The 72,089-nt window shown below is 37.2% G+C and overlaps 1 protein-coding gene across 1 annotated transcript; it reads left to right on the top strand.

Moving 5' to 3' along the window:
• The first annotated feature begins 45,024 nt into the window (after positions 1-45,024).
• Positions 45,025-70,979, top strand: LOC108680637. The gene is made up of 11 exons (XM_047882764.1): positions 45,025-45,075; positions 46,689-46,830; positions 49,788-49,918; positions 50,474-50,633; positions 53,878-54,171; positions 55,040-55,149; positions 55,768-55,951; positions 65,012-65,203; positions 66,008-66,535; positions 66,934-67,253; positions 69,901-70,979. The coding sequence occupies exons 1-11, from the start codon at positions 45,025-45,027 to the stop codon at positions 70,774-70,776; spliced, it is 2,988 nt and encodes a 995-aa protein (XP_047738720.1). The 3' UTR covers positions 70,777-70,979.
• The last annotated feature ends 1,110 nt before the right edge of the window (positions 70,980-72,089 follow it).

Here is a 72,089-nt window from a genome sequence, read left to right as displayed (position 1 = left end):
TCTTTGTGTATCTGGTGAATGATTCAGCGTATTTTTCTCGCTAAAATTTAAATCTATTGTGCAGAACTTCATGATTTTCTCGACAATAAGACTTGTCATAATGAACTTCAGCTAGCGGATAAACAATGAACATAAAACACTGGGAACCTCAACTTGATAGACGATTTTTATATATTTTCAGTAGACAAGTTGAATTGATTGTTTCAAAAGGTTTGTTTTGACGATATCGATGACGAAAGTTAGGAAACTTTATAACAAAAATACCTAAGTTTAAACTAGACAACTTAAAGTTATAAAAAATCCCTACTCACTCGATGGCGAAGAATGAAGTATCAAAACTGGAATTATATAATCAAGATTATGACTATCGCCTTAACTAATTACATAAACACGAGAACAATATTTGAAAGCGAAATCGAAAACCAACATCGCGTGGGTTTCAGACAGTATGGTCTTTTAATTTTTTATTTTCTTGAAACCTGCGCCTGTGGTTTCCTGCAGTAGGTAAATCGTCATATTTCGTGGTTTGTTATATAGACCTTAATACTTAATTAACAACGTAATTGTACTTAGGTTATTAGGTAATTTAGGTTAAGTAATTGACCATCATATATTCGTATTTTATTTCATAGATCATCATGCGTTATAATGAACCACGTACGTGCGACTCATCATGAGTCATACGTACGACACTTCCACAGCAACATATCCAATTGGACGAAACTTCCACTGCCGTCCAGCTAAAGGTCTTAAGAATTATGCTTGTTCTTACTATTAGCCAACATGTGTAAGATGATAGGTTGATAGCTATGTTCATCGTTGATAGCAAATCTTACCAAATCAAGCACAAAAAAAGCCTGAAACACTGAATTTTCGAAACATAAATTTGTTGACAACATTTTTCAACATTAAAGTTTCACTTATATGTTTTTGCATTTTCACGTGAAAATCGCATCCAGGATTTCCTCGTTGTTTCCAAGAAGATCAGGACACAATCAAGATTATCAGCAGCAGTTCGGCTCGCCACTAAGCCTGTAGCTGTAGGGATTAGAAGCTTCATTTCTCACGTCGTTCCCAATTACGCAGCAATTATTCTCCATTATGCTGAGCTAACTCTGAGGAGAGCAGGCTTGCGCCGCACAACTCCCATTAGCCTTGACTAATATACGATACGTCGTATATCTATACTATATAACCTCATCGAATGATATACGATACCTCGCATATATATTCTCTATAACCTCGTCGAATAATATACGATACCTCGTTTATAAACTCAATAATCTCAGCAACCAATATACGCTACATGTAAATGAACCCTATAGCTTCAGCGCCTAAAATACGATACCTCATATATAAACTCTATAACCTCAGCGACTAATATATAATGCATTATTATAGATATACCATACAATCAGCATTTAATATACAATAACACCTAAATATTCTCCATAAAATTAGCAAATTAGATACGATATCTCGTATCCATACTCGATCTATACCCTCAACAACTGATTACGATGCAAACGTCTTCACATCTACACCATATTTAGCCGCAGAAACTGAGTTTGGTTCCATTGAGAGTTTTTGACTAATTTGATGAAACCAATTTTTAGGCTTTAATTTTGATGACAAATTTAACAGTATCAGAGTTTTAGATTCAGATACAAATGCCAATCAGAAGTGGCGTGATCCAAAGAAAATGGTGGATGGGGGAATAATTCCCAGTCTTGCATTTAGAAGAAATTTTGGTCAGTCGAGCTCTGCGGGACGAACATAATCGTGATCGACGACGCCGCGCTCTCTGCTCACTGAGGGGGGAAGATTTGTCTAAAAGCTCTCTAAAAACTGCTTAATTTATTGCAGTGTATATTCAGAGCACTTATATGAATTTTGTAAAACATTTCGGCTTTGAAATCTTCCTTACGACACGTTGCCCCCTCTGAACGTGATCCTCACTAGCACACATAACTCAGTTCATTTCTCCAAAAACTGTATAGCCTAAAGCTTTATTCGTTCACAGCGCCATCGATGTGCTTGCTCATAATATACTTGGATGCCGAGTCCTTATTTCAAAATTAACACGACTCCTTGAATAAAAAAAAGGTTAATTGGTCCTAATTTTAATAAAATGATTTTTGTGACTGATACTCGTATATTTGGGCTTAAAATAGAGATACGTTAAAAGAAAGACATTCATTGAAGATTAAGGGAACACACAAAATAAAAAAGAAATGCTGCAAATTTATCGAAATATTCTTTCATTCCAATTCCACTAATCTTGAATCTTCCATGAAACACGTTTACATATGTGAGGATACTAGTAATGAAACATATTCTGATTTATAATATCTAGAACAGAACTTTATGCTTGGCCAACCGGAAGCAATAGTCATGCTAAAGCAATAGTCATGCTAAAGCAATAGTCATGCCACTGCAGAACTAGAAGCAAGTTATCCGCAAAATATCAGTTATGGAAATAAGAGAAGCCGCTGGCTGCTGGAAAACATCATCGCTCACTCTAAGTGACGCCAGCATTAAGCTGGATTAGCATGCACTCTTCGCGGCATGCCACTCTAACCTACTAGAGTTCCGCCGCGTGCTAGGGCGGCAATGTGAGTCTCAAACCTTAATATGGTGGAAATATGACACTTTTTTAAGTTTATTTTTTATTTAAATGAATGTGGAATAAATCAAAGACTTAGAAGCAATGAAGTCGAAAAACGAAAATTCATCTTTTTGAAATGTTTATGCCCAAAAAGCATTATTGTGTTGCCATATATTAGTTCATAACCTTTATAATGGCTCCACTTCTGCGCACCTCCCTTCTCAGGCGCCCATTGTTCTCGTGAGATTAATCAGACCGCGAATAATGACTTCTCTGCATGAGAGGAAGACCAGCCTCGAGATCCTCAAATTTTCAACCTAGAAGAAAGCAGTGAAGATCGTCGGCGAGAAGGTCTCCATTGTGCTATATTTCTTCATTTTCGAGAATCTCGGCAAACTCTAAACGGTTTCTAGAGTTTGAATTTTTTCTGCCAGCTTCGCAAAACGTACCAAACCGTTCGAGACATTATAATGTGGGAAGCTTTTTTGTTGTTTGACGAAAAGCCAAATCGTGTCTTCTCTTTCGTGATTTAAACACATAAGCAGCTGAGGCATGAAATTTAATCGTGCAGTTGAAAAATCATTGAGAAACGCTCGAGGCAGAATTTCTGTCTAAGTCCATCATAAAACGGATCTATAAATTATAAATTACCTTAATCTTGGCAGATTACTGTGAATTGATTGTTTTGACAGCGAGTGAAACTAAGCGATTTGACAAATGAGTGGGACTAAATAATAATAATTGTTCATGAACTTATCAATGATGATTATTCGAAAATGGTTAATATTCATAATAGTATTAATAGTATTACAGAATATTTTTAATTATTCAAATTCATAGTTAAACTCAATTTTTTACTAACGACTGCATTTAGGCCTGATTTGATCCACGTTACTTGTAATTACATCAATATAATAAATTTCGTCTCGATGTTGAAATATGACTCAGAATTATCAGATCCAATAGAACGCATTGAAAAAATTTGCCTCACTTAGTCGATAATAAATAATACTCTAAAATATGCTAAAAAAGCTCTTCCTGATTAGAAAATCGAGCAGTTCACTTTCTCCTGTTTTGCAACGCCAACTCCCTCATGAAAAAATTGTTCAGTAGCGTCTGATCAATGAATATTTACCTAGCATGCGCCAGAAATGTACTCTGCACGTCATTTGCATTGAGTGCGATGTCGTCGCCAAGAAGCGAAATGCTTGGGAGACATTCGCTTGCAACAAGGACTCGCTTCCTATGGGTAAATTATTGTTTTTATTACGAGTCCTCGGCTCAATAACGTCGATAGAGCTTGCTGAGTGAAAATATTTTAGACGTGATATTCAGAACCAAACTTTTTAAGATCATATACTTTTACTTTTTATAACAGATTCATTGGTTTCTGCAATTCATTTAAACAATTCAAGTTTCAATTGGTTGTAGAAAAAATTTAAACGTCAGACCGAGAAATAAGGGTAACGTAACGTAAATCGCGTAAAAATCATAATATTTGTGCCATTTCCGTTTGGTGTCGAAAATTAAAGCAATTAAGTTAGTCACGAATTATTCGTCAGGCCAAGAACAAATCGTTAAAGTACACACGGAAATTTCGATCATGCAGCGATCCTCCGGTGACAGCGATAGTTATTTTCAGATCTTCTGAATTCCGATGCCTTAACAATTAGGTCTCGATCGTCCGTGACATCCACGCCTCGAATCAAGTTTCCACTGCCTACATCGGTTTCCGCGGTTTACGTTCAATTTTCATAAACTGTTTCCACTGCTTACGTTTAGTTTCCATGCACTATTTGCTTACGTTTAGTTTCTATGCACTGTTTCCACTGCTTACGTTTAGTTTCCATGCACTGTTTCCACTGCTTACGTTTAGTTTCCATGCACTGTTTCCACAGCTTACGTTCAGTTTTCATGCTCTGTTTCCATTGCTTACGTTTAGTTTCCATGCACTGTTTCCGCTGCTTACGTTTAGTTTTCATGCACTGTTTCCACAGTTTACGTTTAGTTTCCATGCACTGTTTCTACTGCTTACGTCTAGTTTCCATGCACTGTTCCCACTGCTTACGTTTAATTTCCATGCACTGTTTCCACTGCTTACGTTTAGTTTCCATGTACTGTTTCCACTGCTTACGGATAATTTCCATGCACTGTTTCCACTGCTTACGTTTAATTTCCATGCACTGTTTCCACTGCTTACGTTTAGTTTCCATGTACTGTTTCCACTGCTTACGGATAATTTCCATGCACTGTTTCCACTGCTTACGTTTAGTTTCCATGTACTGTTTCCACTGCCTACGTTTAGTTTCTATGCACTGTTTCCACTGCTTATGTTCAGTTTTCATGCACTGTTTCTACTGTTTACGTTCAGTTTTCATGCACTGTTTCCACAGTTTACATTTAGTTTACATGCACGGTTTCCACCGTTTACATCGAAGCTAAAGCCTCATTCATGATTTGATTTAACACTTCACTTCAGATCAAAGACGCTGCGTTTTAAAAAGAGTTAATTGTAAATTCAAAGAGGTGCTTGGGATAACATGAGAACGACTTGCTGCAAACTTGTTACCTGGATTTTCAGGGCTGGTGGGAACGGGAGCGCTTCAAAGACGCGAGCCTTTATTTTTTGCTGCTCGAAAAAGAGGACCCAAAAATGCACCTGAGCTGATAGATTTCTCACGGATTGTTTCGCCATTATTTTGTTAAAAGCTTGGATGATTTACGCCTACTGGGAACAGAGAGATGAATGATGCTTGAATTTAAGCATATAAATATTATTTGCTTTAAATTTTTTGGATAGAATTTTTCCAGAACAAACAACGTTATAGTGTTCTCCAAATGTATTTCATGATTTTACAAAGCATCTATTGAAAATTTTTTCTCAAAATTTGCTAACTTTGTTTTATATATCACTGCAATTTTCCATCTACCATATAACTTGTCATCGAAAGAAATTTCGTTGCTCGACAGCTTTTATAAAACGCAATTTTATAAACTCATGCGCAAAGTTTACATCTTCAGATTTACTGCAGGAGCGACGAACTGTTTTCGTGGACAAATCTCATGTCGTAATTTTAAACTGGTTGATCAGATGCTATTTTAGGACAGACTTCCGTAGCTTAAGCCTGTCTTATTTAGTAGGCTTACGTCCTATAAGAAGCTCTACGACTGCGATTCTAATTGCGCTTGCCTGTAGCGCCGGTAAACTTTTGCCCTTCAGCTTCGCCGGTAGCGATCGAGCGCGTCTGCAAATCTTGTTAGCTACGAAATTGAAAAAAAATCGTGATTCGGCTTATCAAGTGAGGAAAAACATTCGACTCAGTTAATTTTATCTTGATCCGAAAAAAGGAGAAATAACCACACAGATGGCAATTTACGAGATGCCAATTTTGTTGAATTGAACAAGCCGAATAAATTTAAGTAAATTTGATAGAAAATAATTAATAGCTGCCAAAATATGAAATACAAAGTGTATTTAGAGTCCATATACAAATTTCATTATATGCATATGCATTGCATTCAAGTACGCGTTTTCTTTAAAATGTTTAGAAAAAATCATTCACAGATTGAATATTTTTTACAGTATTGCCCCATTTTTTACTGTGATAAAAATTATTAACAAGGTATCATAGAATTTTTTAATATTACCGTGGGTTGAAAAATTAGACTTCATTGCAAAAATATGTTAATTACAAAATTTTTGATTACAATATAAGAAGCAACAGAAAAGATAAAATTCTGCAAAAAATTTTACGCCAACCATTATCTCTTATGTGCATATTTTGATGCGCGTCCAAGCTGTATAGTGCGCTGTGTAGTCGCATCAAGCTGTATATTACACTGTGTAGTCGCATCTGCACTGTATATTGTGCTGTGTACTCGCATCTACGCTGTATATTGTCGTGTGTGCAATATTGCAGAGTTACTGAGAGGCCAAAGTGAGCAAAGCACGAGCAGCAGCAAACGATGCACACTTAGCGTCACTGTCCTTCCTTCGTAGGACGTTTTGGTCTAAACTGCGAGTTGCAGGGCTTGAGGGACTTACGCTCAATGACATTAAGTCCCGGCAGTACTGTGAATGTATTCCGTGAATGAGACGCAATGATGCGTGAATTGAATTTATTGCTGCTGGCCAGTTGAAGTAGGTTTGCTTTCACAATTTAAGACAAATAAAAACTATAACATAGTATTATATTCGCAATTTGCTTATCTGTGCACTTTTATTTAGAACGATTATTGAGCTCCCTCTGAGATCCGAATTTAACAGTAACAAAAATTAAGTCTTACCTCAAACTTCGATCCTACGTGGGGAAATTTTTACTTGGGAACTGAAAATTGAGAAAAAGCAAATGAGTATTGACATAAGATTGAAGAAGTGATTAATTTGAAGATAATAGAAGTAGATAGGAGAAAAGTTTTTGAACAAAAAAAAACACTGAATCTAAATAAAAAAAGCTGTAATAATATTGGTAAAATTAACGCTGGAGAAAATAATATCATATATTTATACAAGTGTAAAATTATATATTTCTATTTGAATTCTAAATGCGTTACGCTTATAGAGACTGTCGCACATTAACAATGGCAAATGATAGCCATGCTGTGCTCGACAAGCTCCAAGAACAATGCAGTTTGAACGATTATTTTTTCCAATAAGTTCGATCTAAATTATAAAATTGTTATCTACTGTTTCATTTACAACAATTTGTTAGATAGTTCGATAATTAATTAATCCTGACACATCTCATTAATTGTTGAGCATTTCATTAGACAGGTTTATTCATTTGGCGGGTTAAAAATTCATGATATTTCAATAGGAACAAAAGTCATTAGCCGGCGAGTTAAATGGTGAGCAGATTTGATCAGCTTTGCGAGCGGCGAGTCTAGCACATAATGAAGCAGGGCGGTGTTTTTACTATAAAGTTGGCTATGTAATTATCAGGCGAATCCTCTCAAGGCTGATTGATTAAATATGCAAGCTAGCCTCATTAAAGATGTTTTTCATGCAAATCCTAGAGCTGGATTTGACAGAGATTTGCTAGAAAATTTAAAATTCAAATTGTATAAAAAAGACCTAAAATTATTCATTTATATAATCGAGTTCATGAATGTTGAAAATTTTAGCACAATAGTTACAAAACTATCTTATTTCACGTTTCCAACGAGCATTTACTTTTTTCTGATGTTCAATTTCGACTGTTAAATTATTTCATGTTAAAGTATTTTCGTTGACTCGCTCGTCTTACTCAAAAGCTTTACTTCGTTAATGGTTCAAAAGAACAAAATCGTTAGAGACTTTCGTTCTGATGACTATATTCTGCATTGAATTATAGAGTGACTTTGAACTTTATATAGCGCAACGATTTAACCTTTTATCTTGCTGCTTGAGTCAACGCACTGCAGTCATTCACTAATGCTACCAGTAAATGGGAAGAGTATTGCATAAGCTTAATTCTTACATAAAGGGCATATTAAGGTGTACTTATGTAAAGACCATATAGAAAAAGATTAAACATGACGTAAATCTGCTAGGTTGAATTTGTTTGAAATTAACATGTTCCTTTGACAGTGTTGAAATTTGTAATCATGAAAGGATCATAATCATAGCCAGATAAAAGGCATACGTAACATAGCATTAAACCCAAATAATGTTCCATATGATTCTTAAGTTTTTAAATGCGGTAAATCAATAATTAACTGAGAAAAACTACGGATGATGTAGATTTACGTGCACTTAAGCCGCTATGTGTACTTAGGACGCCATACGTGTACTTAGGCCGCTACATGTACTTAGGCCGCTATACGTGTACTTAATTGGGTTCTGAAGCTACGGCCCTTGCATGGTCCCGTCAAGCACCGTCCATGAATTGGCAGCCACCGCACCCTCCAGTCTCGGGGTTGCCCACCTTCACCCGCCATCAGTGATCGACCTCACGCCCTCAGGTCACCGATTACGAAGCGTCATTGCGTGACCGGCGTAAACGACGGCTATCGAGGACCTTAGGTATTCTCGCTCTTATGGCAGAAACTATAAAAAGATCAATCCGATCGATCACGATGGCTTGTGTCGTTCGCTGTAAGCAGTTTATCATTGCTTGGATCATTTTGACCGTCCCCTTATTTTCAGCTGCAATATAAGACATGATTGAAAGATTTCTTGCCTAGGAGATTTGTTAGATTTAACGTGGCATGGGCATTAAATAATGTCGATTATGTGGAATGGACATGAAATGACTAGCCTTTATTTGCCTAGTTAATATCCTAACTTTTCTTGCTTAACTTCACTATGCTTTTCGCAAGCACAAGAATTTTGCACAAAAGTACAGTGAGAAATATAGTGCAGCACCAGGTTCGCTCCACTCCAGAATATTCGTTACATTTAGAACGAGACACTATGCATTCAAGAGCACGATTAAGGGTCAATTTACTACATAAGTGTTCGTTCTCAAAACATTAAACATTCCCAAGAGATGGAAGTACGGATTTAAAGCTGATAGAATAGTTATTATAAGCATTTAAATTGATTATTAAAATGACGTCAATTACTCAATTGGGAAATTATATAGATATGGATTTTATTCAGAACTAAGAAATTATAATCTAATCGTTTTAACAACAATAAACTGCATCACCAAAGGCTATTGGCAAAATACTGGGGGCTCCTGAAATTCAATTGATTTCTCTATATTTCCTAAGCACGAGTTATTCAGTCATGTCTAAGGTTCTTGCTGAGGTTCGCACTCGAGCACAAAACTAAGAGGCTCGCGATAACAGCTTAGCTGAATTTCATACGTTCCGGCCAATGATTATTACCGACTTATATTAACTTGACTCTCGCAATAGCGAAACAATAAACGCTTAGAAATTAAGCACTCGAGTCTTGTACATAATCTATGAGCTCTTTATAATTACTTTCCTCTCTATACAATCGTTGCTTCTGTTACACAAGTTTCATATGGAACCTAATGGTAAAAATTTATTGATTTTATTGTTCTAATCTGATTTGCCTTTTTTGCTGTGAGGCATCAGCAACTTGCTGTGCAATCTATGGCAAATAAAATTTGAAGAACATTCGATATGTTCACAAGCCGTTCAGCAAGGTCCTTCACGTATGAACATTTCCTTCCGCATTCCAGCACACTTCAGTTCAATGATGCACGATACTGTATATTAAAAGGATTGTTGAGCTTAAATAACAGTGCAAGATGTGCTCTCCGTATCTTGTCCAGTGATTACACATAAAATACTCGTTGACCACTCCACACAGGACCACTCATTTGCCACTCCATACAGGACAACTCATTTACCACTCCATACAGGACCACTCATTTAACATTCGTGGACTCTTCATGGTCCACTCCTTACAGGACCACTCATTTACCACTCCACACGGGACCACTCATTTACCACTCATGGACTCTTCATGGACCACTCCTTACAGGACAACTCTATGCTACTAAATAGATTATAAATGTAGAACTTCATTTGCACCTCAGGAATGCTTCCCACGAGGTATATTGAACGCCACACGTCATATTAACCAAAATTATATTCCTAAGATGAAAACGCCTGTCATAATTTTGAAGAATTAATGATAGCTTTATTTAGAAATAGGTTGTTAACTTTACCATAGCGATTTCGAAATGATTGCTTCTCTAGTAGATTGCACCGAGAAAATAAACACGAGAACATTCATTAAATGATAAAAAAGTTCGATTTTCAACAAGGCAAATCCTTTCCTTCCCGAAGAACGGAGTCATTAGATCAACGGTCCTGGTATAGAGAAGGCATAAACTAATTGCATCCAGCCCTTCATTTTACTGTAATTACGGCTTGGCTCTGCGATAATGATGTGATTGCTTCATCATCAAAAATAAAGGCCGCGTACACGCGATCACCGAATTAAAGGGCTTCCGGCATCCGATAATAAGGATTAAGTTAGCAACCATCTCATGTTTCGTTTACTGGAGCCCTTTTGAATTTCGCAACTATTTTTAAGTTTTTTTTCTATATCGCCTTTTTTGACAAAGGCGCCAAAAATTTTTATTACCTTATTCTATTTATAACTAATCAAATAATGCAATATTGTTATCGACATTGCAGATTAAACACAGTTTTCTCCAACATGATTATGTTTAAATACAAATATTAAGGTTAATTCTCGTCGTTGCATTTTGTCGGGCAAAGGATTGACCGGAAAGCATGTGTTTTTTTTATTCACATGTTCCGGAAATAATAAGGTATATGCTGTATTTCACGTGATAACATTTGAGCATTAAGAAGAACTGCTCTTATTTTATAGCAGTTTCGGTCAAGTACTTTAGGAGGAGGTCGCTACAAACGGCAAGTACTCCGGTCAAGTACCTGTAGGAGGCCTCAGCAAGTAGCGTCAAGTACTCCGGTCAAGTACCTGTAGGAGGCCTCAGCAAGTAGCGTCAAGTACTTCGGTCAAGTACCTGTAGGAGGCCTCGGCGAGTAGCGTCAAGTACTCGGTCAAGTACCTGTAGGAGGCCTCGGCGAGTAGCGTCAAGTACTCCGGTCAAGTACCTGTAGGAGGCCTCAACAAGTAGCGTCAAGTACTCCGGTCAAGTACCTGTAGGAGGCCTCAACAAGTAGCGTCAAGTACTCCGGTTAAGTACCTGTAGGAGGCCTCGGCGAGTAGCGTCAAGTACTAAGGTCAAGTACCTGTAGGAGGCCTCAACAAGTAGCGTCAAGTGCTCTGTTAAGTACCTGTAGGTCCCGTATATTGGTCAGCTTTAACGAACGTGTCATTGCTGCTGCCCTTTAAAATAGCCGGAGCTGGGCTCCTTAGGTCGTCCCTTAAGATGACCCACAAAGGGTCAAATAATGACCCAGGCGTCTGGCCTGGACGTATATCGATCGCTTGCTCTCAAAGCAAGCGATTTATCTTCATCGTTTAGAAAACGAGCAGAAAACGACTCAAACGCCGGAAGAGTTTCATGCGAAACTTGAGCGAGAGTTTCATCTCAGCCTCGACTCGAAGATTTTACAGAAAATCCACTAGCGCTATTTTTCAAATGTGACGTTACCATACGCTCGAATATGATCTTATCACTCTACATTTTATGCGCTGGTTTCCGTCAAGTAGGCTCTCAAGATGAAGGAATCTCTTATTTTTAGACATAAAGTGTACATTTTCGCGGAATTTTTCCTTGTTTAATGGATGGAACTCGAATATAAAAAGGGAGAAAATCTTGAACGTGCTCCGAGGCTGACGCTAATGCATAGTCTGTCAAGCACGTCCCTGAATATTATGTGCCATTGAAAAATCAGGCTTGCATATCATGGGAGCTCATGCTCCTAAATTTGGATAAAAGGGCTAATGCTGCTCCTAAAATTGTGTCGTAGTAGGTTGAATCTGTACAGTAATGTTAAAAACGGTTTTCGGTTTATATTATGAATTAGTCACCTAATTAGTATTAATTGTCTTAATTTACCCATAATTATTACATAATTTTTTTTATAATATCAATAAATTTTCAGAAAAAGCAATACGTTAATATTATCTCTGCAATCAAGTGAGAAGAGCCCGGCAGTAAGACATGTTTGGCTGAACATGCAGCGGAGGGAAATTTTCAGTCCTTAATAAGAATTCAGTAAATAAATGATGAACCAATACAATTTTAACAGAGATGAATGACATTCCAAATCATAATTTGACGCGACCTAATTTCCTTTCACAATGAAATTCGAAAGCTCATCGATGTATTTATTTCAAGTTTTAGTGTTATTTCCCAATTTATTTGTACTTCTTCAAAATAGCAAAAAATGCATTGTACAACCGTGGCCGAGATTTCTCAGCCGTGCTGGTCTTGGCTTAGTAACGAAGTCTCTGTGTTTGTGTTTCTTTAAGGCTGCAAAGCTGCTCATTTGCTCGCTTGTAAACAGACTCTGGAACATCTCGAGTCTTCACTAGTCTTCACGGAGCATCTCGCATCGCGGCGCTACTTACACGAGTCTTCAGCCTGAAGTCCTCACGATACCTGAAGTGGACTTGTACTGCACCGTCAGGACTGCAGTTAGGATAATTAACCATTTAAATTGGGACATCGGAGACCTGTTCTGGTAATTAAGGCGTCCTGAGTAGCCGTCCCTTGGTAAGGAGTCGGGAACTCAAACCGTTCGCTTGTCAACTCTTCAACACTTCAACTTCTGAGCTCAATTTGAGACGAGTTCGGTTGACATTTGGGATTCATTAAAGTTTCTATTGATTCAAATTCAATTAGTCTTGAAAAATGTTGATGCTAAGATTGATGAAGTGCATGGAGCTAGAACGCGGATACTGAAATTTGGTCATGATGCGAGATGATTGTCCGTAATAACGGACTTAATTACTGGATTTAATTTTAATTTGAAAATATTAAATAGTTTCCTGAAATTCTTTTACGAAGAGCTAAAAGACTGGAGCTTTTCATATAAAGATGAACCCTTCGTTGAGTGGAACAATTAATTAACATTGCACGAAGCGTCAAAGAATAGAGGTCGTTTTAACGCAATAATTTTGCTCCGAAATATAAACAATAATGCGGTTATGGCGAGGCTTTTTGTTTAAATCAATTTCCGTGTACTTGTGGAATTTCCTGTGAGCACGAAAATGGAATTGTTATGAGTTCACAATCTGAAATTGAATAAGAAATTTAAAATAAAAGAAATTCGACAAAACTCCACAGAAAACGTTTTGGAGTCCAGCTCCGTTTTCCGTTCGAATATTCTAAATTGCAGATAAAATCACAAGTTGGTGCGAATGAAATTCAAGAAACCGAAATTAGAACCGAAATTTGCCAACAAGAGACAAAAAAAGCAGCAAAACCTATCTATTCACAATCTCCTGTGGATGGTAAACGAGTGACATTAATATCTAGAATGTAATTTCATTATTTCACTAATTTCAAAAACTGGAACAGTCAAGATAATTTGATGTTGATACTCAGGAATGTAAGAAAATCATTATTTACATAAATTCTAAATTCTAAAGAAGTGAATATATATCTTGATGCGAGGAAGAATTTCGCCGCAATTCACATACGAAATGAGCTCCCAAAAAGTGTCCGAATTCACAAACAATGAATTGGAAAGCTTTTGGTAGGAATCCTGGCAGATAAAAAAAAATATCCAAGTGATAAAGTTGCGTAGCCTTAAACTATGAAAGTCCTGACTGCACAAGCTGTACCATTTTATCCCAACTTCTTTTCGGACAGAAGTGACCAAAAAAGCACATAAAATCCTTAGTATGACTTCTTACTAGAACCACCGAGAAAATCCCGGAGTATCTTTTTATTCATTGAAGAGCTTCAAAAGTTTCGGTACTAAAAAATTGACACGCAAACACCGAAGTTTGGGGCGGTGACGTTGAGAGCAGAGTGTGTAAAAACCGTTTGCCGAGCTATGTTATTTGGGTGACTTGGTGCAGGCGTCATACGATGAATGTCATCTAAAAGGTGCACGAGTTTGGGCAAGCTATTTGTGGATCTGGAATCTGTATAAGTTTAAAGTTATCTGGATTAGAATGTTACCTAAGACGAAGATGACGCGTAAAAGTAAAAATACTTCCACCCATCACGATATGTAATTAAACTATAAATAAAATTTGTGCAACTCCATTCGAAAGGTTTGTTTAGACCTTAAGGCTTGCTTAAGTTTTTAGTGTTTAATTAAGACCTTAAAAAATTACCTAAAAATTGCCAAATGCTATAAATGATAAAATAAAGAATGATATAAAATTTATTTCTAATGATATAAATAGTGGATTATTATTATCATCCAAGCTTTAAAAATTTTGCCTTGAGAGATCTGTCTAGAAAATTCACCATAACCAAAAATTTCAGGCCATTACCATGAAATTTAAAATTACCCGCAAGAATTGAACGTGTTATTGTTGAAAAATAACAGATTACTAGATTTTTCGTCCATAAAAGCCTGGAGAGACAAGGTCAGGGCCACTCAATCTTTAAAGACAGACTTGTCTTAAACACGAAATCGAATTTGTTGGTATCTGGCAGAGACGCGAGACACATGCGGATGGTGAGTTATAACTCTTAACGCTGGTGATATAAGCAGTGTCATTATATTTGATACTGATAATAAGTTATAGCTCCAGCGCCTGCGCCACCAACTAATGACATAAAACGACAAAGAGTTAATATTATAACCATTAACGCTACTACCATCAACAGTGTACAGATGATTGATACTGATAATACACTGTTAGGAAAAACGGTGAAAAAACGGTCCCACCGGCATCCTAGTGGCCGGTCGCCCTGTGAAAATAAACTGCTTCGCCGTTTTTATCAGATGTTTTACGGATTTCTGGTGTTAAATTGGAATAAAAACGGTGAAACGGTGTTTCTTTTCACGTGCCGACCGGCCACTGAAATGCCGGTAATACCGTTAACGGTCATTTTTCTAACAGTGTAAGTTATAACTCCAGCGCAAGCGCCACCAACTAATGACATAAAATGATAAAGAGTTATAACCATTAACGCTACTACCATCTACAGTGTACAGATGATTAATACTGATGATAATTTAAAACTGTTAACACCAGCGTCACAGGCACATTTGCAGAAGGAAATAAATTATTATTATCGTCATAATTCAATATTTTAAATTACTAGCCTTCTTCTTGAAACGAAAACGAACCTATCACACTCCAGTGCTCTGATATACATTATTTATTATGTATTAGCCTGCACCTTCAGCAATAAACCAATAAGTTATCTACTGACGCTCGCAGTACGCGAAACAAACATCGCTTTAGTACCTCGCTTCTCTCACATCTGTTCACGCAGAATTCAAAATCATTCCCCTCCACGTCCAACTTTGCAGCTAAACTTGGAGCATGAGCGCGAATTCGAGGTCTGAAGCTAAGCTCCTTAGCTGCGTTTTTTAAGCGAATTTCAAGGCAAAGTTCGTATCTGAACTCGAGGACGAAAACGCGTTGACTTTCAAGTGCCTTTGCAAACGAGTCAATCAATCAGGATGAAGAAAGGGCATAGAAAATGAAACTGAGAGTAGACAAATTTAACTTGAAGGTTTAATGTTTCGTTCGAGCAAATGAGTTATCAGGTGTCCAATTATTTACTAGTATATTTTAGTTTCTGAAGAAAGCGATAGAATATTAACTAAAACATTTTATTCGAAAATTTAGCAACAAATTTTTAACCCAGCATAATCAGAGCCTCGCATGAATTTTATTTCAAGTTCATGATTATTTATACAAATTCCACTAAAAAGGACATAATTAGTGACTTCTGCACTAAGTAATGTAATATTAATGCCTTCATCATCGCTTCACGACAAATGTTCAAAAACTGCCGCAAATAGTTCACTGAGCAGCTGAGTCACGAGTTGCAGATGACACTGCCGAGATAATTAATGCATAATCATCTCATGTTATGTGTTTCGATACATTATAGATCAAGAAATTCTTCTATCAGCTGCCAGCCAGCATTTTTTCTCCCCATCGGTTAGGAAATTGGAATTGGGGACATAGTGTAGCGAACAAACTAAACAATTATAAAAATTGCGAATGTTTTTGCGGTTCTTCTCCAAAACTAGACTCGCCATACCTAGACCCGCCATACCTAGACCCGCCATACCTAGACCCGCCATACCTAGACCGCCATACCAAGACCCGCCTAGACCGGATGTGAAACACATTTTACCATCGTGGAACCTAAGCGTGGCTTCAACCAAGTGTTCGACTGAACAGCATGATGCTCACAACATTTTATTGACTGCAAGTTCAATATTCATTTTTGTAAAGATCAATAAATTTGTACCTCTCAGAATACATTTCGAATACATTTCAAGCAAATAGCTGGTCGGTTAAAAATTTAAAGTATTTCTGTCCACTTAGAAGTAAATCATGACTATTGTAATGTTTGTTGACGAACAATAAACAAATTGGGAAAAATAATAAAATATATTTTATAAATTCGATGGAGGTTTAGGAGATCTCATTCCACTAAGCACGATGCGTCAGTTTCAATTAATTAATTCTGTTGAAAACCTGTTGAATAAACTTCTCATCTATATTCTATTAAAGTAATGTTATAGGCCACCCTGCTTCAAGGCCTCCATTTGAAATATTCTTCAGTGACGCTATGTATCTCAGTCTCGAAAAATGGTACATAGCGATGTTTATTGGTCTCCAGGGAGTGATTTAAATACTGGATGTAAAAGTTTTCTTCTCAGCAACCAAATGAAAAAACTTCGTGCATAACTTCAGCTTCAAGACAAAGCTCGAACTGCTAAGTATCAGCCTTTTTCAGGAATAGGGTTTTTAACGTCAGCTCTGTAGGGTTAAACTTTAAGTTGTGAATGAAATGTTAAAATGAAAGTACGAGAAGATAGAGACACTAGCAAGCCAAGAATTGTGATGGCTGTCGCATCTGAACTCAAATTCCGAGCGAATAATACCGGACTGTTTTTATGTTTTTAATTCTGTAACATTCGAGTAATTTACAGTCGTTCATATTTTTAATAAGGTGATATTTATAATTTGTATACCTATTTACGTATTAATATATATTTTCTGATTGATCGAAAGAAAAAAATGAAAATTCAATATAAAACATGAGGAAGTAACAGTAATATGTCAGCATTACTAATACTCACGATAAGATTTTTATTTAATTGTCGATTGTGCGAGATTTAATCATTTTTCTTGGAGCTCATGGAGACCTCATAAGAAATAATTTTGTTGTTTTGATTCTTCTGAATTTATTCTTCATTGACCGAAATTTATTAGGAACATTATAAGCGCCACCAAAACAAGCGTCAGAGCAAAATTAAATAATGTAGTGATTCTAAAATCATTTTTCATGACACACTTGAATAGCTTCCTTCGAATCTGCACTCACCAAATCGCATATTCGTAATCCACTCTCCAGTGCTTCACGGATTAGCGCTGCCCTCGCATGTTGTGCAATTTTTAGCATTCAGTCGGCATTTCAAAAAAATAAAAGAAATTTCCAGGCAAAGTAAAGCCGCTCGCTAATTGGCGTTTGCGAGAAAATTTATTCAATTTGAAACTCGTCCAACAGATCAGGTTTTCAAAAATGTTTTTCCTTAGTAATTTGCGCCATGTAATCAGGTTCCAGATGTTTGTTTTGTTCTGCGGTCAACACTGAAACACTGCTGGGTAATAAGAGGTTCCATTTTTCTCCTCTGATATTTCAGTAAATGAATAATCTTTTAATCTTGTGGCGAGTAGCGTTTATTCTATGAATATTTTGGTTCGTTTCGTCTAAGAACAATTATTTATGTGAAATAATAACTATAACATATGAAGAGAAATCTTCGCGATAGACATCAAAAGGAAATAATAAAGTAAAGATTCAACCTATCAATGAATAATAACATTATTTCTGCATCCGCCTGTCGGCAGTGTCAGATGAGTGCGACAATTTCCTGAGCTCGAATCTTTTTCTAAATGCGATCAGATGCTTTATTTCGCTTCATCAATTTCAGTGAAAGAATTTTCCAAGTAACTAAAGTGAAAACCACTTATGATATAAAGCATTAACAGGCATGATTTAACTGTTCCGACATTATTAACGGCTTTACTTCAATGCTTTCAGGGAAATGCCTGTTTGCACGGGTCGAGAGTAGGAGGGAAACGATAAACTTATTTATTAAACTTAGAAACAATATTTATACTCCATGTATGCGAGAATTGAACGATCTACGTCCACCTTGAACTTTAGACAATGCATAAAGATTTTCAAATTAAGTGTTAAGTAGTAGGCTCAGAAAGAACGAAAATTTAACATTGCCGAGAATAGCGAGCCGAATTACATTATGAAACCATAGATAAAAACAAAAAAGCATGCCACAGTTATCAAAGAACAATCGTAGATAAATATTATTTCTTGAACATAATGTAACCGCTCTTCCTATGTGATGCCAGAGCTTTTCTTCCGTGATGACATGAGAAATGAATAGGAATTCCACGTGGACATGAATATTTTAATAGTATAATAGTCAAAATCTTCTAAATTACGAATCGCGGTTTTGAAGTTACGAGTTGTTTAACTGACATGAGCTGCACATCGGTAGCTGCGAGTGATCCATGCCTGCGTTAGGTCCTCTAGCAGCTAAATTATTTGTAAGTGATTGTATTTAGAACTGATTGGCTCATGATTTTGATATTTGTGTGAACTGATTGGATCAAGAATCCGATAGTAGTTATAGCTGATTGATTATAAACTGATTGCCTATGATTTTGATATTACAGTGAATAGATTGGATTGAACAAGTTTTCTTGTTTGTATTAGAATCGCTCTATTCCTATTCGCTTATACTTATTAGAGTCTAAATTTATATCTAATAGGGCAAGGTTTGTTTTCCCTCTATGGAGCATTACGCGATAAGTGCCACGTTCTTTTCCATTTTTTCTTTTAATCGTTTCTCGTTGCGCGAAGTTTTGTAATTGTTCAAAGCATGTATGTGAAGTCCTTCATCCAAGTACTCGTATTTGCAAAAGTTAAACATCAGAGCTTCATTAAGTTTTGTGAATTGACCCTAAATTCGCCAAAAATTGCGTGCGAGTTTAGGAAAAAGTTTATCATCAAGCTCCCAATATAAAAGATGACAACAGTCATATATATATGGAATATTTTATTGCCGTTCTCAGCGTTTGCTGCTTTATTCATACGGGACTATCATTCATAAAGTTGAGCATAGGAATACAAACTGTTGGATGAGCAACGCAGAGTTTCATCAAACGCATCCGAAAGGCAAAACAAATATTTTGTGTAGGTCTACAAAGCGATATCGGTCGCGGCTAGCCAATTTGTTTTGGATGGCAGTGCATTTATAGGATTGGATGCGATATTAGTATGCGTAGAGCCAAGGCTTTAAGGGTCTGCAATATTTGTTTCGAAATTTCTGTCTTGTTTTAGTGCAATAAGAATGTGAAGCATGCAGGACGTGAGCTAGGATTCTCTATGGGCAACGTCCATCACAGCGATATTGGAAATGCAGATTCTGAAAGCTCACGAAATCCTAAGCCTATAACTTGATCTCTGATAAATTTTCGTGGAATATTAGTGCCTTCATCTCCCTAAAAACTTACCGCTGGTCAAGATCGAATGTAAGATTTATGAGAGCGGAAATTACCTGGCAAAGCTGAAAAGAATGCGTGAAAGCTTTAACCTCGTACAGCTTTTTCATGTTGACTCTTAGTCCGATTTGTGTGTTATGGTAGGAAAATACTTCTTTTAATTCTTCCTTTTAACTTTCTTTAAACTTGTTGGAAAATACTTCTTTTAATTATGAATTGTTTGGGGATAATTGGATTATTTGAACACGAGTTTGATCATTATTATCAATTAAACTCCTGGCTCTCTGTATGAAACGTGAATAACTTTTGCGAGTTTTTTGTGTGTATTAAACTAATCCGGCACTTACTTGCATCACACCCTGCAGCAACAGTCCTGCAGTTCTCTGTACTCCGCAGGAACAGTCCTGCAGTTCTCTGTACTCCGCAGGAACAGTCCTGCAGCACTCTACACTCTGCAGGAACAGTCCTGCAGTTCTCTGTACTCCGCAGAACAGTCCTTCAGTCCTCTGTACTCCGCAGTAACAGTCCTGCAGTTCTCTATACTCCGCAGGACCAGTCCTGCAGTTCTCTGTACTCCGCAGTAACAGTCCTGCAGTTCTCTGTATTCCACAGGAACAGTCCTGCAGTTCTCCGCACTCCGCAGTAACAGTCCTGCAGTTCTCCGCACTCCGCAGTAACAGTCCTGCAGTTTTTTGTACTCCGCATGAAGAGTCCTGCAGTTCTCTGTACTCCGCAGGAACAGTCCTGCAGTTCTCTGTACTCCGCAGGAACAGTCCTGCAGTTCTCTGTACTCCGCAGGAACAGTCCTGCAGCACTCTACACTCTGCAGGAACAGTCAACGTTCTGTTCCTCCATGTTTTTCTCACCTGAATCATGAATTAAAATTGCAAGTACTCATAACTCACTTGTTCGAAAATCCAACTCCCATTACGACCGCGTTTAAATCTCACGCCAATCCAAAGGAGACTCTTACATTAAAAGAATTCAATACTTCAAATGGTGATTCCAATACAAATAGGCAGAGCACCCTCGCTGAGATCGTTCTATTGACTATTAGAGGCGAGATGTTTAGCTGTAGAGATGAAGAAGTTTTACTGGGCAGAGAGGCTTGACAGTTCAGCGGCAGCTTGGATTACCGCCCGCTGTTTTAGACGGGCCAACACTGAGCCTGTAGTAATGATTATATATTCATGCCAGCCGACATCTGACGTTGAAAAAACGTTCACTAGAGTTTTTTCTCAACGATATCGACGAGGTATTTGCGTGATGGGATGGGTCCCACTCTGTACACTGTACACAGTGTCACAGTGTACAGAGTACGCGGGCCAACACTGAGCCCTGTTAATGATGGGCCCAGCTGTGCCACACGCCGAACTTCTTCAGAAAATTAATTGTGGTCTTAAATATTAAATATCCTTAGTTCCACTATCTTCGGAAGCGCTTCATTAGAGCACAGTCGAGCGTTTCTATTATCCTCGATTTTTGTAAGAAAACGCCTGTTATTTGACGCGTTCGTCAATTCAGGCAACATTAATGTTCAACACATAGCAAATCTAAGCATTGATCAATTATGGCTCAATTAAAATTTCGTGTGCAATCAACCAGTTTATTTTTGAGCTCACCCAATATTATTAGAGCATAGTCGCTTTCTCAAATCATGACTAACGATCATATATGCTCCTTAGTGAACAAAATGTTAGACTATATATGTTTTTATTCTCTTCATATCATATGATATCAAATCATTCTTTTTCATACCTACGAGAAATACATAAGCCTTCACATTAGAAAATACGATAAAGTATGAATAAATCTGCCTTATGCGTGTAGGACATTAATTATTTATATGAAAGGACACTCTATCACGTTGTATTGGTAATCAATCCAGGACTAATTAAATAAACATATTATTCCAAGCATATAACATAATCAATCCAGGACTAATTAAATAAACATATTGTTCCAAGCACGTAACAGTGTTTTCGAACATATGTCTATCTAAGGTCCAGTAATGTTGATATAATGTTCCATGCCGTGAGCTCTACAGTGAGTTAAAATGGTTCAGTGAGGCCTGAGAAGCCAGGATCTGCAGAACGCTTCAATTGACTTGGCTGCTCCTTTAATAATTCATGTTAGCCAGGGTATTAAGTCGACGAGCTGAGACTCTGCACCGATGGCTGTGTTCTCACGGCCTTTTTACTGCTCCAACAATTGCAAATGCTTAGACTCTCCAGGACGGCTGCTCCACCATACGAGATGCTAAGATATTTCTTCCGCGTGTTGTTGCAGCATTTACTGGCCAACTGTTGGGCCCCATGTTGTTCAGGATTATTTTTACCACTAGTGATAAGATTTTTGTTCTCTTGCCTTCCAAGAACAACAATCAGAATGCATTTTTTAAATTTGAATTTGTTCAAATCAGAAAGTCCCTCATGCATTTGTTACGTTCACCCGGCTTAATATGATCGTAGTCGTTAGACCAAAAGGAAGATGACTTAGCATCAAATCTCTATTTACGACTGATGCTCTCCTTTTTTTTCTCAGATGATGCTCAGTCTCCTCCGACTGATGCTCGTGAGAGGAGAAGCCTTTTACGACTGATGCTCTCCTCATTCTCCTCTCTTGCTCGCCTCTCTCCTATTTTTACACTATAAATGTCGCGAACCTTCTTGCAATATGGTGCACAGCTTCAAAAAATTTATTAATTATGATGTGAATGTTCTGCAGCGAGTAAATGAATGTAAAACCCTGAAAATGACAAATTTAACATTTCCATACTTATGTAATCTTAATTATTATGCGGATTCAAAACGTGATACCATTACAATGGACGAATTAGCCCCGCAACCCATCATATTATAATTGTCATTTGTTTCTGGTGTACTTGCTACGAGCATAAAACTCTCTGCATTTCCCACGCTCAAGGTAGCAGATAAAAGTCCGCGCCTCAGGAATAATCTAGGCAGAGCGCGGCAGCAGCAGGGCGCTGAGTGCCTGGAATGCCTGCTCCTTGAGAATAGCGCTCACGCTAATGCAAGCTACGGGAGGTCCTAGCGAAAGAGGGAGATTCTAGGAAAAATTTTTGCAGCGGGTGGAGAACAGCGCAATTAAGCGAGTCCCTGACGCATTTTGCATGGTTTTAAACAAAATTCACTTACATTGTAAATAAAAATGTCTTTTTGGATGTCCCTGATATCAATGGTCGAATGAAGCGATGTCACATTTTGAAGTGGAATTTGACAACGACAGGAGACATGGTAGGTAGTAGCCTGTTTTTAGACTCTTAACAGGTTGAGGGCGATACGACGCACCGGTGGGTTGGAGGGCATTTTTTCTGGACAAATTCTGCACTTTTACGCAAATTCTGCACTAGTTTTTTTCAAGTGCGTTGGCCGACAGAAATTTACAATAGCGCTGGCCATATCAAATTTGAAAAGGTAGTATTAAACAAAATTAGAAAAAAATAGTAAAAAAATTACTAGTAAATTTATAATTTTTGCACGAAAAATTACAAGTTTACTAGATAATATTTAATTTTAAGCTTTTTTGTACGGGGACTTGGCGGCCATTTTTAGACCATTTGGTTGCCCTGGTATGTAGTATCGCAATCAACGTGTTAATTTAATTCATAGTCATCATTGATAGCAAAATTATATACTAAATTTACTCAATAAAAAATCCTAATTTCGACATCACGAATTTGATTAGCAAGGAGCATGCTGGGTTACATTTCACTGAGTGGAAGCGATTATGCAATGTTCCGAGGTGTGGCCGCCATATTTAAGTCGACAAACTACCATTCATAACAAAGAAGTACTTTCTTTAGCTCTGTGGGAGAGACGGGCTTTTGTTCAGGCTCTTGAATTTACATGCTTAGGTCTGGAAAATATTAGCTGGAATTTTTGCGAACGTGAAACGCAGGACTAAACTGGAGTCCGTTAACGCCGCAGTGGAAGACTGAACAGGAGTTCTTTACCACATGAGTTAAGATTGAAATGGAAAGTATTGAATATTGAACGAGTCAAGTATGAGTTAATGATGGTTTAGACTTGAATGCAGAACAAAGCATGACGCAATAACCTCTAGGAGGAGTGACTGAATTGGGTAGTGTGATGGCGGGTAACAGCGTTACCGGAATATTGGCTGTTAACGTTTAAAGCCACAACTGAATGCACGGCATTGCTTATTTCCTCTCAGCGTTTCTGAAAGACATAAAGCCACTTGCCTGCCACTCGCCGCTTCGTGGCATGGCAATCATTCAGTTGCGGTGTTTCTCATTGCTGTTCTAGCTCGACTAAAATGTTGGACATAAATAATCCTTTATTTGGCATGTAAACTAGAAATGTTGCTGGTCTCACGAGCAGCCTTGTTACTTGTGAGACATGCTTCAAGGCATGCAACTTTATTATTGAAACCATACGCAGGAAACCGCAGGGCTATAACTTTTTGATAGTTTCCAAGTATGATAATTTCAAGTTTTACTTTGAAAAATATGATAAAAATCGGCTAGGAGATTATTCCAATAGCCAATACCCGTATTTTTCAAAGAGGAACGCACACATTTCCAGAGTATTTCGAAGTAACCAAAGCTTCGATTAAGTAAAATTCTACGGAACATTTGAACGTTCTTATATACAAAATTGTTATGAAATTTCTTATAATATTGCTCTAAATTAGCATTATTTGTTCTGACTGAATATTAATTCACTTATAGGCAGATTTTATGAACGAAAACTGATGGTTTTGAAATATTATTCACTTATTCAGCCAGCCGTACACATCAATTTTTAATTTAAACTAAAATATCCGAAGTTATCTTCACGCCCAATAGAGGCGATATCAATAATCTTCCAATATTTCAACCCGTGAAACTGGCTGCGTGTTGCGGCGAAAACCGATGCGCCTTCAACAAAAACTCACCTAGAATATCTGTATAGGAAGTTATTTGTTTTATTTTCAAAGAGTTTCTTAAAATGAATCTAGTATTCTTTACGTTAATCCTCTCCAAAGATTATAAGGCATAAGGCCCTTTAATTTAGAAGACCATTTTATAATTAATCGATGTTGCTAGAAATATCCTTCGTGCCTGCCCGACAGACCTAAATATTACCGAACAGCTATATATTTCATAGAAGTATTTTTTATGCTACCTTAATAAAGAATACGTGTTTCCGTTGCCAGTTTTCGATTAATTTCCATGTCTTATAAACATTTAAATATTTAGACTTAATTATCATGTGATGGTTGCCGTAAAAATGTCATCCGTTTTTTATTTTAGGCCAGTCGCGAAACAGTATTTTTTTAAAAACTGTCAACGCAGAGAAATTTGTCATGGATAATTATTCATAGCATTCAGAAGAGCCACGTCATAGCACTCATACATATTCATATATCATACCTCACTTTCATCTAAGACCGTTTATCTAAAGGAAGGTATTCGTACCAGTCACTGATTTGTGCCGCAATGAAGAGGGTAACTCAAGGAATTTATCGTAAGTACAACTGAGCATCACATTGTTCAGCACCGCGCACTCACTCCTGCATGTCATTTTACCCTCACGGAAAATATTCGTTGGTTTCAGGCATGACAGATTCTTAAAACGAATTTATATGCTTGTATTATTCATGTATTTTTCATGATCAGCTGCATTTATTCGTGATCTTAATCTAAATATGTTTTTATTTCTGTTTGAGTAGAGCGTTGGGAAGATGCCGAAAATTTCGTACTTTGACCTCGCAATTAAAAGTCGGTAAAAAGGTGCAATTATCAGTTCAACGATGGCGATATGATATGAGCAAAATTTTAATCTCTTTTTCGAATTCGATGGAGTATATTTTTAGTAGTTCATATTAATTTACTTTGTACATGCACTACTGCGAAATGTCATGCAGCGTCTTTTTGATTCTCGAATTTCCCACGCTATGTTCCCTAATGCTACTAATGTCATGTAAATTCCAATTTATATTGCGAAGAAGAACTGTTAATTGGCAACTTCATCCCATGTCCAAGTTTTCTCTTTCGAAGCACCGTAATTGCAAAAGATTTTTTCTGCATGTGCTGGACATGTTGAACTTTTCTGAGTCAATTCACTCCTAATTTCCCATTGTTTTTTTTTTTGGAAATTTGGCCTCCAGTTTTGAAAAAAATGAAAGGATCGTTCGCAAAGCGTTATTCCATTTCTCCTTCAGAATATCAGAAAATTTATATTTATAAACACTGGCTGTGCTCGACGGCAGGCAAAAGTTTCGCATCGATGTCGTTTGCTTTCTGCCAAGTCAGTGAAAATCGGCCGAAACCAGTCATGTGGAAGCGGTGCAATCAACTACCTCGTTGTGCACAAGAAAATCATCCCCGGAACTGCTCCCATGAAGCGAAAGATGATCTCGCAGTCCCATAATTTTGGATTGATGATATAAACTGCTGACTTCCACAACATGAAGAGACTTTTGAAGCTCTATCGCGGCACAGTTTCGAGCTAAAGATAAACAGGGAGCGCGCCGGTAGAGGGGAAAAATCCTAATTAATAATTCATTCGACTCCCGACTGCCGGTCGAGAGGGGGTTTGGCGATGACCACTCCAGGCCGTTAATTTATTAAATTCGATACTTCGCCATCTGAGAAAAGAACGCCAAATTCTAAAACGAACTTTAAGGAATGAATGTTGATGAAGGTTTCATCAATTTATCGGAGAAGCACAAAAAACACGTTGTGAAACACGTATTTTCTGTGGTTGTTGCGGTATTTTATTGAATTAGGAGTAAAATCTGTCAGAATTTTGGAAAAGGGATGCATGGTCTTACATGTTATGATGTCGCCAAACGATAATTCAGCCTGCTACTAATTTATTGATTCAAGTTTGACTTTAAGTAATTCTAATTTAAATGTGATTAATATAAAACCGCCTCAATTGCTCTTTTCAGTTAAATTGACGCTGACTGTGCTGCTGAACGAGACAGTCTCCCTGCCATGCGACATAACAAGCGACAAGCGCCCAGCGCCCCTGGCCAGCACGAGGCGGCAAAAAGACTGGAACGAAAACGAGCCACGCAGCCACGGAAGTCGCGATGACGGCAATGGAATAGATTTTAACACCGACACCGGAACGCAGGAAGATGAAAGGACTTCAGAGAGCCAAGAGGGCGAAAGAATAGCGCTTTGGAGGCTCAGAGGGGGAGGGAAGACTGGAAACAGACGAGTCGGAGAGGGGAGTGATGGCAAGAATGGGCCAACGGGGGAGACGAGTGTTCCAGTGATCTTCCTGTGGTACAAAGGAGAGTCTCCCGAACCCTTCTACAGGTAAGCCCTTCAGCCTCAAGTTGATGTAGTTAGGGATTTTTCTGATTCAGAAACGGTTCTTTTGCTTTCGAACGAAGCATAAAAGGATTCAGTGAACAAATATAATTACAATTTTCAGAGAACGAATAGCATCGATGGCTACTAGGATCCTGAAGCGTATATCTCAGTCGGCAAGTGATGAAATTGTTCCAAAAAGTTTCTACGCTATATCCAGTTATGCTGAAAAGTTAATTTGATGAAAAAATATTGAAGAGAAACTTCAATAAAATAAAAGAAAGAAAGAAAGAAAAATTGTTTGAGAGCAATAGAAATCACACTTCATAACAATTGAGACTACATTTACTACCCTGTAAACTTTTTACTTCCCACCATTCTTCTCCACAATTATTAACATAAGCACCAACTTTGTGAATTCTATAATATAATATAATATAAAATAATATAATATAATATAATATAACATAATATAATATAATATAGCTTTCTTATATGTATAATAATGATATATTATGTATAATAATATGATATAATATAATAGTATCACTGACGTGTACGTTACAGCTACGACCTCCGTGCCCACGGGAAGGGCCGCCACTGGAGCGACGAGACAAAGTTCGGGCGCCGGGTTCACTTCAGCCTCACGCCGGCCTACGTCCTGACGATGACCGCGGTGCGCTCGTCTGACGCCGGCGTCTACAGGTGCCGTGTTGACTACGACCGAGGACCGTCCAAGACCATGGCGCTCAACCTCCACGTCGTAGGTGAGTCTGAATAATGCGATGTTGTAGGTGAGCCTGAATAATGCGATGTTGTATGTGAGCCTGAATAATGTCATGTTGTATGTGAGCCTGAATAACATCACGTCGTAGGTGAGTCTTAATAGTGCCATACTGTATGTGAGCCTGAATAATGCCATGTTGTATGTGAGCCTGATATAATGCCATGTTGAAAGTGAGCCTGAATAAGGCCATGTTGTATGTGAGCCTGAATAATGCCATGTTGAAAGTGAGCCTGAATAAGGCCATGTTGAATGTGAGCCTGGATAATGTCATGTTGTATGTGAGCCTGAATAATGCCATGTTGTAGGTGAGCCTGAATAATGCCATGTTGTATGTGAGTCTGAATAATGTCATGTTGTATGTGAGCCTGAATAATGTTATGTTGTATGTGAGCCTGAATAATGTCATGTTGTATGTGAGCCTGAATAAAAACATGGCATAGGTGACGATCAGGCACGATCTTGTCAGTGCGTGTAAAACTACCACGGGTTTTGGTGAAGCGAGATTTTGTTGCTACTGGGAAATAAATGATTCATCGTTCTGACTCAGCGTAGGCGTTGAAGCTAAGGAAAGGTGATAAATAAGAACTGATGCCTCCATTGATCATCAAAATTTTGTCTTCTTTTTGTTCGTTCTCAACCGCTTAGACGCGGCTTATGAATAACTAAACAAGAACAAAAAACATATCCACTGAGCTCATGAGGCAGAACTTTAACAAATTATTCCATATTTCCATTAATAAGGTTTGAACCACGCGTTTACTACGCTAAGACTCAAATTCAGTCGAGAATTCTTTAAATAAAAATTTTTAATATAAATCCTTATGCTATTTCAATATTATCTAAAAAAACTCCCTTATACTATATATGTCTACTGTTATCTAAAATCTCTTTGGTACATTGTAAGACTTTACTTCTCTTGCATTTTCCGCTTTATTATTAACAATACCTTCGATAAAAGTTTTCATGGTTTGATGACTAACTCTTCTATAGCGATCGGCACTCCATGACCAGAAAGACACGTTTCCTCTCCTTGGAGCAGTTACAACCACTTCTTTTTAGTCCTTATTATAAGCCGAAGAAGATCCTTGTGCTTCTGAATGATTTCATCTTCTTTCGTAGTTTGGACGACAGCTAAGACTGTTTGCGCTCTATGATACTTAGGAAAATTGAGCACAATTCTTGTTGACTCTGTCTACAGAAGAGGCGCTGCAGCAAGAGGCGCTTGCTTCGAAGCTCAAACAAAATTAAGTCGTGCAGAGGGAATGCCCTCACTGAACATCAAGACCATTTACGGTATCAGTTTTACTGCTTTGCTTTCAGAGTACTAAGGGCTAATGAAAATTCATTGATTCTGTATTCAAAGCAAAAATATAGGGCGTATTAAGAAGTTGCTTGAATATTTCATGAAATTACTAAAAATATTTTGCTGAAAATGTTTTCACATGCGGCGTTTACAAGCACACGAGGCTACATGCATAAATAATTTTTATTAAAAAAATTTGTTGCAAGACCCTTGTGATGTCTATAATCTGGAAAAACGGTAAACAGGACGAATAACAAATATTTATTGCAATGTAGATATCAGCTACAGAAAAGTAATTTAATTCTTTATCTAAAAATTGAGATGCACCTCACAAGATGGTTTTATGAAAAGTTAATTCTTAACTGGGGTTTAAAATTCATCAAATCGAACTAATCCAGCAATATATTTTTCGGTTAAAACAGATCAGAAAGTTTAATCTCGTCTCATGTTTGTGAGCGTAAGTATGAAAATGGAGTCTTTCCATTACATGTCATCTATTTTTAAGGCAGATAAATACTGTGAAATTATAATTGTACAAAACATTGCATAGACATTAATGGATCAAAAGAGCACGACCTTCTCATTTGCCAACTGTATCTTTTAGACGCAAGTTTTCCTGTAGGTGTATAGTCCATCATGAGATGAAACTTTGGGTCAAGGAAAGATCTCCACAAGAAAAAAAAGAGTCTGATCATAAAATAAGTTAGACTCATCGTGTGTACGAGACGTCGACCTGCAGTTGACAAACAAGCTTCATCCTGGCAAGAATCCTGCTGGAAAGTTTCGGTGCTCCTTTCAAGAGGCTGTGAAAAAAACCTCGATCTTTACAGAACATTATTTCCGGAGGCAACCTATCAATTTCCTGGATGATAGACTTGAAATTCTGTTAACGATCATTTGCAGAGGAAATCATATGTAAAGATATGACATAATACATCGTATTTGTGAGCATTTCTTCATTTTTTTGACATTGCAACATATATATCGGGCTTTTATATTACACGACACCTTATTCGTCAGCAGAATGTGATAGTGCACGCAAATCATTCTAAATACAAACACTATCGTTGAGTTAGTTATCGAAATATACCCATCGCTCCATAATTATTAATTAATTTCTTTTTTAAATCAATTTCCGATGAATTATGATTTCCCATCGGTTAACGTTTACCCAGTTTCGATTAAGTTCGCTCATTTGTAAATTTCCCGCTTTTCTTTCGCTTGCGCATTGTCTTTCCAAGGATCCATCTTAACCGTTACCTTAACATTTCAATCAGACTTTCTTTCACTTTGAAAATCCAAGCGTTTACTAATGCTCGGTTCTCCATTCATCGCCCCTCTTTGGCAAGAAGCGCCTTGCCGGTCAATCTCCACTTTTAAATCAATCAAGTCGAGGGGAGCCACAAACACCTTCATCATTGCCTGCGCATCAATGGAGCCTCATCGCTTCTGGTCATATTTTTCCTCGTGGAGTGAAATGTACAGGAATTTAGTGCACATACGGTGTCACTTGATTGCTGATCCTGATGAAGTGCCCGTACTGTTTTATGGTGCACATACTGTCACCTGATAGCTGCTAGTTTTATGGTGCACATACTGTCACCTGATAGCTGCTAATTTTATGGTGCACATAATGTCACCTGATTGCTGCTCGTTTTATGGTGCACATACTGTCACCTGATTGTTGCTATTTTTATGGTGCACATACCGTCACCTGATTGCTGCTAATTTTATGGTGCACATACTGTCACCTGATTGCCGCTAGCTTTATGGTGCACATACTGTCACCTGATTGCTTCTAGTTTCGTGGTACACATCGCGTCAGTGTTTAACACAAACACTCCAATTAGTTTGTGTGCTTGCGAATTTATAGCCTTGCTACGGAACTCAAACAATGCTCACACCGATTCTTGTTTTTCATTTTTCGCTCTTTATAGTCAAGGACTTGCTCCAACTGAGGAACGATTCTCAAGAGGTTCCACTTCTTAGCTGGACTATTCGTATTCCGACAAGCTCTTCTGGCTTATTCCATCCCGTTACTCTCTTAAATTGAAATTTTTCTTGCACACGAGCTGCCATTGAGCGACCTGACTGCAATTCTGCGCGTCAACCGCCACCAAACTTGCAAGCGTCCCGAGCTCTGTAGCCACTCACCAACTTGCGTGGCTCCCTATAGACGCTCTCCAGACCGTCGCAGGCAATCCAAGGCGATTGAAAGGTCCGGAATATTCATCGTTGGCTTGTTTATGTGCCGGGTATTTTTCTCAAGAGAGTTTTAAGGCGAATCAGGCCCACGTTGCTTAGTTGATTTGGTACGCGTTTTGCATTTTGCCTCATATTTGGGTAGTTCAATGCCTATTCAGGCGCTCTCCGGTCTAGTTTTATTTGTGTTGCATAGCTTTTGAATATCCTGTGTTCTTTCATAGCCAATTGAAACCTCAATCTCATTTTACTTCAATTCGATATTAAACTCGTATCTCGTTTTATGGTGGTTTTAGAGATCATCTCAGTACTTCAGCAGGGTACCTCCATGTGCTTCTTTTTGACTCGGTATTGAGTTGCTGGTTCTCTTTTCTTCTCTATATTTCAGGAAAAAACGGATGAATGGAATAAGATTTACGTTTATGAATTTCATTAATTGCAGATATTTCATGTCACTGTTTTAATGTTATATTTAATTACTCAATATGACTGAGATGGTGATATACCACTCCTAGAGAGAATATTAGGTGTATATTCCTACTGGATATATTCTAGTAGATAATAAATTGTCCCCAGAGATTACCCCGAAAACTTGGCAAGTTTGCTAGGTCACAAGATCTTCCTCTTAGCGGCCTCAACATTTTATCTTAGAGGAATTATTACTGGGGAACTTTTGCTTGTGTTGATGCCCCAAGTTAGGGTGATGACGTTGTTTGCCGGCCTCCGTGGATTACTCTTACCTTATGGATGATGTCGATCGCAGCTTATCATCCGCAAAACAAAGTCGGAAAAAATTATTGCTTGGGTTAGCGTGAAATATCTTCTTAAAGATAATGTGACATGCAGACAATTGAATTCTATTTCTTAGGAGAAGCCTTTTTAAAAACTATTGATGGAGATTTCATTAAATTGACGTAATAACTATTGCAAATATACAGAATTAAAATTATATTTTGTTCGATCGCACGACTAAAATTAATGTGACACAATATGAGAAAAAGGGAACAGATCGAAGGAAATAGACTGTCTTTTCCGGGCTGAATATCAACAGACAAAAGAATTTAGTTTTTCTGGGAGAATTTCTCTTACTGCAGAATTTTGATTCTTCTCTGGAATAGATAGTCTTGGACTCTTCGCTTTCTTTATTTTTACTTGGTGTTTCGATTATATCAACACAGAATAATGGAGCAAAGTAAATGTCAAGTATAATCGCTCCTAAGCCCTAGTCTTAGGCGGAATTTCAGCACTGGTGTTTCCAGTGTTTACATAAGGTATTCGAACAATGTAATGTTCTGCGAGCTCGAATGATAAAGGATAAGCAATTAATTTTATGATTTACCAAGAAAATGCTAATACAGGATATTAGCAAGATTATTTCAAGTTTAGTTATGTTCGATTAGATCTGAAAAAAACATAAAATCATTCAATTATATTATTTATGAACAAGGAAAGAGCTAAAAGAACAAGGAAACACACAGAAATATTTAGCAATATTAATAATATAGCAAAAATATATAATATTTTATAATATTCCGGAATATTAATATTCACAGGTGAACAGAAAATGTTAAATTAATTTCCAGGTCGATTTCGGTACAAAAAACAGATGAATACAGGTTCAATTCAAATTGATACATTGATTTAAGTCGCACTATTCCTCCAAAACATTACGTAGGCCAGCTCTATCGTAGTTCAAAACTTTCATTCCTTAAAACAATGGCACGCATTATTAAACTATTTCATTCTGGAAAACGTTCATCCAAAGTCCACCAGAATTTACTTCTGCTTACAACATCGAGTATCATTTCTTCATATATCTGTTGGAACAAGCAAGGATGAAAAACTACGGTAGACTTTATGGTTTTGGAAAAGATTCTTTAAAGAAGCTACATGTTTGGGGCTGCTTCAATTTATTTCCTATTCATATTCATCATGAAGGAAGGTGTGTGTGAGTCATGATTGTCGTTATTTTTTGAGTGTATTTCGAGCCTCTTGTAAATCGTGGCACCGCAACCAAATGCTTTCGCGACCTTCGGCATCTTGGAGCCTTTCTTTCCGAAGAGACTGGGCTGGAACTTTACGACGCCTCGCGCCACTCTGATGATATAAGAGACTTCTGAACAAACACAAAGAAAGCCAGACGATGAAGAGGCTAGTAAAGCATGGCCCCAGCATAGAAGAATTTGAAGCTTACGAGTAGTTCGACGGTGTTTATCAACAACGAGATACCGTAGGCTCAGCTCGATCTTGTCTCCTTGAGTTTTATAGAGAAAATTGTGTATGTTTAACCTTCATAATAACATCTATGTTCTTCTAGATTAGGGGGAAAATTATGGCTAAGATTTCTCACAACTATATTAAGATATTATTTAAAGTAATTTTAAAGGTTAAATAAGCTTTAGAGTACATTCTAAACTACTATATAATATTCTAAACTACTATATATTCAGCTGCATAAGTTATTTTTTCATACAAAAGGATTCGATTGCACTTCTTAACAAAAATTGTTTATCTTATTTTTATCTTAAGCTAAGTTACCACAACAAATTGCAATCGGAAATATATTGATTGTACCTCAACAAAATGTAACTGAGGCACAACTTGGAGTTGATAAATTCTGGACACTAGTTAATGTAAACTTTTTATCAAACAGAAATTCTGTTCCTATCGAAATAAGAGTAGCTCATTCTGTGTCACATGTGCAACCAAGATCTCTTGATAAGCCGAAATATTTGTAAATATTTCAGTGTTGCCGTCGCCGCCTGTAATTACGGACGAGAGCGGCGCTGCGGTGGCTGGAGCCATCGGCCCTTATGAGGAACGCGGCCGCCTTGTGTTGACCTGCAAGACTATTGGAGGTGAGGGTAGTGGAGGTGAGGGTAGTGGAGGTGAGGGTAGTGGAGGTGAGGGTAGTGGAGGTGAGGGTAGTGGAGGTGAGGGTAGTGGAGGAGAGGGTAGTTGAGGTGAGGGTAGTGGAGGTGAGGGTAGTGGAGGTGAGGGTAGTGGAGGTGAGGGTAGTGGAGGTGAGGGTGGTGGAGGTGAGGGTAGTGGAGGTGAGGGTAGTGGAGGTAAGGCTGGTAGTGATAGAGCAAGTGGACATGAAATTATTGGAGTTAGGTCTAAGTACACTAATTTGCTTACTGTAAAGATAATTTCAGAGTTCAGAAGATAATATCGAAAAATGTTCGTTTATATCAATTGGAGCAATCTTCTCGTAAACTACTTGTAAATATATATATTATAATTACCCCCGATGCTGATCTACATTTGCAACAACCAAGCAATATGTTTTAAAATTCTTGGATATTAATTTAAATGCCCTATCGTGAAAAAAATTATCACAGATACTTCGCTCAGATCGTATTAGTCTAAAGTCTTTGCCCAAGTCCAATAATTCCAATGAGGTTTCTGATATGTTTTCCGGACATTTATATCTCAACGTAATGCCCTCAATTTGCTACTGCGTAAACATTTTAGTCTCGCTCTAAATCTTTGATGACTTCTAAAGTGCCGCAGACTCAACCAGCGATCGAGAATCGTCCAATCCTAGGAACCTTGACCAATCGCCCATAAGAGCCCAAGCTTAAAACCCTTCAGGATTTCAGTTATAAACTCTTGAACCCGCGAATATCCCATCAAAATTGATTGATGTTTCGAACGTTTATTGAACGAAATCAAAGCTACAGATTGGCTCTCGTGTTTCCCTTCCAATTTCCGTTTGATGCAGCGCTTCCTCTATTTGACGCTCGACACCCGTTCCTGAAATTGAATGGTCGGAATTTCACGACGGCCGAAGTTTGCAGTTCTAAACTCGAGCCAAAAGCGTCGCACTGAGAATATTTTATGCAATCTCTATTCCATCGCAAGCTCGGCAAATATATTATGCCGTGATATTTTAAAATAAAGACAGGTTAATACGCTGCACATTTGGAATTTAAATTAATGAGCCAGCTTTATTGTAAATTGCGTGTGTTTGCTAAGGATTTGAAAGCAAATAAAATATCCAGAAACTTACCATTTCCTTATATGAGAAATACGTTCTCTAATAGAAAGAAATAGTGAATTTGCTGGCCATTTTTTTTTAATTCTTAGTGAATTTACGATTCAAGCAGTAAAGTGATCTTATTTGCGTGTATTTTTGCTGAGCAAAAGCTAGTTTTTTTTATCTAGGAGAATTAATTTAAAATCTCAATTACATTAATTTTTTTAAAATATATATGTAACCGGTCCTCCCAAGATTTTATTAGTCAAAACATAATATGAGTTGAATTGTTCATAAGAACATTCCTTTATCAAGAGAAGTTATCAGTAAAGCCTTTGTTATTCCAGAAAAGATATGAATTCAACCTTGAGAAAACATGCAGGGAATTTCTCGCCACTCTTTTATCAGCCAGTATTTTTTCATTTTGCGTCTATTTTCAGACTGGACTGCACTCACAAATGTATTCTCCTGACATTTCGGCGGAGTTTCAGAGAAAAATAATGGAATTTATTTTAATGCTGACGTTTTAGTAAATTATCGTCTTTGAAAGCGTTTCGTAATTCCTGAGTTGATTGAGAAAGAACCTGGAATCAGTTTCAAAGAATATTTCCGACAACCATTAACTTAAGGGCGATAAACAATGTCCAACGAAATGAACGAGATGTCTCGCTTCTCATTCTCTAGACCGTCTAGCGCTTGAAATATCAAGAAATATGTTGTAGTCGAGGAAATATTGCTTTATTTTTAGGCAACATTAAATGGGGAAGAATTCATGCAGGCAAGATGAAAGCCTTGATTGGAACTTTGAATTCTAAATTCACTGAATTTTTATTCATGATTTTAAGGAGATTTTTCGTTTTCGAAATTATTACTTTAAAATCAGATAGCACGTGTGAGTAAGCAAAGCAATAACCAAACCCAAGGTTTGTCCAATCACAATTACATGCAAATTCATCTGATCGAGTGAATTTTATGTCATAAAGTATGCCACGCATTTGGACAACTCATTTAATTTTGCACGAATACTTTAAAATAAATGAAAGTTTAAACATAATTGTGCAATAAGTTGCTAGATTGGTCCTTATTCATGCGTACAATCGGGGCTCGCGCGCTTAAGGCGTGTAAATTAAAATATTAATTTTTGTGCGCATTGAAGGAAAATTGTAATACTTACGTGCCAGGGTATAGAAACAAAGTTATACCCAGTCACCAGTGTAGGAAAATGTCATACCTACGTGTCAGGGTAGGAACAAAATAATTATACCCTCGCACCAGGTAGGTACAATATGTTATACCCACGCACCAGGTAGGAACAATGTTATACCCACGCGCCAGGTAGGAACAATGTTATACCCACGCGCCAGGTAGGAACAATGTTATACCCACGCGCCAGGTAGGAACAATACAGCATTCGTAGTGTCCGGAAAGCTTAAATCAATTAATAGTTAGAACAGCACAGGATAAAGTAAAGACGTTGGTTTAATTCGGTCTCCGTTAATTGGAGCAGCTGCGGCTGAACGCGTTAACGAATTGAACTCCAGCTTTCTGACAGGAAGGATTGATTTGCTTCCTTAACTCTGAATAATTCATTAGAATAATTAATGCTCTAGAGTGTTGCCGACGGAACTTAACAGAGCTAGAGTTAGATGGAGGGAAAAGTTCAAGTTAAACACGTACCTAGGAAATGTGAATTACGATAGCAGATTGAGAACATGGAACCTTTGAAGAAACTTTTTGATAACTCTCTACTTTTGACTGAATTTCATGTTGTACAATGATCGCGTATCATGTTATTAATAAGAGAAACTGTAACGGCAGATCAAGAACCTGATTTATTCACCAGAATATATCGCAGTATTCATCGAGGATTATGAAGATTTATGGCATAAGTTTAACGTGTTTCAAATAGAGATGATAAATTATTCGGCTCTAAAACATTAAAGTTGTTCATCATGTTCTAAATAATTAGTTATCGGAACTAAAAACCAAGCTAAAAATAAATCTAAAATAAAAGATATCATTGGAATAAACATGGTTGGCCCTATTTCTGCCTAATGGCCCGACATTATCTCATTTATCGAACTACGTTAAACGTTAGAATTAAATTAAGTGGCTGAGCGATGTAAGAAATGGAATGAATTGATAAGTGAAGCGCAATTAGGAAGATTAAATTGGGAATAAGTTGAGACTTCCGGATCATCCCCATAACATTTCGGTCAGGGTGAACCTATTTCCCACTTGACCCCTTGAGTCTTTAGTTTTTGCGGAGAGGGAAAATATAAAATTATCGATTGCCAGAAGTTATTTTACCTTAACAGTAAGCGAGTTCTGCCTTAACAGTTAGCGATGAAAAAATTAGCCGCCGCTCGATAATTTTTGTAGCTTCCAAAAAAGTTTTTGCGTTGAAATGTCTTCAGACGACTTTGACCGCGACTCCCGTACAACTAAATGCTTTCAAGCCCGATCAGTTCAGCGAAACTTCTGTTTCAGAATGACGGAGTTTAGAAATCATTTTAGAGTTCTTCATTATTGCTTCAATCTAATTAGAAAAATTATCATTAATTAGGATCTTTATTTATTTCCCCCATATAGGTTTTCACCAAGTAAAGTTCCACTGTGGAATAAAATAATGAAAAACCGACTCAAAGCAGTTCACGTAATGATTCGTTAAAACAATTCGTACAAATTTTATCATATGCCACGCTACGAAAGGTCACAATGCAGTCATCATGAATTTTTTAAAGCCTTAAAGACTTTGTCAGGCGAATTCATTTTAATTTGACGTAGAATTTTCTATGGAAGCGCCTGCTAAAATTCAATTCCTCATTAATTAAATTTGCGGAGCTTTGCCAAGTGGTGACGCCATCAAATTAAAAACGGGAAATGCATAAGTACTGCGGTAAATGTGAGGTATAAATTTGTGTAATAGTGATAGATTCATTTACAAATAGATTTGTAAATGCGTAATTAATCCATAAATTCTACATGGCAAATTTTTTATGCGAGGAACAATGATGCAGTTGTTCTGATGTTTTCGAGATTATATGAGACGTTGAATAAAGTGGTTTAGAACTGTTCGTAGTCTTTGCGCATTACACTTCGTCAGTAAAGTATATCTACGACACGACTAATACGATCGTTAAAGACAAGTACCAGTTCTCCATTGGTATTTGTGAGCAGTACGAAACAGTGTTTAAATTTCGATTAAAAAGTAAGAAAATTCATGCATAAATAGAGGAAATTGTAGTAATTGAATGACGCGCGTAAAGTCGCGCCAAAAATTGCTATACCTATACTGCGCTGAAAAGATTGAACCCTTGGGTTTCAGTTAATAAGTTCTCAGCTATTCCCATTTAATTATTATTCTTTTATTATTATTATTGAATCGCTGACAATTCTTTATTTCATTTTTTGACGATCTCTTAGGAACAAAAGCAGCTGGAACATCTGAGCTCGTCAAGAAATGTCAAGCAACTCAATTATTTACAGGATTGTTTATCTATTCAGATCCAGGCTCGGCTCTTCTCAAATGTTCGAGGCAGTCAAGGAAATCAAAATTTTAGTTTCTCACAAAATTCAACGGGAGATCTTTCCATCAACACTCATTCACTCCGTGCATTTTTCAGTATACCCTAGGATGATTTCGGCTCTTAACACTTTTACAAAATAAAACACAGAATACATTCGAATGGTGTTGCCGAAAAATGATAAATTACTATTTAATTATTGGATTACCATTGAATTATGATGTTTCTAGTATGAATAACATGGCAGCGTACATTTAAAAATAATAGAAAAACTATGAATTACTATTTAATTAAAGGACTACCATTGAATTACGTCATTTCTACCAAGAATAACAAGGTAGCGTACAGTTAAAGTTAGTAGAGCACTACCGTCCTTACGACAGGTGTTCCTCCTCCAACACTCGTGTGGCTACGAGACGGTCTGGTGATAGAGGACTCGTACAACGGCGACCGGCAGGGACAAGTGCGCAACCTGTTGCACCTCGAACACCTGTCCAGAGACCTGCTGGACGCGCGCCTAACCTGCAGGGCGTCCAATAACAACATCACTAAGCCTCTGGAAACGTCAATCGTCATCAATATGACCCGTAAGTGCCAATGCCTTGGCCGATATCATGTCTTGTTTGGCCGTATTTCACCATTGCTGAGGATGAAGAGCGCGCTCGAGTTGCGCAACAAACGTCGACCTTTTGTAGCTAAAAGAAATAGGATTACTATTATTAGCAGGTTTTTATTTTTATTATTATTAATAGGAGGTTCTGATATTTATTATTATTAATAGTAGGTTGCGTTGTACATTTTTCACAAAATTTATTTAAATTAAATGCACCTTTTTTAGGATACAAATATGGGAGGTTTTAAATGGAATGCTGTTTCGATGTAGCGAGAGATATTAGTGTAATGTAATTGCCATCTCGTTACAGTTACTACAACTCCTGTTCTCAGGTCCATTTAAATGCACAATCTCCGCTCTGGAGTTTTTATGTAAAAAAACTCGTCTTTCCTCTATTTTTGGTTGCACAAACTACTCTCTCAACATTTTATGATCGAAATACTTTATTCTCCTCTATTTATGGTCGAACCCACTTTATTTTCCCCTATTTATTGTGGTTATAAAAATATGTTCTCCAATTTACATATATGGTCGAACAAACTCCAAGTTCCACTTTTTATGGTCGAATAAACTCAGCTATCCACCATTTATGGTTCGTCCTCGTCTCTTGCAGTATCTCCACTGACCATCAGCTTATCAAAGGCCGCCAGAGGACAGAGTTACGAAAGCCACGGCCGCCTCAGTGTCCACGAAGACGAACCGTTCGTGCGGGCGGGGATCGTTGAGACCCTCAACTGTCGTACCGCGGGCAGCCGCCCCCCGGCCGTGGTATCGTGGTGGCGAGATGGCCAGCACCTCGTGGACAACGCCGTGCAGGTTCGTTAAAATAAAATTAAATTTTTTCCTTGTGCCATATAGTCATTAAGGCTCAGTTAGGCAGGTTAGTCAAAATAAAATTAAATTTTTTTTCTTGCGCGATTCATTCAAGATCAGTTAGGCCTGGCATAAGGGCGTATCAGTGCTACGTGTAGAAAGTGTGCCACTGTTTGGACAAATGTGGACTGCACTCATAGTAAAAAATGTACATCGGTACTCACTGAAGTAAGTGACAGAGAGCGCATTTTCTCGTCGGCGAAAACTTTAAGTCACGGACAGACAGACAGACGGACAGACAGACAGACAGACAGACAGACGGACGAACAGACGGACATGGAGATGTCAATAGCGCTTTTTATCCATATATGAGAAAATGCGCTAAAAAGCGTCAATGGGTCGGATTTGTTTTACAATTTGACGCAGTAAGTTTTGGCTCTTGCTCTCTCCTGCGAGAGAACGCTGGTCGGGAACAGACGTAAACACGGAAACAAATTCATACTGTGCTGTGAGTTGCATTTTTCGAGTTTGAGTAACAAGCAAATTTTAAAATATGATGGGGATAAATATTATTGCTTGTCAAATCAAGATTATCGAGGCATACAATATTTTCTACTTTTTAAAACCCTTCTTAGTTCAGGTAACATTTGGCAATCATTTGCATTATTATTCAGTAACTAATTAGGCAATAAATCTTACCAATGCTATTACGAGCAGAAAAGTTACAAAAGCTCGAAATGCAAATCTTTTCTTCATACCATGCTCCAGTGGCAAAAGATGTAATCGAATTATTTTAAGTTCAAATTAAAAATTCAGTAAAGAATAAATATTTTAGGAGGATTAAAGTGCTCATCGATAATAGCACATATATAGTTTTGTAATTAACCATATTGTAGCTGCTCGGTTTTCGATTAATTTTCTGACGAGCACAGCACGGAGTGAAAATATTCTTGTTCTGAACTTTCTCACTTTAACAAAAATTCTTGTTTCCGGCAAGATAAAATGAAAATAAGTTAAAAATTTATTTGTCTATTCAATCTATGCTACGTTGATTAAGCCAGGGGACTTGAAAGGTTCACAGGACTTGCTCATTTTTTATTGCCAAGTTTCTCCATTATCTGTGAGGAAGAACAGAGCTGAAGGGTAAGAGCTTACACATTTCTTGGGGAGCAATTACCCTAACGAAATTCCCGGACCGTCAGGGCTGAGCCCAAACGTCGATGAGCTCGGTTTAAATTTATACTGGGTTTGCTAGGCCACTCGATCGAAAAAGAACATCATTTCCGACTTTATTGTTGAGTGAAAGTCTGATAAACTTTGGCCTTATTGTATCCTGAGGTATGACTCGACTATGACTCGGCCAAGTCGAGTCATACCGAGCATGCAGGGGTCACTGAGGCCACCCTTAGAATCCTAAGCCGAAATAGACGTAGCGCTGCTGATTTAAGCGTCCTGAGTCATACGCAGCGCCTATTGCAGAGTCTGGTCCGCATTTAAACTTTGTTAGGGTTTAAGGAGCTACTATTTTCGTACTCCTGGCTTGCACAAGAGTTCCAACATTTCTTGGGAGCAATCAAGCAGCTTCTGCTCACAGTCCCTGTTCCTCATTTAATGAGGGCTGAACAAAGATCGTTTCATTATGAAGCGACGCAACAACTTCTATTGCTGTTGCACGAGGGTAAATCTTAAATGGTTTGGTCCAAACATTTCCCTCGACTGTCGACGAGCAGTTCTTTCCATAATCCTGCACCACATAACTTTTTAAATAAAATGGAAAACTTATTCAGAGGTTTATATCATTTTAAGTCTATATAGGATGGCAAAATTCGTTACTTTAAGCAGGTTTCATTAAAGACCAGCGACCGCGAAGACTCACAACGACAAATCAGAGACTAACGCAAACGTCAGAACCATCTATTACGCGAATCAAACGACCAGCGGTTATAAAGCAGATGAACGGATCAGCCAATCCATCGTTCGCAACAACATCGGAAGCGTAACTATAAATAAAATGAAACTACAGATGTATCATATAAAAAGAAAATACAGAATCTTGCAATGAATAATAACCTCTGTAAAAGTTTTCAAGGGACATATGTGGTCTCTCTGAGTTTTTCAAGGGACAAATGTGGTCTGTAAATATTCCTGCTATAGAGAAGGTTGTAGACTTCTTCCTAATATGAACTACATCGGGCCCACAACTACGACATTAAGCCGACATGCCACCTTCAGTCTGGTGGACCAAAGAACCACCTGACGGAAGCCCACAACGAGACCATCACTCGTACGGTGCTGGAGGAGTGCACCAGCGTCGTCATGAGATGCCCCGACGCCAACCAAATCGCGATAGCTGAGGCCCTCATCATTAAGGAAAGGACCCCAGCCATCAACCTTCAAACTGCTGGATTTATCGAAACCTCGAAACTGTTTCAGAGCAATTTTAGTTGCTTTCATTCTTGATTATCTTCATATTTTCGTGCTTTGGCAATTTCTAACAAAATTGTTTTTTGAGTAGTATCCTATTTACATGATTTTGTACTTCTTTCGATCCAAGTTACCACGTTTTTCTTAGTTTCGCTTCGTCTCAGTCTGTCATCAAAAATTCAAACCTTAATTTAGAGCACTTCTGAAGATCCTAGGAACTTGAATTTGGCATGCATGCTTATGCTGCCTAACAATTCAAGATTTGATCATCAGAAGTACTAATTTAAATTTTTGTATAAATAAAAAACATAAAAAATGAAAAAACCTAAAAATTGACGGTTGGTTGGGAATCAAGTTTTTTTTTTTGTCGAACATCCAGAATTGCCAACCCTGGAAAATGATTTGAATTGCTAAAATTGCTAAACTAAATAGTAGAAAATAAAATAAATAAATAAATTTAAAAAAACAAGTTTTCTTAACGGAAAAAAAAGGAAAATATTAACTCTTACATAACATTAAAGTTATTTAGAATGTTATGTAAGAGTTAGTTAATGTTTTACTTTTTTGTTCGTTAAGAAAACGTGGTTTTTAAAAGTTTTTTTTTTATTTATTTTATTTCATCACTCAATGCATCTTGTAACGTGATAATGAATGATTGATACATTCAAAACGTTGTTAACGAAGTAAAAATATACATCGGTACCTTGCTTTTCGATTTACAAACGAAAAATATAGTCCGATATATTGAAAAAAACTTATAAGAAAATTGTCAATAAAACCAATTCTTTGATCTTCAATGAAATCATGCATCGAAAATTGGTGTAATTCGGCAGAAGATTTTCTAATATACAATTAAAAAATCAGATGATTGTTTATAAAAAGCATGCTCTGGTCTTCAATCAAACTTAGATAAAGAAATGAATCGGGAATCATTTTAAAATTTCTGACATCGTCGAATGACCTCTAACGTATAAGGAATGCTGGGTCAAAAGAGTGAAAATCAAATGCATATGGAGCTCAATAGTTCAATAATTTATAGCAGTCGTGCAGGAAGAGGATATTGAATGATCGAAACGAACATATTTCCTAAAATCTTTACATTCTAAAAAATAAACATAAAATAATTCATTTATCCATTGTAAAAGATAAGTCAGTGGGAGACATTTTTATTCGTCAAACAACTACGATTTCCTTCGACGTCCACGACGAGTTAAATAGAAGCCTGACTTCAATCACGACGTTATCAAGACTTCTCTATTAGCGCAGGCTGTTCAATGGCAGCAGCTTGCAGGCTCTGTGCGATTTTATGTTCATTGCTAGGGCGTTCTAATTTCCATAAATGATTGCGTAAACAAGCGCTAGTGATTGGAAGTGCCTCCAGTAAAACAACAATAATTTTATGAGACTCAGTTAAAACTTTCCTCAGCTTTAAATTAATATCGACGGAATCAAGATGGCGAGAGGAAACATTCTTTCAATTCTCCTGAATTTTCATTATGTTGAGTGCGGTGTCTGAGATGAAAGTAACTATGTTAGAAATTATATAAACATCTTGAATGATGATGTTTCTGCAGGAAAACTGTATCTGTATCGGGTTATACGCTTGAATCCGAAATTTTCCTTGAAACTACATTATACAGGCATTCATTCTTCCTACATGATAATATTTCTCTTATTACTATGATGTTGTGCAGAATTTTATCGCAGAAATGCGTACTATATTTCCTTATCTCGACACATTTTCATATATTTTACACACATCTTTCAAACATTATCTTCTTCATTTCCATAAAAATTTCTCTCGTTTTCAATGGTTGCATTTTCTTGCGTCATCAATATATTTTTAATCAATATATGTATATATTCATAAAATCGATTTCGTTATTTTGAAACAGTTTATCCACAATTGAATCAAATTTTCGAACTTTTTCGTTTGCATATCACTCATTAGTCAATAAAATATAAATTAATATAATATGATTCCTAATTAATATTTTAGAGCATGGAGCGTCAATAACTAAAGATTTTGGATATTATGTTGAAAGGAGTGATACTGGCATCGCTTGGAGAGATGTCTAACGTAATGAAGAATATCAGGAAAACCTGAAAATGTCATGATTTGAGAAATAAAACATGTAATTGACTAATGGAAATATAACTGTAACATGTAACTGACTTATGGAAATGTAACTAAACATGTAACTGACTTATGGAAATGTAACTAAAACATGTAATTTGACTATGACTAATGAAAATATAACTATAACATGTAACTGACTTATGGGAATGTAACTAAAACATGTAGATGACTTATGGATATTCAAAAGTCAAATTTAAATTTCGTATCAATTCTAGCATAGAGAGCAAATTAAAGATGATTCCATTATGAGCAGACCTGGTCTTCACTACCAGTATCGCCACCGCGTTCATAACCAAGTTACTTGAAATGAAAATTTGTACAAGAAAAACATGCATATGCTAAAGTTGCAGGCAAAAATTCGCTCAAAACGGCATGTTGATAACGTTTACAATGTTTACGCTCAATGTTGACAACGTTTGCAGGATGAATTAATAGCTCTGTCAAATAAATCAGATATTTTATTGTGACAATACTTGACGTCAATTGGTGTAATGAGAAAGTTCTCCACGGTCCCAAATTCTTATGCGAGTATTAGTAATAATAATCAACTTCATATACGTATATATAAATTAATGCAACAATAAACGTTTATCGACAAATGAGAATGAACCTGTACGTGCATGAGAGTTCACGTGCCATCTCATCAGAAAAACAAAAATTACCTTACCAAAATTTATTTTTTTTATAAATATGTTCATGTATAATTCGATAAATATATTGTAAGTTTGATATAAGTTCCAGGAACTTTACTTACACATTGTTTGTTTGAATTTACCATAATGCTCCACACAGAAGTTTCAATTGCGTACGCGAGGGCCACTTGGCAGCGTTGCATGCACCTAATGCACCTCTTCTTGGCGCTCCACGAGTCTTTCATAGACTTTAATTCAGGGGAACAAGGCAGTCATCAAACGAGCTGCGCAAAACCTTTCATGTTTGCATATTCAGAGTTATTTATTTGTTCATATTAATGCAGTTTTTTTATTGCAACGTTATTTGCTGCATTTGACTGTTCAGTGTGCAGCAGTACAAGCATTTTGGTTCAGAAGGAAAATTTATATGATTTATACTGCGGTACAAATCACATCCATTTTGCTCGGAATCAAAATAATGAGGCAGGATTTATAAGGAGATGATATCATAAAATTCCCTTTATGAACAATATTTTTATCCTAGTTTGTTTGTTTATTCCTTTGCGGGTTTATGGAATTAAATCTATTCATGAAAATTGAGAAGGGAAGAGAAAGGATTTAATATACTTTAAAATGGAGAATGCAATTAATTTTCACTTTACAAAAGTTTTGTAAAGATTAGGCGCATCATACAAATATGAAATTTTCTTCGTTCATAAGGCATTTGCATATTCATGCTACCTAATACATACCCATTAAGTTTCGATTTGCATTTATTTCCTTACTTTTCGACAGGTAAAGTATTGGCATCTATCCAATCTAAATAAATCCTTTGAAGAATCGCTTCACTGAAGCTCGGCCTGCTGATCGCTTAGGATGATTTGATGTATCACAGATCCACTTCGATAGTGGATCTGACTGCTTCAACCACTCCGCCAAGATCCCTCATATCAACTAAAATTTCTTGCAATGAAATCAAACCTACATTCAGGGGGATTTTTTTTATCGTCTGGTATTAGTGAATGAATTGTATTTCGTGTGTTCATGAGGAGACAATCTATTTTTATTAAAAGAGTCTGACGGAACCCAATTTTACGATGTGCATTAACATTCGGCTGGTCAATAGCGACTATAATAATTTAATGAATGAAAGATATTATCTTAAGTCATCGGAATTAAAATTAGTATGTAATAAAAATACTAAACTTAAATTCGACAATCACTTGATCATAATGAAATTGTCCAATATATTAATCAAGTGACAATACTTGGTGCAGGTGGTGGAACCGAACCTAACGACATCGAGCCTGAGCCTGAAACCTTCCCCCGCCGACCAGGACGTCGTGATCACCTGTCGTGTTGAGAATCCTGCCATCCCTGGCTCCGTCATGGAGGAGTCCTACAAGCTGAACGTGCATTGTGAGTTATGGAGGAGTCCTACAAGCTGAACGTGCATTGTGAGTTATGGAGGAGTCCTACAAGCTGAACGTGCATTGTGAGTTATGGAGGAGTGCTACAAGCTGAACGTGCATTGTGAGTTATGGAAGAGTGCTACAAGCTGAACGTGTATAATGCGTGATTTTTTAGACTTTATTGAGCTAGAAAAGGGCGGAGGGGAACTCATAACTGTTCATTAAAGTTTTATTTCTATTTCAGAAAAAGCGATGTATGTGATTTAGGTCAAGATGCGGTAAAAATAAATGGTATTTGTACTGAGGTGCCAATAGATAGTGGTCGACATGGCGCGGTCCTAGTTAGAAATTCAGGACTTAATAAATAGTAGGCGAGTGGGTTCTGAAATAACAAATAAAACGTGAGAAATAACATGAGAAACTTTTCTGGGCGAATCACCGTTTTAGCATTGAATCATTTAATTTTCAATTTTCTTCAAACCTGTGGGTATCAAATTTAGTTTGACGCTTTCGACTCAAGTGTGAGTCCATCTATCTTTCGTATTTAGGGCTGCTTAGCTGATATTAACTTAATTTCATACGATACAAATCTTGATATCATCGTGATGTTCACAACCTGCCATTTTTATAATTAAATAATTCAATTGCAGTTAATTATAATACGAATAATTTAATTAATTACTTGTTTATTATTTGATTATATTAATAAACATAATTATTGTAAAAAATTATTTATTTATTTTATTACATGGTCGAGGGTTTTTTCTTGGCCTGCCGACTCTCATTCTGCCTATAATTTTTGGAATATCATGAAATTCAGTCATAATTCACGTGTGCTGCGGCAAGAACATGAATAGCGAGGCCACTTCCCAAGATAGTAACAACTTTTCTTGACGAATGTTTATAGTTCCTATGTTATCGTCCAGTTCAGAGGAGAAAGGCAAGGAAATGACAAGGATGTTATAAAGCGATTGCATAACAACAGGATGTTATGCAATAGCCTATTGTACGGAAAAATAAGTCGTATTTACATTTCAGGCGAGTGTGGTTTCACAATACATAGGTTTGTATGGACGCTTAAATAGAACAATGTTTTTTAATGCACTTACGTAACTAGTTTAATTAACGTATGTGATAAATTCTGAGCCTACATATAACATTTGTCTCATCCTATGTTTTACAAATGAAATGAGGAATAATATTTTGGCCTTTTATGCGATTAATTTGGCGTTTGCTGATGGTTCCTAGAGAAATTCCTGAAAGATGTACGCTATAATTCCATAACTAGTTTCAATATTTTGAATAAAGCTTGTAACAATTATTTAACCTTTCATCTACAATTTTTCAGGCTTTGCTGAAATAATTTAATCAGTAGTAATAAAAAAGGAAGAAGTAATCATGTAAAATGAGATAATCAGATATGGCATAAATGCTGGGATATTATTTATTGACACGATCCTTAAATTTGTTCAATCTGAAATGCGTTTTAATTTAACGTACAAATTCAATTTAACCAACACTGGAATTGCACGAACGTCAAATCTACTAATTCAAAGACTGAAAGAAAGTTTATGAAACTCGTAAGAATTCGGGTATTTATTCTTAATTTCTAACGATTTACTTTTGCATTTATGTTTTCTTTTTCCTAATTTTGTTTTGCTTCAAAGAAGCAATGTATAGGAAAAGCAGAGAAGAGTTAAATTGACCACCACCATTTTACGATGTTCAATCAATGTCGTAAATTTACGTATAGTTATTTTAGTGGAATTTATGTTGAAGTAACACTTAATTACAAGTATTATTCTATATGGTCATTAGCTGGTAGTTTCTAGAGATAATTTTCCTTTATTTCAGTTACCAATCAGGAGAAGTATATATTTTTGTAGCATATATCAAGTATCAAATTTAAATGAATCAGTTTTATAAAGAACTTCATAATTATTAAACAATCTTGTATTACAAACTGACTCGGCTTATCCATTCCCCGTTTGAAAATTATCTTCGTGAAACCATTTAGAGAATTATTTACTTGCATTATCATTTATCCTGAACTATTTTGGCTGCTTGCCAGAATATAATAGATTATAGGGGTTAGCGCTGCAAGACGTCGGCAGAGTTTCGTGTCCAATGTTGTACCCACGCCATATTACATGTAACTTTCCTCCCTAAATTGCCTTGTAACGAACACAGTGCAGCTAGTTAGCTAGGCAGCCGCTGGTTATGAAGAGTCTACAACGATCACTATATTTTATATATAGTTTACAAATACATAAGCTGCTGATGAAATTTATACGGCATAGCTATGCACTAAATTGTAGTACTGTTTTTTTTTGTAGTTTCTTCATACTTAAATTTTGATTATTCTGGTTATCTGGTCGCCCAATTGACGGAAAATAACTATTAAACGTAACTCCTTAATCATCAACATATTTTCTGTGTTCGCCATGAATGATTGTGTAAAGTATAGCGCATAATAGGTCATTCTTGAAAGACATGCACTTTAATGTTAAATATTTGATTACAAACTAAACCTTGAACTACTTCAAAATTTTTGCAACGCACATTGTACACAACATGTTTTTCTGAGGGATAATTAATTTTCCTTTTGAGGTACAATATTAAATTATTGCTCAACAAAGTACTTTCAATATGTCAGTCCACATCTCATTTTCTTGAGATTTAATATATTTTGGTCGTAGCTAGAGCAAGCCGTGCCTAGGATACAACGAAACTTTATTTCGTCGAGAATAATCTGACAAATTTCTTTGCACTACAAACAAGATTAAATTTAGATTTTAACAATTTTCGTTATTAGCAGTTGATAATTCTATGAGAAGAAAATTGACTTATCAGTACTGAATATAACTGTTGCAGAGAAGTCAATCAAATCTACCTTCGACTAGGAATCAGTTTATTTTAAATATTTTTACTGCTACTCGGAGTGACATCCCCCGTTCCATGTAGATCCTCCTATCACGACGCTGCGGGTGGGGCTGAGGCTGAACCCCGGCAGCGTCAGGGAAGGTTCCGACGTCTTCTTTGAGTGCAGCATACAAGCCAACCCCCACACGACCAGCATGTTCTTCCTGCACATGGTGGGTGATGTTCAGGCCACACGACCAGCATGTTCTTCCTGCACATGGTGGGTGACATGAAGGCCACACGACCAGCATGTTCTTCCTGCACATGGTGGGTGACATGAAGGCCACATGAACAGCATGCTCTTCCTGCACATGGTGGGTGACATTCTGGCCACATGACCAGCATGTTTTTCCTGCACATGGTGGGTGACATTCTGGCCACACGACCAGCATGTTCTTTCTCCACAAGAAGAAAACCCCGCATTAATGTCTGTTCGGTTCCCTCACATGTATTTCCATTCAACCCGGAAAAAACATCAGCTTATTTGATTGCTTTCAACCTGGCTTTTGACGTTCCGTTTAATACATGTTCATTTAATCATAAATATGGATCATTCCACTTCGCATTGCTGAATCGCTATGTTGTAAGCCTGACGCTCCTTTAAAAAGACCAATCATGAGTTGCTGTTTCGTAAGGACTCAATTGAAGCGGTTAAAACACACTGTTCATGATGAGGACTTAATATGCGTAAATACTTGACTACATTTGCACACATCTCTGTCCCGCAGAACGAGACGATCCGACACAACGTCTCTGCCCGAGTGATCGTGTCCAACCAGACGCTGGTGCTGCAGAGCGTCTCTCGCCAGCAGACCGGCCCCTACCGCTGCGGTGCGCGCAACGCCGTTGGTCTCGGAGTTAGCGAGCCCGTGCTGCTGCGCGTTCTTTGTGAGTCCCGCAGGAGAAATTACCAGTGAAACAGATTTGAATAAATAAGTTAGAAATATTTATAATATTTGGTTTCATAATAATTTTATTAATATTAAGCACTCGACTTTGCGAAGACAATTATACATAGTTTTCGTTTTCACGTCTAGGTACCTATGCCATGCAATTATAGTTCGTACATAGTTTTGCCAGCCATCTCTCGGGATACGTTGAATCTCAGTCAAAGCTGCAAAAAAGAAAATTATGTAAATGAGAGTCACGGTTCTACGGTTCAGTGTGAAAGGAAGATGACGAATCTAGGCATCAGAAAATAAAATCATATCTGCACCATTTCACCTATGTAAAAATGTAATATTTATAAATACGAACCAAAATTGAGCATTAAATCAGAAAGTATCCAAATATCTCGCGACCTTCCATAATATTGCCATAAAAAGCAAATAAAATTCAATAAAGTCAGTATGATATTTTACTCTTCGTTTACTTCGCGACGGTGGCGTTATTTCCTTCTCACTTCTACTCCTCGATGGCATTAAGAGATCGACTCAGACAAGCCAATTACGGAGCTGCGGGCTTCATATAAGCAATTAAACTCGTCGCTGAAACTTGCATGATCTGCTGAGCTCTCACGCGCGCGTCTGTCTTCAATCAAGCGCTGTTTCAACAAGTCTCTGTTCAAATGTCACCAAGTTTGTTCTTATTTAGGAGCCATTACTGATAAACCGAACTGTGCCATAGGTAGGCTAGTTACCCATACGTGTTGTTGAACCTGGTATTTGATGCCAGTTTGATACAGAAACTGCATCCAAATGTACTTGAATTATATGTTGTCTTCTACATGCAATGCAGTATACATGCTCGTGTAAATGTAATACTTTATACATTTTTGCGTATATGCATTGCTATATACAAACTATTGTATATGCAAAGCTTTATACATGTCTGTGTACATGCAAAGCTTTATACATGTTAGTGTGCATGCATTGCTGTATATAAACAATGTACATGCAAAGCTTCATACATGTCTGTGTACATGCAATGCTGTGTAACTGTCATGCCGCACCTCATCAGTTGTATTGAGTCTGAAATGAAAGCTTTGGGAGCTGGAGCGTCTTCAAGTTTGTTCGAGTGCCTCGCTATGAGGGAACCAAGTATTGAAATCAATTACGTGAGTGCGTGTCCAAGTTTTCTTCAACCGAACGTGCAAGTTGAATGGGACACAAGTAATTAGTTGATCGAAAAAGTGAAAATAGGAGTAGATTGGATTTATGGAATTATTCGTCTAGATAAGTGAGAGGTAATTATTTATTCATATAGAGGATAGTTAATGCAAATACTGTTAAACAGCTTGCATAAACATCTCGGAGCTCATGAACTTTGGTTGTTGTTTCGAGCAAAAAAGTACACGACGAGGAAGTCTTCTCGGTCGTGTACATGAGCACGGCCGGCTTAAATATAATTGGACCGTAAATTGCAGATGAAAAATAAAGAGCAGTTAAGAGCAAGCACCAACAATAGCAGCTTTTGAGCACTGAGCGTAATGAAGTCATTCATGATGACTAATGTGGCACAATATTTCAACAATTAAAATTACTCGGAGCTTCGCAAACATTTTCTGGAGGAACTTGAAGTAAGAAACATGTTGTAAACAAATGTTGTAATTGAGCGAAAATTCTAAAGACAGGAGGAAAAACTTAATAATAATATACATTTCCGTGTCTTTTACTTCTAAATTTATCGTCTATTTATTTTAGCATCCTTAACCGGTTTTTCTGACCTGCGAAATCTGGGGTCCCTGTATATTTTTATTCTAAAGCCTAGTTTAAATGCCGCTTAAAGTTGATATCCCCCAAAATTGTAAATAGATAGGTTTATTTGCTCATGTTTACCTCATTCTTATTTATTTTTATTCGCCAATGTATGTTTTTTAATTTCTTCAATGTGAATTTTAGCTTGCTAATTATTTGTACATGTGTTTTAGGTATTTGTATACTGACGATGGAGCTGGACTCCAAAACGTTTTCTCTCATAAAAAATGGTGATTTATTTGGCTGTTTTCTTTGCTTCTAAATTTTAGATTAATTTGCTGATATGAAAATTGGTAACAGGGAGATCTTGGATAATATATAATAGGTACAGTAATAATAACTTTGGCAATGTGGCCTCACCTGCAGTGAGGATCAACAAAAAGATGATGACCAAGTAATCACTTCGAAAACTACGTATCATATTTAAGCATTGCTGCCCAGCTAGGGAGAAAGTTAAAATTTCCTCAAAAATAGAAATTGTAAATTTTAATACTCTTTAATATCACTCAAAATTTTCCAACCATGTTCGTGGTAGGATTTTAGAAATCCTGGGAAATGAAGGCTGTGTGGACATGGTGGACGTTTTGTATAATTGGGCTCCGTGATAGCTTGCTGGCCTCCAACTAAAACTTTCCGCTGCCCCAGCCCTCGCTTTTTATTTTGCCTTTCATCCAAGTTTATATTTCCTCAGTTGCTCCCTCGTTTTTTCTAAAATGTTCTCCTAAATTTTCGCTGAAACTATTCCGTTAAAAAACGTGAATTAGAATGCATTTTGATTGTTTTATTTTTTTTCAATTTAGATATATAAAGCCTATGATGGTTATCTAATATATAGGAAAAATTGTTTATGCTGGTAGCCATATGAGATTTCAACAAAAAAATTATATGCTTGATTTTAGTAATCAGTAAGTAAAATTGATGAGGGCATATGCAACATTAATTTCGTAGTCATGATAATTTAGTTAAGTTAGGCATAAACGAATTACTTTTTCCTGTGATCTGCAACCATCTGTGATGGTTTATTATGTTAAGCTCTCATGTTAGGCTCTGGTTTGAAAATTATCCAATTGAGTTGAACTACTTATTCATGGATGCTATAGAAAGCTGCGGTCCAAAGGCTCGCATCATTTCACGTTAAACTCTAATTATATGAGTTCATCAGATAAACTTGAATTTTTGTTCTTTTATAGCTCTGATTTGTCTTCTTTAACTTGATAGCTTTAACATTGACTTTAACTGGATAATATATTTTACTACAATTTGTGACTTACTCAAAAATACGTTCCCTCAATATTCACTAAAATTCACTTTGAGTAATTTTCGCAACATTGATGGCATGCTTTAAAAAAATAATATAACTGTTTTTTGACCTTGTTGTATCGCTCCAAATGGACGAATTACGCATATTTAATAATACAATTTTCATTTGATCACAGACGCCCCCGTTTGTGCACCGGGTCAGAAAGTTGACTACGAAGTCTTGCGTTACCGAACCGCGAACGTTTCGTGCACCGTGGACGCACAGCCCAACAACGTTACGTTCACGTGGCTTTATAACAATACGGGCACGTTACTGGATGTCGGAGAAGGACGTTCCACGTCACACAACAACGTCAGTATTTTGCACTACACGCCGACGTCTCCATCAGACTACGGGACTCTGCTTTGCTCAGCTAAGAACGTCATCGGGGAGCAGCAAGAACCATGCGTTATCAGCGTGACTGCATCCAGTGAGTCGCTGGGCTTTAAATGTACAAATTCAAAATTTATGAACAAATTTAATGTACAAAGCCCATTAAAAAATGCTAATGACTTGAAGCACATAAGACCTTTCTCGATTGATATCTGAAATGGACATAGAAATTGATAACTTTAATTCATTGCACAACTCAAGTATTTTTAAATAACGCTTCACGCTACTTCTGTTTAAACCTGGTCGCTTATGGTCTCAGCGTGGAGATTTAAAAAAGATAATGGGATGGAAAGTAATAATTTTTCACGTCTGTGTTTACAAATTTTACTTTGATTCTTGAGCACAATAGTAGACGCAACAGATGAAAGTCGGTAGCTGTAGCTCCGACAATTGTCAGCTGTTATCTTCGTCATGAGTTACGTAAAATGAGCCTATGAAAAAAAGATGATTGTAAAATGAGCCTATGAAAAAAAAGGTTAAGGTTGAGAATTTTTATTGAATATGTACTAATACTGCTCACTCAAAACGTCATTTATTAGATCATGTGGACGAGGAATTGACTATAGAACAAATAGTGTGATTTAAAGTTATTTTGTTTTTTATACCTTATCTCTTTATTACAATAACTGTTATTACTCGTGTCCGTCTGAACTCCCGCAGCGGTATTCAACTGTATCAATGTATTGTGTCCCTACATATCATATTGGATTATATTTATTGTATTGTATCTTTGTATTGTATTTTATTTTATCATTATTAACTCGAATCCCGCAGAACTGCCGGAGCTGGTATTCAATGGCATCAATGTATTGTATCACTACATATCATATCGGACTATATATATTGTATTATTTCATTGTATTGTATTATATTGTATTTTATCATTACTAACTCGTATCCCGCAGAACTGCCTGAGCTGGTATCAGACTGCAGGCTGCGAGCGCAGACTAGCACTGCTGTGATCGTGACGTGCGTCAGCCTGCCCAGCGAGCTCCCCACCGCCTACTACATGGAGGTACTGCACTGAACTCTTCAAAAACATGTCGTTCATAAGTAATTTTAAAAAGTATGGTTTATAAGGTAAGTGAAGAAAATCTATCAATATTTCTATACGTATACATGAAACATCGATGCCAGATCAGTGATTTTCAGGGATTCTAAGAAATGAATCACTCTCGTCCTACTGATTTGAATATACATAGAAAGTTTCACTAATTAACCAACTAGTGATGAAAGCTGTTTGAACATCTCCTGGTATTTTTTCGTACATTAATAATGATGCGTCCAATTGCGATAACCTGTGCAGTTTGTGCTTTACTGAGAAATACCATGCATAGAGCATATTGCCTGGTTTTCATTTTACTTCTTAACTATTTTTAGCGCATTTTTTCATTTATGGAAAAAAGACACTATTGTGCTCGTCATGTCCGTCCGTCTGTCTGTCCGTCTGTCTGTCTGTCCGTCCGTGACTTCACGTTTTCGTCGACGAGAAAATGCGCTCTGTGTCACTCACTGCAGTGAGTACTGAGTTATATTTTTTCTCTTTACGGTTCCTCAACAAAGACCTAATTATTTTGTACAAAGAATTTTAAATCTAGAACTGCAATTGTGAGGCGATCACTTGTTTGTTCAGGTGCGTCACTTCGAGGAGCTGCAGTTCGTGAAGCGCGTGTCGAACTCGACGCCGTACTTCGTGGCGGACGGGCTGGCCCCAGGCACGGACTACACGCTACACGTGTCCGTCGTCAGCCCCATGGGCAACTCGACGCCCATAGAGCTGCAGGCCTTCACCATCAAGACGGCAGAGAAGAGGATGGGTGAGTCCTCCTAACTCCGCTGTCCAATAGAGCTGCAGGCCTTCACCATCAAGACGGCCGAGAAGAGGATGGGTGAGTCCTCCTTACTCCGCTGTCCAATAGAGCTGCAGGCCTTCACCATCAAGACGGCAGAGGCAATGGGTGAGTCCTCCTAACTCTGCTGTCCAATAGAGCTGCAGGCCTTCACCATCAAGATGATGACCAGCACTAAAAGATTTATCATTTAAACAGTCTTAAAAAATGTTTCATCCTCACTGAGCGATAATAAAAAATTAGATACTCCTGATCAATTTGCACCCATTCATAATTATAATTTAGGCGATGAACTGGATGGAACCTAATTTAGCTTTAAAATGAAAGTATGGGAGACCATATTAATAGACCTTCTGTGGTCTTTTGCTCAATACGTTAATAAAAAAACTAATAAAAATAGATTAATAGGCAATAAATAGTAAATGATCCAAAACCCAGAATAAACCTATTAGTAATATACGCGATTAGCATGATCAATTTTTATTTTATTTCATTTCATCTGACGAAGACATTCAGCTTCCAGTATTCTTGTTCGAGGCTTTTGCTCAGCAAGGAATGAGACGTCATCTGCAGATCTCTCACGATCCACGACCGCCAGGCAGACGAATGCGATCACGCATCTCTTACATCAGGCTGATTCTAGTGAATGATTTGCCAGACAAGTGCGCATGGCACTTCCAATGCATGTAAAGAAGCTCCCTTCAAGATGAATGTACGCAGACGGCTCATCTGGTATCACCAAAATTCAACTCAAAACAAGACGATCGAGACCGAACCTAAAGATGAACTTTTCGTTCCGCTTGGTCACATTTTTGAAGTACTTCTGGTTATTAGAATGCTGATGTCATGGAAATTAGCGACTTAGTTTGCGTGAAAATTCTTACTCATGTGCAGGTTTACTCATGATTTACTTATGATTCGGAGACGTGTGACTTTTTAATGTACAACGATTAATAATATTTATTCATTATTTTAGGTCAATTTCCACAGTTGAATGAAAAGTGGACAAATTTAATGACTAAAACTAACTGCTGGAAGTTATCCAGGAAAGTTTTCAGAGCACTTTTAACATGACTTATGAGACAACAACGTAACATGAGCTCGACCTCACTAATCAACAGACATTGAAATAATGTTGATTGAAGGGTATTTCAACGAAATAAACTCGTAATCAACGTTTTTCAACGTCATTTGCCTGGAGGGACCACTACAAAAACACTTGTAATTATTTACGTAAAAAGGCAAGTCCGTACAAATTATATATCCATACGTTAGTGCCTTTGCTGAGTCTGACAATTTTTTATTCATTGCTTATGACATTGATGCAGCTGGAACTTTATATTTCATGTAACTTCCTGAGATAAAAAGGAATTCATGTATTCATATGAGCCGCGTTGATAAGCTTTCCAGTAAGTAATTCTTTTCTCGATAAACATCAGTCGCTATTTTGCAAAAGCAACTTATGCTGCGGCCAGCTCATTAGGTCCTGCCAACATCCAAACGTGCGGTAGCCGTTAGCAACTACATTCTTTGCACATGTTGAAGCCTTTACCCTACCGCTTAAAAATAAGCAAGGAAAAAGCAGCTTAAAAATAAATTCATCCTTAATGAAGAAAAGGCCGCTTTGAACCAGTGGGCCAGATAGGGGCATCCTATCGCTAATGCCTTTGACTAAACTTAATAATGGTTAAAATAGGTATATATAAGGACTTCATTAAAATTTGAATCGATGTTAATACACAGAATTGTAGGTATTAATTTTTATCATCAAAGATTTTTTTGACCTAGGAGAAGGCTTGCCGAAAGAGGCCAGTTGTGCATGAATGCCAAAGTATCAATAAAATATAATTTGTCTACGATATTAAACAAACTAATAAATTAAAATCAATCGCTATTACAATTTCTCAACAAAAAAATAGAGAATGGATTTTCGTTCAATTCCGTCAAAAATTAACCATGCATTTAGAACACTTTATTCGTGTAAATCGCTATTATTTTGCAAGTGATTGCCGATGTACAATCTCTAATTAAAACTAACTGACCATTGATTATCGTTTTTTCTAATTTTATTTTACCTAAAACCAATTCTAATTATTTTCATTACTAAGCTTGAATAAATCTGTACTAAATTTCACGTAGGTCTTTCAGGGCAGTGTATGTAATTTGAACTGTGTTATCGAGGAGACAACGACTCTCGGAAAATATGAACAACTTTCCCCACTACTGCGTTTGTTTTGTAAAGTTTTTGCGATGAAACTTGAATAGAAATCGAGGAATTTAATCCGGGATAATGAGGGTTTCGGATTCATTCAAACAGCGAGCGTGAACCGAAAACCATTTCATGATGAGGAAAATTTGAGATTCCAATCTGCATAGTTTTACATAGATAATCCCTGCAGTACAAATAGACTGAGAAACTCTTACTGTACAACATCATACGTTTATTTATGTAGGTGCAAAATCATATTTATGCCGTTTAAATATGATGACAATCTTGTGGATAACAACAGATATAATTCATTTATTTGGAAATTTTATCCGTGACATCTGACGGTAAGATCGCGAATCTATATATGCAATTTTAAAGTCAGAATTGAACGCGAATTCAACGTTGAAACAACGTTGTTGGGAGACTTTCCATCTCTTCACAAACTGACGTCTCCCCTGACACATCACACGTGATCGTTCTTCACTCAGTTTTTCTAAACCAAGGATTTCCTTCAATGAATAAACAGTTCTAAGTAAATATAATTAACAATGAATAAATAGAAACAAAACACAAAATACATAACACCCTAATTCTAATCTAACTTAACCGTGTGTTTTCATCACTCTCAATTTACTTCACAAATCCAATAATCGAGACCAAATATTAAGTTTAAATATTGAGTTCAGATATTGAGGTCTTCCTGAAATAGAACAAAAATAGCGCTTGAAATAACTAACTAGAGAATGAATATATAATAAAAAATAAATTAACACGCAAAAATAATCAATTACACGAAACGATTCACTTCTAAAATTGAACAATCACAAATATAATCGCAGAGTTATCGATAAACGTGCCTCCACGGCGAGAACACTTGATACAATGGTAGACAAACCGCAATACTGCTGGAGGTCACGGCTAAGGTGATTGAAAACTGAAAATGAAAAACCAAAATCCTAATACCTAATATATTGCAACTTATATATTTTATCTAAAGCGATAAATCTATAACCTCTACAAAGTCGAAATGTACGACGTTGGAAAATTGACGTTGCTTCAATTTTCTTTCTAAACTAATATTCAACGTTAATTCAACGTCGCTAATTTTCTTGTTTCGATGTTGATTCAACCTGACATGGCCTGCTGATAACGTATAATCGTTGACGGCTTTAAATAAATTACAGTTAATGGTGCCAATCTAAGTATTAAATACATGTAATGTTCAGATGAAAACATAAAATCTATTAAAGTTTTCGACTCACGCTAAAAAAAAGTTGCAAATCTGCACATTTAAATAAGTTTTTACCGCGTCTTAACATTTCATGTCAGTCAACATTCGATTGTGTAAATTTCAAGCTCCTTTAACAATTATTTTTTTTTCTGAAAAAGTTTTAAATCTATTTGAACTTAGGTTTAATTTTATTTATTTCGAAGTTAAATCAGACGTTATCACTCCAGCAATGCAAGCGCACTGGCGTGGCATCAATTGATGAATGTTGTTAAATCCTTTAGCCGATAGCGTACAAAAACTTTCTCTTCAGCATGAGCACAAACTTGCCAAATCTGCGCCATTACACACACAATTCGAACGTTCCTACAAGCTTGCGTGTCAGTGACTGGAATGAGTGAATTTGCTTGAGAATTCGGAAAATTTGTCTCCACTTCAGAAACTTTGAATGAACGCTGTCCGCTTCAGAAACTACAAATGTGCACCGCGCGCTGGAAGTTCCCTTCAATCATTGATAACGGCCAAGCTTGAATAATTCTCGATCCGTCCAGGCTTTCACGGGAGCAATCATCGCCTGGAAATCGCGTCTGTAGTCCCTTAAATGTGCGTGCTATGCAATCGAGACCCATCGTCTTGGAAGCAAAACGTTTTTGCGACAGTCGTTTGATCCTCGGGAACGTTTCCAGAACGATCGTTCTTGGGGGCTATCGTTTCCCAAACGGCTATCTGATTGTGCGAATCGCTTCCATCCGCAATACCGGAAATCACATATTTTACTATCTTCTAGTGGGGTAATGGCATTGTGAAATGGCTCTGAATGGCATAAAGCGGCTACGACTGGCTTCGCAAATGCTCCTAAAATGTTTTCCCCTGAATGGACCCTGAAAATAAAATTAGGTACAATTATTCTGGTCGCTAACCAGATGGGGGAATGCACTGAATATTGTAATTCTGACTTGCAAGTGTAAGACTGAAATTTTCGTGACTTTTGACGAAGAAAATGAACTCGTGGATTCTAGCTGCAACCATGTGAGTTGAGTTTCAGAACAATTTAACATTTGTTACTTATTTTTAAAAATGTTTCGCTAGAAAGCATAGAATTTGACTTGATACCCAAAATAAAATTTTTGGTGGAGCATCGATGATTATTGGTGGCTAATAGTGGAAATTATAGGTGGAGCACCGATGGCGCATCGCTGCGGTATCGATGGAATGTGCGGCATATGTTCCACCTAAAACCTGCCGATGGCCATCCTAGCCGAAAACTCTTCTTCCATCAATAACTACCCATTGGCACCGGTGGCGCATCGATGAGCCAACGATGGCCACCTTTAAAATTAATTCGATCGAAAAAATTTCGTTAGTTTCAAATCCGATGCATTTGCATTTGCTGATATTGCTTTCTGACGACTACGGATGCACATCAACCATGGCAGTACAAGTACCAATATGTCAGACATGTAGCAGGAACAAATTATCACAGTACCATAAAAATACCTCGTGAGAAATCGACTTGAAGAAAAGCCCTTACCTGCAGCATTTGAACTCCATTCTAGAAGCCGAGCCTCTACCGTTGAGCCATCGGAGAGAACTTGGCATTCGAGTCATTTCAAGAAACTTAATAGAAGTATTACAGGTATTAATTTTATCAAATGGCGAAAGTTAATGCTATCACCGTGATGATTTTGTGGATCCAGGAACCATTTTATTTGAACATGCTGCTATATTCGAGTACACAGCCGCTGAAAGAAATTTCGTTTATCCATAACGAACGATAGTTCAGCTCAGAGTAAAGACTATGGGAAATTGCTTGATAAGTATAGAAGTTTCATAATGTGAACATGTCACCACCAAATTTGACATGGGTTCGATTCGAAATATTTTCGCCAATAATATTTTTGTGTGAAATAAGGAATTGATATCACTCGATGCTTTTGAAATGTTAGGCGGGAGATACCTACACCAATTCGTGTCAATATTTTTCTCAAGCCCAATCTATACTTTTTTGCGTAAGAAATATACCGAGACTAATTTATTAAAAATGGGGATTTAAACTTAAAATAACTATCTGACGGTAAAAGAAGATTACCCATAAATAAATATATTTTACTATTGAAATCAGCGACAGAAAACTAAATTTTCACCAATTATGTAACGCATATAATCTATTTGCGGTTGATTATAAATAATCGATCCTGTTTATTTCATTTGAAAGTAGCTCCATAAAAAAATGAAAACTACAATATAAATGTTGGCATGCAAATTAATATTATATTTGATTTACATCACAAAAATGAAAGCCTTTGCATTAAAAACAGGACATAGAATAGCTGGAACGCTGTTTAACAGGTGATGTGTACAAAGCATTTCCTTTGCTCACTTTAATAGAGAGCTTGCACCGCACTCGATGTTTTACGCGTAAGTATACCGACAATTGCTTAATTTCGCATGCCGCGCACGTGCTGGACGTATGGTACGATTGAAAACTGTGCGTTGAAAACTTGGAACTCAAAATTCAGTACTTAATGCAAATACAGTCATGTTATAATCGAATTGTCTTTTGAATAATGCAAATACTGTACATCTATGTTATAATTGAACTGTATTTTTAGTGATGCAAATACAGCTCTGTTATAATCGAATTGTCTTTTGTTTGGTAACTAAATAAATGTTACAAGCGCTCGAGCATGGCCGCTCGAGCATGGCCGCTCCAGCTGGAATCTCAAAATAAAATGATGATATACGAGTATATCTGAACAAGTTTGAGAAAGAAATTTGATCACTTCTCTTTCAATTACAGTTTAAGGTCAAGGAGTTGCGGAAAGCGAAGTAATCTTTAAAATCGTCATCCTATAATAACACATCCAACTGGTACCACTGACACGACTTCTCTACACTACTCTGCACTACTCTTCACTACTCTGCACTACTCTGCAGTACTCTGCACTACTCTGCACTACTCTGCACTACTCTGCCTTACTCTGCACTACTCTGCACCACTCTGCACTACTCTGCACTACTCTGCACTACTATGCACTACTCTGCACTACTCTGCGTTATCACAGACACGAACTGCTACTAATTTACAGATCAACGGTCCAGTGGTACCAACACTAATACGACACGCGGGTGCAGCGAACTAGCGTTTTTCATGTGGATGTCGTATGCTTTTTATTGCACGGAGCAGAATTCGTTTCGAGCAGAGAGACGTGGCACCTGCTCTGGACGAGAGAATTTAACCTGCGGTGGCTGGTCCAGATTCTTACAATGTCTGCAAGCTTGAGGAACATGAGAATTATTATGAAATTTGTGCCTCAGCCCATGACGTGTGAATATTTTTATGAACAAGGGCAGCGACGGTCTTGATCTCTCGAAACTAGTAGAGATGCACGGAACATAATCGTGCATAGAGCAGACGGCGCGTAGTGACTGGGTGTCTAAAATAGATGTGGCAGATAAGTGGTAGCGAGACTAACAATTTAGAGTAATATAAATGCTAGGATGCAATTGAGTAGTTGCTTATTATTTTGTAACTTAACATAACGCTTATGTGTGAGGCCGTGCAATTTTTCATTCTATTCATTCTATGAATAAACGTATTTTATTAACACCAAATCAGAATACCGTTAAAAGTGAATTCTGGGTGAAGAAGTAGATCATAAAAAACGGGTGAAAATTGCAGAGCCTTTGTTTATATAGGAACGAAATTACCATGAAAGTTATAAATTCTTAGCAATTCCATTTTATATATTCATGAAATATTAGAGTCATAACAACGTTTTGTGGCAAGCATACAGCTCCACGAAGTTAAAAATAATGCACATGTGTTTCTGAATTACTTCTGAGACGAAAATGTAATCGCAGTTTATTATATATTAAAAATATAAATTAGGTTCAATGTGATGAAGTATGTTTAGTCGTTATTGGCGATTATTGCATGTCCAGTTTGAAATCATTCGTTCGTTAAAAAATGAAATTACGCAGAACTTGGCGATCCTCTTGATAGAAGATTCACAATCAATGCCAACATCGATAATTGCATCCCATTCAATTCGAAACATTTTAAATGGTGATCGGTAACACGAATTAGTGTGTCGTTTTTTCTGCTATGTTCTGTTTTCTTTTTTCGTTCATCCCGCAAGTGTTTTCTTGAAGATTTGATGGGACGTTTTCTCAAGATAGCGAACTATGTGTAGATGTAAATTTTCAATTATTTACCTTCTCATAAATCTCTGAGTGATTAACACATATTGACTCCGAAAAGGTTATGAAGCAATCCCCTCGTTTTCATCATATTATTTATTATGAATATCTTCCACGACAAACCATAAATGCTTTCAGAATGACAAGTGGTGGGAAGGTGCAGCGCTGCATTCTTCTGACCTTGGCTGCAGTACAAACTCGGAAATGTTGTTTTACCAAACGTGATTCAATTTCCCGAGCTCTTCACATGTCTGAAAGCCTTGCTACCTTTTGACAAGACAAGTTTTGGGAGGCGTATTATTCACACTCGGATTTGCAATAGGAATAGAATACCGGAATCCATTATGTCAGACGCTGCCAAAACGATGCGATATGAAGAATTTTTTTTTTTGCTTCGCGGATGGGCTTAAATTCATCCCATGAGCTCCGCAGGTACAGACCAGTGGGAACTGACATTTCTAAGAAACTTCTTTACATCGTTGCACATGATTGTTTTTTTTCGTGGGCTGCTTCGAAATTGAACATTATTGAAAATTTCAATTTTTAAATTAAAGTTTCAGAAAATATTTAGTTTTGGCCATAATATAGTATCTTTTTACAATTCTTGCATCTTATTTCGCTGCTTACGGTTCGAAAGCTCATATTTTTTACTAGGTTCCATTTCTGCACGGCTGCATCCTCCTAAAGATGTTAGATTCCCTCTAAAGTCAGCAAAATCTCGAAATCTAATAGCGTTAAAACACCTACAGGAATGCTGGCGCTAATTAAATAAAGGGCATTTCTTGGATAGCTCGCCTCAGGTGAAGTCTACGGAATTTACTCCTAGTATTTAATTTACTTGGAAGAAAATTAAAATTCACTACATCCAGAAAATTTATTTGCACTGGTTTTATTTTTACTGGAAAGTAATTGTGTTCCCTTTTAATAGTTGCTATGAACATTAGTTGTTGGATTGGGGGAATGGTTTCTGCTACGATGCTCTAAGGTTAAGGTGAGACGGTTTTGAAAGACAGATTCGTTGCTGTTCAAACCTAATTAAGATTAAATACTGTCCACATTAAAAGGAATAATATATTACGCATTATTTTTTTCTAACAAAAAGGTTTTTTCTTATTTAGTGAGTCACATAGGGTTCCGCATGTTTTATTAATGAAAAATATTGCGATAAGTTTCATTTTGAACTCAAGTGGCCGTTTGAAATTGGAAAAATGTACAAAATTGGAACAGTAACTTCTTTTTTAACATAAATTTTATGTGTATATTTTTTGTTTTGGTAATCCCATAATATGTTTAATTTTATTTCCCTGCATTATTACCACCACTCATATGACTCCATAATATATATAACAAATGACAGGTTTCTATTGATATTTTATCCATCCTCTAGAACTGAGTGAAGCTACGAACCCAGCGATGGCATCACCCTCATCACCATCACCTTCAGTATCCCCACTGGTAATGGTGAGCATCATCGTGGTGGTGGCGATGCTGGTTCTCTCCACTATTGTGGTGATGGCCGTCATCAGATGTCACCACAAGAGGAGGGCTCAGAGGCTACGTGAAGAAACTGAGACGATTGGTGAGTCTGGACAAAGGAAAAAAATATGAGAGCTTGTAATTATGTACGGATGACAATAAACATTTCCTGTATGTGCAGTGAGATCCGGATAAAAGGGAAATGAGTTTAACTAAACAACAATAGAAAAAACGGTTCTTGAAATTCTTCTTAAATCTCAACAGTTTCTCGTGTTTCATCTTTGGTTTTCAAGGATTTGATGACGAGGAGAATTTGGCGAAAACGTAAAATTCAAGACAATATTGAACATTGCAATTACCTTGACGATAAATATTGCAGAAAACGGTCACTCAACCATCATTTAAGAATCAAGGTAATAGGGAATGCAGTCTTTTCACATTTTTAATTGAATTGAATTTCCGCGTAGCGTCACTATAGGAGTAAGCATTTTAAAAGTTTAGGGCTCGTACTAGTGCGTTTTCGAATTGGATTGAGAATGTGTGCAATAGATAAAGACTAGTGCAAGAGTTGATCAATTTAGTCTCCAAAAAAGGATTACTTTCAATTTAATATGAATGAAAAATCTTGAAACCTATTTTGCGCTACTAACAAAAGATGCGGTCCAGTTTAATGTTGCATCTCATCTAAAGCTCACTGTTAATGACTAAGAGCCGATAGTTAATTAATTCAAACGACAAGCTCTATTTGTAGAGTATGAGAATAGTTTTCAATCAATTGAAGGTATATTCGTATCCTGCTAAATATAAATAAATTTCTAATTATGTACGATACATGAGCTACCATATTAAATTGACGCTAAAAAATGTGTAATCATATCTTGGATTAGTGATTCTCATTGTACTCCAGCAACAGCAGGCAGCCGAAGCAGCGGGGGGTCTCAGTACAGTCCTACGTCAGTCCACTACACCGGGACTCTGTTAGCTCAACAACAGCAACATGTACAACAGAAACAGCAGCAGACAGATCAAGAGCTGCAACATCGACAGTCGGCATCCATGCAGCCAATTCCCAATGAAGAGACCATGCAAATAAAGCCCGAGAATACGATGGGTCAGCATCAGCTGTCATCCATGCTCCCTCTTAATCACCCACAAATGTATAAAAAGTTTATGAAAATCGAGGAATGTTCTGCGTTAGGACAGCTACGCCACTCACCTCTTCAGGGCGAAGATTTTTTACAGCGTCATTTGGTGCAGAAAGAACTTTGCGATCATTACCGACAACAGCAACATCATCATCAGCAGCATCAGCTGCAGCAATACAAGTCCGAAAACTATCAGAAACTGCAGCATGAGAGGCCAATTGACGCTGCAGCTGCTGCTCAAGCAGTCTGTGGACTCACTGACAAGCAAGTGCCACCGTGTACAGCTGAAGGTAAAAAAATATTCACTTCAGGTAGTTTTCTGTCTCGAGGCAACATAAATGTCAATAAATGGTTACGTTCCTCACACTACTTGAAGAGGTGAAAAACATGCAGACAAGTTAATCGAACTCTCACACCTCATTAGGGCGATTCCTATTTTTGCTGCGATTGTGATTTAGATATTTTGTGCAAACTTAGCTACGATTCGAACATAGATATGAATGAAAGCTAAAAACTCAGCTTAAAGAAAGAATAAAAGAATTTTGCCTCTTTTTTAATTAATAGTCAAATCGTTTAATTAATAGTCAAATCAAAATCAATAGTCAAATCAAATATTCAAAATTAATAGTCAATCAAATTTAATTAATAGTCAAGTTAATAATCAAATCAATCACTCGTACTCATACAGCTGGCAGCAGAGAATATCACCTGGAAGAGCTACGCGTTTCTCTCGCTTCCATCGATGGTCAGCACAACTTTTCTAGTCAGATACCAAAGCAAAATTTCCCTCCTCAGTTCCAAATGTGGCCAAGTTCTTTGGATGCTTCAACCGTACCAATAGTAGCTCCCATATTTTCATCTAGCAACTCCTCACTACTGCCTTATCAATCCTCCTTCGATCAACATACTTTGCCAAGACTGAGGCACCAACTTCAGAAAACTTCCCAGCCGATGAAGGATCAGACTCAACGAAGATCCAGAACGCCACCTCCGTACCTCAGTATGACGGTGAGACTAGTATTGAAGACATCCACAATCAATGGAGTCGTGCGTAATCAAAGCCACTATTAAAAATTTGTATATATTGGCATGGTAACTTTCCTGGAAACATGCATCATTTTTAAGAATCTTTGTTGCAGGAAATCCAACATTTCAAACTCCAGCCAACTAATGAATTTCACTTTGAATATCATCGCTGGAGACACGATTTCCTTTCTCGGTCGCAATGCCGGCGCACAAGTGAGGTCCACTTTTAGCGAGATGGATTGTGGGAGCCATGAAGTTTATTGTTTTTAAGAGCAGTTCTCAAATTAAACAGAGGGCTTGTGAGGACCTTGAGTTGTGTTAGGGCTGGCACTCAAACCGGCACTTCAATAACTTCGGGCGTCTAACTTTTCTCAATGTATTAAGCTGGCTGCATGGAGGTTCTTACGTTAGGGGGGTGGTTGTACCTTGGCGGCATGTGATGATGATGTGATGTTCACATCATGAGTATGGGGCGGAGGTTTGTGATGGGGACATGGGCCTCTTACGTTCCGCGTTTATGCAACGCAGGGGTATTAATGCGTTCAAATTTAATGGATATATGCAATGAATAATTCAGCTCTAATATGAATAATTTCGCTCTAATTATATATGAATGGGCAATGATCAATGCCTCAAAATAAATTTATAGTTCTATAATTATTGAACTATTAATTACAGTATGATTCATGATTATGAGAACTCCTTCTAAACGTAAATTGCTTACGGAACCGACGAAGAAACTGAGTAACCGTCAAATCGTTGTATGGTCTTTAATATATGAAGAGTTTCTCCTCGCTGATCACTATTATGGTATGATCACAATCTTGTCTGAAGCCTGAGTCCTTGAGTTTGCCTTTGGTATTCGCCTGGTATCCAGGGCTTCAATTACCCATAGTTTATTGTTAATACAAGGAGCTTACATTAGAGCAAGGGCTGTAAATAGTTATTTATAGAACAGCCATATTGGCGGGCTCACCATGCGTGCGCGGATGCTGCAGTCCAGAGCGGCGTGAGAGGGAACGGACTGGTGGAAGATATTTTCACCGAAATTATTATCTCTGCAGACTTTTTTATCGCCAACTCCTATCACGTGGAAATAAAAACAGGCCGCTGGTTTCTGTGGTATGTAGATCGCGTTGTTATATATGGTGGAAGAATTTTCTAGAAATAGTTCTATTTCACTTCTATTATGTTCATAAGTTAATTTCAACATAATTTATGGAGAAGCAGTATGTAACAAGTTTGATATGTCTCGACTACAAATCACACACTATCCTTTTTCCAAATTGTCTTCTCAACTCTCCATGCTACTGCTCCGCCTACAGACTTTAAATTAATAACTAAAAATCAAATGAGAAGCAAGTTCGGTTCTCACTGTCAGTTTCCACTGATGTTTATCATAAGTTCGTCAAATAAACATGAACGACAAGAAGCAATATTTATGACGAGATATAAATAAAAAATCGTTCTCGTGTAAAAAACATTTACAAATTTACTCCAACATTACTATAATTAATTTTTATACTTTTATTTATTTTTCCAAGTCTCCAATAACCGTTCAATGGGCATTTTCAGGAATGCATTTAATTAATTTAATTTAATTCATTTCCCACCAACTCATTAACCGTGTCCGCCGTTCTGCTCCCAAACGCCATGGCCGTATTTCAAGAGAGTAATCGAGCTCGCTGCAAATAAGTCATCGCTAGGCTTTAATGGTCCTGAAGTCGAATTATTTCATTCGCGTCACTTCTGACGTCCACGCAAGCTTTGCGTCTGTGCACGCCAAACCTGGAACAATTTCGAAGCGAAATTTCCAATAATATTTTATTATTTGTATATTTTATGGTGGAAATCGTAACCAACCACGCATTCCATTCAATGTGTTATCTTTATTACATTTATCCCAACTCGATGAAGATTTCTTTCAATTTCACTCGTGCGTGGCCCCTCGTTCGTGTGTGTTCCCTCGTTCGTGCGCGGCGCTTCTTTCTTCGTGCGAGCAACTTTCTGAACAGACGACCTCGCAGTCCGACTTCCTCTCGGCCAACTTATTCAGCAATTTATTAGGCCCTTACGTAGCCCTACTCGAGAATCTAAGGAATGTAGCCTCAATTGCTGCAAATCAGATGAAATGGGCAGATTTGGGGAGAGAGTCTGAAAATCTCTGATTTTAGGAAAACTTTTCTTAGATAGTTCATTTTCTCTAAATGTTCTGTGATCATTAAAAGGTCGCACTGGAGTGCTTCGAAGGCTCTTAAGGTCACATTTTTCAGGTTTTAGACTAGCCGATATAATTTCATCTTGCACAAAAAGTCGCGCCTGCTTTCCCCGGCACGAAGTTATTTAATCACCAAAAAGATGAGATTTTTTACGGTCACTCAACCATTTTACTCAAATCCTACTTTGCAAATGTCACGAACTTTTTATTCTTTCAAACCGGTGAACTTTAGCAGGAAGAAAACATTTTTTCTGATTAATCTGATCGTTCGTGACCCTGCTCCTAAGATGTATTTTATATTGGCAATCGTTTTAAGCGTGAATGCAATTCAAGAAAGACATGGGTCCCGGTAAAAGCAAATTTTTCATGCCTAAATTCAAATTTATTTGATATTTTTCATGTTCATTGCAGACGCAGGGGCCTTTCGGATCAACAGCGAGTGAGTCAGGTAGCCTTCAAATTCCTTCACCTACGCCTACGTATACACCTCCAGAGGCTTTCATGGAAGGTACATCCTGCCAGAATTCAGTGCGAGAAAGGAGTGCGTGCAACCAGGCAGATAATTGGGTAAGCTCTTCGAATGGAAGCAAATCAGAGGCCTTTGACGCCTCCATGCTGCCTGATCACTTGCCCAGCGTCCAGGTTAACCCTGGTGATCCTTTGAACCGTTCTACAATGCCATACGTCAGTCCTATTGAAAAGATTAACCATGGTGATACTCTGAACCGTTCGACAGTGCCACGCGTTAGTCCTATTAAAGATATTCAAATTTCAACTTCTGCCCTGGCTGGCAAATATAAATCCTCTACCCCGATGTCCAAATCAGATGCCACAAAACCGCACGATGAATTAAAAAGTTCAGCCAGCAGTGACCCTTCCGAGGGTTCACCGCATGGATCAGTTGATACAATATCTGGTATGAACTCAACGACTGGGCGATATCTTACAGCTAGCAAATCATGTAATCATCCATCTGAGCCACTTCATTGTGAGGATAGTGTTCACGTTCCTCAGAAGCACCATCATCATCACCATCACTCGCGCCACCAAGAACCACCGCAACCCAAGTATCCCAAAATACAGCACCAACCACACAGCATGTGCGAGCAATCACAAGAAAATGTATCGAATTTGATATCGCAAGAGTCAAAAGTGAGTAATAATCTTCCAGTGAATAATATAATGTGCCACTGTCAGTCCCAAAGTGACGTAGAAGATAAAAGAAGGAACAAAAAACTATTTTCGCAAAACCCTGATCGCACCAGCGCTTCTGAGAGCTCCGTATAGCGAAGAGATTTGTGTTCAATGCGTTTTCAAGATGCGCTGCAAACTAGCAGTGTACACTAAATACCATAAGAACTGCTCTACAGTAATATAGTGTACACTAAGTACTATGAACTGCTGTTAATTACCGGTTAAACTATTTTTACCTAAGTTAAATGAGAGTCTGTCGTGCTGCAATTCGAGCTGCATGATGCTCGACGTTAGTTGTCGTAACACTTCATTTAAGGCATTGACTTCTCCTTAAATTGATTCGTCACAAGCGTATTGTAAGCATGTTATGGTTGTTTGATCGTGTACTGAATATTGTCACAAATGAGATGTTTTTCACAGTACAATACAATGGAATGAACTCGTTATGATTCCTGCTACATCTTTTTCACATTCATCATCTCTAGGAAGTTCATTTGTTACTCTGAGGGAAATAACGACTTAAGTTAACTTTATTCAACATTTAGCGTATTTTTCTATTGCGCGGTGTATTTTATATGAAACATTATCAGCGTTGATTGTAAAAGTTAATTGAAAGTTAACGAAAATATTAATACTATACTATATTGAAAATATAGTTACATTAATACTGAAAGGTAATGAAAATGAAAAGTTAATGAAAGTTAACTTATGAATAAGTTAAAGAAAATATTTATATACCATATTGATGCGCAGTTTTCACGGCACTCTTCATAGATTTTCTAGGATCAACACACGTATTCTGAGCTCAAAATTTGTCTCATCATTTTCGTGATGTAATAGTCATATGTATTTATTTTGTACATGATGCATTATTTGTCCCATATAGACTAGTAAATGATCAATAACTACGTCGTAAAGAAATCTCAAAGAAGAAGTTACTCTGCGTATAAATGAGTGTGTATGTCGATGAGCCAAATTTTCGTAGTTTATTCAACAGACTTAGGAACTTATCAGTTCCTATGGGCGTTCGGAACGTGAAATTTATTTGTGAATGTACTCGAATAAATCTTTCAAGTCATGGAAAACGGAATAGTGAATATCACTGAAAAACTTGTTTCGACTTATAAAGTAGGTAGTTTTTAACAATGGGACAAGACATTTCCGTGAAGACTATTTTGTCGAAAATGGTGTCCAATCCTTTATATCTTTCCAGTCGCCGTTTCGAAAATTTTCAATTAATTTTCAAACTTGGTCTCTATTTGAGCTGTGGCGTTGACTCAAAACGCCATACGATATAATTTGAATGGATTTTCATACTTGAAATGAAAGAGCGTGGACTGTTGGAAACTCTGCTAATGGAGACATGAATTCTGAAACCCGCTGTTTTTTATTTGTTTATTTTTATT

This window comes from Hyalella azteca, unplaced genomic scaffold (assembly GCF_000764305.2).
Source record: "Hyalella azteca isolate HAZT.00-mixed unplaced genomic scaffold, Hazt_2.0.2 contig11274, whole genome shotgun sequence".
Classification (NCBI taxonomy): Eukaryota; Metazoa; Arthropoda; class Malacostraca; order Amphipoda; family Hyalellidae; genus Hyalella; species Hyalella azteca.
Note: the sequence above shows the minus strand (reverse complement) of the source record. Positions and strands in the feature narration are given on the sequence as shown.

What these genes read in the sequence shown, in the direction of transcription:
- LOC108680637 (XM_047882764.1), top strand. Translation starts at nt 45,025, where the DNA reads ATGAGCAGACCTGGTCTTCACTACCAGTATCGCCACCGCGTTCATAAC. An exon ending in TGAAGAAACTGAGACGATTG is followed by an intron (nt 65,204 to 66,007) that starts GTGAGTCTGGAC and finishes ATTGTACTCCAG; the next exon opens with CAACAGCAGGCAGCCGAAGC. An exon ending in CTCCGTACCTCAGTATGACG is followed by an intron (nt 67,254 to 69,900) that starts GTGAGACTAGTA and finishes TGTTCATTGCAG; the next exon opens with ACGCAGGGGCCTTTCGGATC.